At 44.4% G+C, this 72,089-nt stretch overlaps 2 protein-coding genes across 3 annotated transcripts; both read right to left on the reverse strand.

Annotated features, from left to right (window-relative positions):
* Positions 1-3,332: 3,332 nt before the first annotated feature.
* LOC142564283 (venom metalloproteinase antarease TserMP_A-like) lies at positions 3,333-43,090 on the reverse strand. Of its 2 annotated transcripts, XM_075675227.1 has the most exons (15): positions 42,833-43,088; positions 40,807-40,976; positions 39,260-39,352; positions 39,028-39,151; positions 38,905-38,943; positions 38,722-38,846; positions 32,505-32,576; positions 31,719-31,852; positions 27,203-27,252; positions 26,980-27,088; positions 21,972-22,139; positions 20,103-20,241; positions 13,528-13,620; positions 5,837-5,863; positions 3,333-3,484 (listed from the first exon to the last, which is right to left on the reverse strand). In XM_075675227.1, the coding sequence occupies exons 1-15, from the start codon at positions 42,903-42,905 to the stop codon at positions 3,443-3,445; spliced, it is 1,458 nt and encodes a 485-aa protein (XP_075531342.1). In that variant the 5' UTR covers positions 42,906-43,088; the 3' UTR covers positions 3,333-3,442. The 2 variants fall into 2 exon arrangements, with proteins under 2 accessions (XP_075531342.1, XP_075531343.1); XM_075675228.1 differs by lacking the exons at positions 5,837-5,863; positions 13,528-13,620 and adding an exon at positions 7,156-7,233 and having other exon boundaries at positions 42,833-43,090.
* Positions 43,091-54,555: 11,465 nt separating this feature from the next.
* On the reverse strand, positions 54,556-60,173 carry LOC142564178 (uncharacterized). The gene is made up of 4 exons (XM_075675075.1): positions 59,171-60,173; positions 58,750-58,818; positions 56,624-56,713; positions 54,556-54,842 (listed from the first exon to the last, which is right to left on the reverse strand). The coding sequence occupies exons 1-4, from the start codon at positions 60,095-60,097 to the stop codon at positions 54,744-54,746; spliced, it is 1,185 nt and encodes a 394-aa protein (XP_075531190.1). The 5' UTR covers positions 60,098-60,173; the 3' UTR covers positions 54,556-54,743.
* Positions 60,174-72,089: the final 11,916 nt, after the last annotated feature.

Genomic DNA, 72,089 nt, shown 5'->3' on the forward strand with positions numbered 1-72,089 from the left:
TCGCTACGCTGAGGTTTCTCAAACATTTCGCGGCTTTTCCATAGGCGCGTCCTCAATTTTATATAGTCGCGCCTTTCCCGAATAAATAAATAACTGCCATAATATCTACATTAGGTGCGCATACATATTAAAACAATTTGTTTCGACACTGACATGTCAAACTTGCTTTATTTTACTTACCTAGGCATCTGAGTATTTAGGTATTTCGGGAAAATTACATGGCTAAAAATTTAGGCGTTATTTAATAGAATTTTATATGATTAAATTAGTGTTTGAGTGTTTTGCAGCTCCAAAATGGCCTGTCGTACAATGTGTAAAATCCTATGATGCCTTTGCAGATATTCAGCAAGATTTTTTTTTTCAGAATGTACTGGAGGCTCTACTATAGCAAAGTATGGACAGGTTATAGATGAAAGCCTAAATGTATTTTTCTTAATCTTTTCAGGCTTGCATCTAAGAAATGAGTTTGAATAAGTGTTCCCATATAGTGGTGACAGAGTACGAGCCCACAACTAATCAGCCGGCTACAGTTACCGAAGTCAATGACGGCCGTGAAACAGAGACGACCGAACATACACCAACAATAAAAACAACAAGAAAATATACATGGTCGCACACAGCGAGATCATACCTTGGGCGTTCATAACGCTGCTCATGCATGCATTAAAAAAAAACAGGAGGCAACTCAATTAAAAGTACTGTGAAATAAACAGAACTAAGGTGCCTCAGTCTTTCTGAGGCACCTTATTTCTGTTTATAACCTTTATACCACAGTGTGCTACTCCATCTATCAGCCCCGTTCTTGATTGCGAAGTAAAAAGTAACTTGAAGCATTTAATTTCATTTTTGATATTGGTCGCCATCTCACCGTGCTTTTGTATGCATTCCGTGATTCGAAGTAAGCCCTGTCTTCTTTCTTTAATAATAAAATGTCTGCCGAAATTTCCGTTGTGCGCTACGTGATGCGAAGTATTGTTGTTTGCTAGTAGAAAGGCACTCATGAACTGTGGGGTTACATTCTGAAGTGAAACTTAAACCACAGGCTACGAAGATTAAATGTTTATCTGACATTGAAGGATAGAGATGATGATTCTGCCCAATTTTTCTTCGTGGTAATATATGTACTAGGGGAATCGGAAAGTCTGTGCCCCTATATTTTATTAGCCAATATAAGGTACATACAGGTAATTTCAAATGTACACACTATACTACGTACCTTACACTGTTTTTTCACATAGCCTCCACACCGGTTTAGACATTTGTCCCATCGCAGAAGTAAACTTGAGATGCTCCTGTGGTAGAACTCGTCCACATAGTCGTCAGTCAGCGACGCACGCGGCCTCCCGAACGCTCATTGTCATGTCAGTCTTCACGGCCTTTTGCAAACTCGCTACACAATCACCTCGCACTTCTCAAAGGCGATACACCTTTCCCCAAACGTGGGCTCCGTTTCCCTGAGGATTTCAAGGGCCGTTCGTCCCTTGCTCCACAGAAAACGAATCACACTTCGTTGCTCATCGCCGTGGACGTGTCAAGCACAATCGCCATCTTCAACAACTGACAACAGCGCCGTGCCGCGGAGCTACCGGCAGAAAGAAAGGCCCGGGTCCAAGAAAGGTCCACCGCTGGGAATGGATATGTTGACTTCGCATTTACAGTCGTAATTTGGCTAAAAATGTTATTCGCCCTCGTACAGTTACACATAATGTGACGGGAATAAGAGTAACCAAAGGAAAACTTATTTGCAAAATATATACAGAGAGCAGCTACAGTCAAGATGGCAGAAGAACAACGAACACTTCGTTGATCGTTTTCTTTATCTCCTAGCTTGCTAGCGCCTTCTTCAACATGGGGGAACGGCTCATGACAATATGTATCCACATTAGTGAACAAAAAGATATGATCGTTAGAGTTTGTGCTGCACGAGAGTGATAACATTAATATAGTCACTAAGCATCAATAAAGCGACGTATAGCGTGACAGCATGCTCAAATGCACGGTTTCACATATAACCTACAGAGAGTAAAGAAAGTGCCCCGAATTCAGACAATCTTTAGATATTGTATTGTTCACATGGTGGATGTTTCCGCGGCGTCAGAGTTATCATATGACTCTGGTTAAAGGAAGGGTCAATCGTGTATTTCCTTTTTCTGACAGCTGTACATGTAGATCGTCTGTAAGGACCAGCCACCTGAGACAAAGTTAAGACCCTAGATGTCGTAATAAACAACGACGGGTCCCCGAATGAAGCTTACTAATTACGAATTTAATTTGACGCTGTTTCATGGAGTAAGAGGTGGAATGTTTTTGTAATGAATATGGTTATGAGGCATGCTCTATAGTGGGGGGCTCCGGATAAGTTTTGACCACTTGAGCTTTTCGAACGTGAGCCCACAACTAAATACACTAGCTTTCTGCATTTTTCGCCGTCGCAATACACTTGATGGGGTCATGATTGGGGTCATAACGAGATAGGTTCAAATCCGCGACCTCGGGCTAAGCAGCGCTTCACCATGGCCACGAAGCAACTACAGCAGGCTAAGAATGTAGTTCAGAGCGGAAGGAAGCGCTGAATTCTGCTGATAGGTTGCCTTGACCATTCCGAAACAGCCTTTGACAGCCGGCCAACGGACATTTTTTTTTTCCTGTGAGCAAGCACCTACCCTCACTTCCAGCAGGGCGAACACCCCCTAGATGGCACAAGGCCTGTGCATTTCACTATATGGCGTCGCGCTTCCAGGCCCGAAATTTCCATTACCAAGCCCAACGTGACGAAAGCGGTGAAGCTGCCCCCCCCCCCCCAAGCTGGGCTACCACTACTGCCACTATTACTACGCGTACATTGTTACGAAATGTTGTGCTGGCATTCGACGCTGAGGTGACGTTACGTATGTTAACGCATGATTCCCTACGTAGGACAGTAACTAATGATGTGTTTAATTTTGTGGTTTTGTTAAAGTGTATGACAACGTTGTGGTTAAAATGATGGTTTTGTTAAAATGTACGACCATGTGAGAAAAATGTGTGTGCCGCTGCTGTTGCCTTTGCCAGTATGGGGGCGAAGGACTCCCTCAAGCCATCCTTGAATGGCTTTTCCCTTCGCCTCCAGTCATATCTATATGTGATAAACCAATAAAAAATCAATCAATCAGTGCGAGCGACGTGCCATCCTAGGCATAATTCCAGAAAGCTGCGCTCACAGCACTGCCTGCTGTGTTCACTACTTCTCCAAGTTTCGCGATGAATAGATCAGCAGCTTGCATAAAAGATAGAATGCGGTCATCTTGAGAAAGCCTTTCATAGCAAAATAACGTAGTGAACATAGCAGTGCGTTTATTTATTTATTTATTTATTTATTTAGAAAAACTTTGCTGTTGTTTAGAAAGCACACTGAATGCTAATGGCTTAATTTCCTGTTCGTCTTTTTTCGTTCGACGCTGCTTTACTTCTTGCGTTTGGGCTTGCAGTAACCGCTGTAGCATTCCTGTATAAATTTAAAAAAAAAGAAAGAAGGAGGTGTCTGTATATGCACGTTTCTGTCCGCTGCAAATCACAAGTACTCATATTCTTGATCTGAAGTTACGCAATACCGCAAATTTTGCATATTAATCGTAGTAGTTCCGTGAATAGGAAACTGAAATTGTTTTGGATATGGCGGTGGAGGCATACGGGAATGCTTAAGAAATATGAAAAAATCCACTAAAGAATATATTTTTACTTTTGTTTAACCAACCTCACTGTAGGTACGGAAAAGCTGTATACAAAATAATTTTGATTTTTCGACGCGATTGCAGCCTAAATCTTAGGTCGTGACGTGAATAATCTGGCCTGGTCACTGGCACGCGTAACTGATTGCTGCTAAACTGGATGCTATCGATTCTAGTGCCAGTGATGTTATGTTTTAAATTATACGCGGAAAATGTGTCTAAAAGTAAAAGAATTTTGCACTGCGCGAGTGAACAAACTTAGTCCTGAATTTACTGAAACTTGCAGGTTTATGTATTATGAATTAGAGTTTTTTTCTCTTCATTTTATAAGCAGCAAGGACAAGAAAAAAAAAACTTTCTCAGAATGATATATGGAGCCGTGTTCACCCCGAAGCAGAGGAAACTGAGAGGGCATGTCTTACTGCTGCGCTTACGCAGGACGTTCCAGTTAACAGAACACTGTTATAAAAAAGGCAAGAGCAAAAGGTAAAATATACAATTATGAGACCTACAGTGTTTTTTCTTCAATACTCTTTTACCAGAGAGAGAGAATAAATTTTGTGCACTAATTACCTGGCTAATTGCCGAAGCTTAATGACTCAACTTCTAAATCTTCTAAATAAGCGCGTCACTACCGATGGGAAGCTCTGCGTCCTAAAACATCCCATTCGGCCATTTTCAGTGCGCCATGTGCCACGCACTTAATTGTTTTCGGCGTTTTCCTTTAGCGCGTGAAATATGCCTCCGCCTTTAATTACACCGCGTAAATATGTCCGCGTGTTTACGTGCCCGAGCGCCGCGACTTGTCCGACTCGGCGACCGCCTCGAAGCGCCAACGTTTCGGTGTTTGCTTTCGCTCGCAGCCACGATCACAGCCATCGCACAGTGTAACCATGGAGCTCAGTTGTCGAATTCAATTCTCGCACCGCTGAGGTCGCTCCACGCGGGCTTGCTAGCACGTGGCTCGTGTATTTCACACGCTATGAATAAAAGGCGGCCAAGGCACGTCGAAAACGATTGAATGGGATGTTTCGGGAGCCGGTAAGCCATTTTTCATCGAAAGTCACGCTAAAATAGTTTAGGTTGAATACTTATTCTTGTATGAGCCAGGTAATCAGTGCACAAAAATACTCTGCCGCGAAAGGGGACTAACGACCGAACGCAGTAGGTCTCCTAATCGTACAATGCACCCGTTTTATTGTTTTTTAACAGCTTGGACAACGTTAGCTCAGACACCCTGGATTGAAAATTCGCAGGTTCATTTAAAAAGCGCGATGTGTCTTTAATAAACGACGGTTATTCAGCTTTCCGAACCAATCGGACAGTCAGGTATGCATATAAACAAAACGGAAACATGCATTTTACCACGTCTATATCAGGCATTCTGGGTAAGAAAACATAATTTAACGCAAGATCAGTTTTCAAGTTTTTCATACGAAGTCTCAACGCTGCATATTATCGGCCCAAGAAATTCGTAGCATGGGCATTATTGAGAGGCCGCTCATCGGATGGTAGCGTTTTGTACAGCGCATACGCTCCAAGGGCTCTGGTGAGGCAGCAACGCTCCTGCCAGAAACACATTTTTAGTCTATCACCCCTGCGTACTATACTCTCTATTTTCCTCCTACGCATTATTTTTCACCTTATGTATAACTGTCGTATTTTAGTACATTGACATTTTACGCACTTTACAGCGAATGTTTTCACACAACCATACAGACATGTCGCCTATACCCCTATCTCCATCGATATATACCACAACATTACATATCCCATACCATCGACTATGTCATACCTTTTCTTGGTGCTTTTTGTTTTTTACTAACCTCTGCGCAACAAAACCTAGATATCATATCAGGCATTTGTGATTATATATGCAATGTACCTCCAGTAAATTTATGTTTTGGAACGCCCGCATGAGACTAGGCATAGCAACAAAGAATTGGCAAATTTTTCTTCAGTGATTACTGTAATCACACTATGTTGTGTTACTGTTCTAACCAGTGCCAGCGCCTTTTTTTTACCTACTGTTCGTTTCGCACTTCCAACACCTACCGGTGTCGAGTGCTTCCTTAGTGCCGTGAACGTATTCAGTAAAGAGGTATCTTCTTATGCAAAACGCGTTTTACCTTGTTTTTGCCACAGTTTGTTCCATCTACCCTTACAAAATTTTTTATAGAAAGTCCATAGACAGTCTATAGACATTTGTCTATGAAGTCTATAGACTGTCTATAGACATTTCTTTAGACTAGTCTATAGACAGTCTATAGATTTATGGCCATACACTTTTTATAGACTAGTCTATAAAAAGTCTGAGTCTATAGACTGTCTATAGACATTTCTTTAGACTAGTCTATAGACAGTCTATAGACTTATGGCCATACACTTTTTATAGACTAGTCTATAAAAAGTCTGAGTCTATAGACTGTCTATAGACAGTCTATAGACAGTCTATAGACTTATGGCCATACTTTTTATAGACTAGTCTATAAAAAGTCTGAGTCTATAGATTGTCTATAGACTGTCTATAGACTTATGGCCATACACTTTTTATAGACTGGTCTATAAGAAGTCTGAGTCTATAGACTGTCTATAGACGGTCTATAGACTTATGGCCATACACTTTTTATAGACTAGTCTATAAAAAGTCTGAGTCTATAGACTGTCTATACACTGCCTATAGACAGTCTAGAGACTTATGGCCATACACTTTTTATAGACTAGTCTATAAGAAGTCTGAGTCTATAGACTGTCTATAGACTGTCTATGGACAAGTGTATAGGCTTACAGTTCTACTTTTGTAGACTGAAGTCTATAGAATGTCTACAGATGAGATTTGTCCGTAGACATTTTATACACTTCAGTCTACAAAAGTAGAACTATATATACAGTTCTACTTTTGTAGACTGAAGTCTATGGAATGTCTATATACAAATGTATATAGATAGTCTATAGACATTCTATAGACTTCAGTCTACGAAAACAGAACTTTATAGTCCGATGCACTTTTTTTCTATGACATTCTGCAGACATTTGTTAACAAATATGAATTTTTTTAATCTATAGGCACTCTATATACACAGACATCTTATAGACAAGTCTACAAAGAGTGTATAAGGCCATAACTCCATAGCGGCTATCTACAAGTTAGTTTACATTTTTGTTTACATGCGGTAGCAAAAAGTTTTGAATGTATTTATGCATGTGCACCTGTTCCTTTTCATCTGCACTTATGCATTACCGTTAGTAGATTAATAATGCTTCTGAACCAGGTGTACTTTCATATATGTTGCACAAACAGAAAGAATTTATATAGTGCTGAATCATGCAGTGCGAAAAATAAAACAAATGCGCCAGCAATGCATTCACCGTTTTTATTGCTCGATATAATAGATGAATTCCTTAAATTCATGTCGTATGCTATTATGGAAACAGATTAAATATTTACACTACTCCTTGGCAAGCATGGTCGCCAGGCTGGCCTTGACCTTTGTGTCATTAGTCCCAAAGGCGCTGCAGGTGTATGCTGCAAATAAGTAGATGCAGCAATATGAGGCAAAAATAACAAGTGTATATTCTTTGTGTGTTCATTAAGCAGCTTAATATATTTGCTCAAACCATCGAAGTCAATACTTAATGCGGTTTAACTATGACTAATGGCTACTTGTCAATACAAATCAGCACCTTTATAGAATGTTTTATTGCATGGTATGGTGAACAATTAAACAGTCACAACTGCTGCTCGTTCCAGCAACAGTATGTTCCCTTTTATGACACGTTCATATATGATGCATTATTGTACTTATCCCAAATGGTCTCTATATTTATTGCTGAAACGTTACCCAGTTGGGCTGTCTGTACATTTTTTTTGGCTGGTAGTTAAGTATGCCCGTGCAGAGGGATATGTTCAGAAGACGTGACTGGAATATTCACAGTATCATGCCTAAGATTGTAATTTATTTTGCTTAATACACATTTAAATGTCTTTCTCATACTTTTAAATGAATGGGTGATTGGCCATAACTTCAACGGAAGGCAGATGCGCTGATTGTATCGATATGGTCACTTAATTTGTTACAGGTAATGAGGCCTCTTGGGCGTGCTAACAGGTTTCCAAGTTAGGTATACCACATGAGCACCCGAAATACCACACGAGCACTTTGTGTCATGGCACGACAGATATGCACCTCCTAGGAAACAGAACTGATAGTATAGTTCGAATGAATTCTATTACAGTAAATTATTTAAGGTGCTTTGAAAGATGAAAATTTTTTCTAGGCTATCGAGGTTCAGGACGTTTAGTTAACGCAAAAAAAAAAACACATATTGAGTAAGAAATGCCTTGTCAGTAAGCTTGACTTTCTTTTATTTTTCAATAAATGGAACCAATTTCCTTCAATTTTTATCAGGTGAAACGTTTTAAAAATATATTTAACTCAGAGATTCTCTGGAAACTTTGTATGACATATGACAAGACAGCATACCTATGTGGCCATTTTAAAATTTCCCGATCTTTTTCCAAGCCTTCCCTGGTTGTTCTCATGAAAATTTTCTGGCAATCTATGACGCCTGCAGCTTAAGTGCAATAAAAGAAATATTGTGGTTTAATGCTTGCCAAGTACTGCCAGTCCATAATATTTAGATAAAACGAATAACACGTCAGTCACTTGACATGCAGTGTTAGATTCAACTGACTTGAATCCCTTGATTAATAAAGCTGACAAGGGCTTCGGCAAGTTCGTAATTGATGGCCACACGAGTACAGCACGGAAGACACAGAGACACACGTAAAGCAAATGCAACAATGTGAGGAAAAACTATACAATGAGTTATACAATTAGTTATTTTTACGCTTCAGTAGTAGTTTTCAATATAATTTGCTCTCATCACTTATGCCTCTAGTTAACTTTGTTTACCTCTGACTAAAGACTACATGGGAATATTAATCAGTACCATTATGATGTTTCGTTATACTACAGTATGATAAGCAGTTAGACAACCGTAATGGTCGCCGGTGCCAGCAACGGTACGTTTCGTTTTAGGACAGGTTCATGTGACACACAGTGTACTTATAAAAATAAAAGAAATGCGAGAATCCCAAACGATTCCTATAATAATACTTGTTGAAACAAAGATACTTGGCTGGACTGTGCACATTTTTCAGGTGTTAATACAATATGCCCGTGCCGAACGAACATGCTCAGCATACTGACTGCAGTTTTGAACAATCACGTTAAGATTTGCAATTTACTTCCGCTTAGAACAGTCTGCAATGTCTCTTTTCTCATACTTCAAGATGAATACATTTGCCACACTTTCAGTAGAATGCACATGAATGGGGGCGTACTGATCAGGTTACTTATCGACTAAAACATGTTACGATCTCTTAGGTGTGTTGATAAGGGTAGAACAAATGCAATGCCCACTGAATTATTTGAATAATCTGTGCGTTATCTACTTAGAAAAGACCACCAAATTGATAATCTGGCTCTTTTTTTCTTTTGTACAGCGCATATTGTATGCAGTCTGTCCAAGACGACGGCGCTACATGCAACAGTAATGAAAACCGGAACACTTATTACGCACGACAATGGCTTCATACCATGCACGATTAGCACAATGCGAATCTGCGCCAGCAGCTGCCTTGTGATTAAGAGCACGTAAACTACAGAACGCCGAAGCATCGGAAGCCGCTTAACGCTTTTCATGTAGCTCGAAAGATAACTTCTGCTGCTAAATTGTTTAAAAAAGAGACAAAAAACAAATCTTCCAACTACCGTCAAACGCAATGCCTTCAGTTTGAAACGTGTAAAGGTGTTCCCGGAGCGACTAAATTATTGTTCTCTAATTTTTTCGGCTAAGTTGCGGAGCTGCAAGTGACTAAGCTTATCGCAGGTTTCATGCTCCAAAAGCGTTTGTGGTTGCATATAAATAGATTGGGTGAATCTAGAGATTTCTACTAGATATTTCTTCAAGTCTCGTGTTTTGCTTGCTGTAACTTCCCAAAATTATTTAGATTGGTTGCCAGGAACCTTAAAAATACTGCTACTTTTAAACTATGCGAAAACGGCAGCGCACACACTGCTGATGCATGCCCCGCAAACACGGCCTTTCATCCTAGTACGCTAGCAGTTATTCAACTATGCCTGTCTGTTTGAAAATTCTTGATGCTAACACAATTTCGAGATATATGCGTAAAGCGTGTCACGAGAATTTCGCTACACATACGGTGCAGCATTCATCGCGGCCGGATCAAGCGCCACTAAATGAGATCTACCACACTGGCTGCCCAACACACACAATCCGCTTAGTGGTAGCTCAGTATCAAGTTAAAACATGGTGTACTTCCTTTTTTACGCACCTAAGCTATAATGATAAAATCAACAAGCACGAGCGATCGCTCGCCGTAAAACATTCCGTATAGTAGAAGCGAGAACAGGAGCGCGTTATCAAACCATGTCAACGACAAACCGACACTATACCCGAGTCGCCTGCGCTATGTGCAGCCGGTTCGCGCTACGCAATGCGCTCACATAATCATGAGGTATTGACGCAAAACGTCTTTGATAAAGCTTACCATTCAATGTAGTTGACTTGTGATGCCACAAAGAAGACACGCATACACAGACACCAACGTTCAGGGAGACACCGCACACCGGCACAACCGTTTACGTGCCTGGCGCGCTCGTTGAGACGGCGCACCGCCGCGCATGCGCAAGAACTCCGAGCATGCGCAGGAGCTCCGCGCGGAGGGCGTGCGCGCTCGGAGGAGTGTGAGCGCCTTTTCCTCCTTCATTTTTTCTTTGTCTCTTTCTCTCTCTCTGATGCGCCATGCGCGCCGGAACGGGTGGCTTTTCTTTTCCGTTATGCATTTTTTTCGTGGACGAAGGATATGCGCTGGCAGGTTGTAAGACAAACGCTGTGGGCTATCGCATCAGACTGGAACGCTAACATGAATGCGCTGTTTGTAAAAGCCGTTACGGTGCCCTTCAGACGTTTTAGACGCATTATTGTCAGCGTCGATGAGTAATACAGCGTATTTGTAGCATATCTTCCAGCGTACCGCTAAATGTGATGCCCGCACGTATGTTAGTGCTAATTTTCTGTTCCGATGATAGGTCAAAGCAATCAGTACAGCATTGAGGTACTCATATGCGTGGCTGCGCAGGCATACCGCCGGCGAAATACTGGGTGGGCTCAGAGAATTTGGCACCTATTTTAAGTGAATGAGAAACGTTGATGAGTTTATAGTGCAGGATATTAGGCAACAAAAGTCGCCCGATGTTAGTGACGCAGCCGAGATATGAAGACAATGTGAAAAGTATCCGAGAATCGGACGACACACAACGCGAACACCACATGCGCGACATCGGTTCATGGCACATTCACAAAGTCCGCGTTGTCAGCTACAAACATTACGAGTGTCTTTGCTGTTAGCTTGATGCCTGTTTCGAATCCACTTGTATCTGAAGCTGGCGTTCATAACATATATTTTAACAATTGGATCGGCGTTTTGCTTCCGTTATTCTACTGCCGCAAAAGTGATGCGACAACTGTGAAGACTGTCTTGGGATTGCCCAGAGTGACTACGTAGATCATATGTGGTCAACAAATGCGGAGGTATACACTATGTGTATACTAAAGTCTACAAATAGGCTCTATAGCAATCTCAGCAGTATACAACTTTAGTGGCTTATATCAAATGCAGCTATGTATTATCCACCGGTACCTGCGCTTGGTTACAGCGTACACGGGTTGGGCCCAGATTAACGATGTTTGTCTATTGTTAATCTATAGACATGCAAGACCACGACAACTCAGAGGTGGTGAATTCACCACCTGGTCTGCGGGCTTTCGCCACTTATTCACCCCCTTTGCCACACCTTCACCATCTGACCTTCACCACCTGGTCTTCGCGAAGTGTACGTCCGGGAAGCAGCCAGGTTTAGGGCCTTCGGGTGCCTGGAAGACCTTGGTGTCTCGGACGGTGCCTGCTCCGCCGCGATCCTCGTTCGGTGCAGCTGCACCGAACGCAGACTAGCAGTCTGCACGGTTTGCCCACCGCGCCGGGGTTGCGGTGCCGTCGTGCATGAACCAGTGCCATATCATCGCGTTCGCAGAGGGCGGGGGGTATGGGAACTCGGAATTACATATTATCGACTTTCTTCTATAGACATTCAATACACCAGGAGTAGAGAAAAAAATAGAAACCTTGTCGACTATTGTCCATAATATAGAGAGTCAACAGACAAAGTATGGACAAAAATAAATAGAAACTGTATCGGCTTTCGTCTACAGGTAGCCCATATAGAGGGGAAGTAGACAAAGAAGAAACAAACTCCCTATCGAATTTTTTCCATAGACCGTCTATAGACTGCGAGTAGACAAAAAGAAATAGAAATCTTATCGACTTTCGTCTACAGAAAGTCTATATACAAAGTATATGGACAAAAATAAATAGACACTGTATCGACGTTCGTCTAAAAGTAGTCCATAGAGGGGAAATAGACAAAAAGAAACAAACACCTTATCGACTTTTTCTATAGACCGTCTATAGACAGCGAGTAGACAAAAAGAAATAGAAACCTTATCGACTTTCGTCTATAGAAAGTCTATAGACAAAGTATGGACAAAAATAGATAGAGACTGTATCCACTTTCGTCTATAGGTAGTCCATAAAGGGGAAGTAGGCAAAAAAGACACAAACACCTTATCGACTTTTTTCTATAGACCGTCTATAGACTGAGAGTAGACAAAAAGAAATAGAAACCCTATCGACTTTCGTCTATAGAAAGTCTATAGACAAAGTATGGACAAAAATAGATAGAGACTGTATCCACTTTCGTCTGTAGGTATTCTATAGAGGGAAGCAGATAAAAAGGAAACAAACACCTTATCGACTTTTTTCTATAGACCGTCTATAAACTGCGAATAGACAAAAATAAATAGAAACCCTATCGACTTTCGTCTATAGAAAGTCTATAGACAAAGTATGGACAAAGATAGATAGAGACTGTGTCTACTTTCGTCTGTAGGTATTCTATAGAGGGGAAGCAGACAAAAAAGAAACAAACAGCTTATCGACTTTTTTCTATAGACCGTCTATAGACTGCGAGTAGACAAAAAGAAATAGAAACCCTATCGACTTTCGTCTATAGAAAGTCTATAGACAAAGTATGGACAAACATAGATAGAGACTGTATCCACTTTCGTCTGTAGGTATTCTATAGAGGGGAAGCAGATAAAAAGGAAACAAACACCTTATCGACTTTTTTCTATAGACCGTCTATAGACTGCGAATAGAAAAAAAGAAATAGAAACCCTATCGACTTTCGTCTATAGAAAGTCTAAAGAGAAAGTATGGACAAAAATAGATAGAGACTGTGTCGACTTTCGTCTGTAGGCATTCTATAGAGGGGAAGCAGACAAAAAGGAAACAAACACCTTATCGACTTTTTTCTATAGACCGTCTATAGACTGCGAATACACAAAAAGAAATAGAAACCCTATCGACTTTCGTCTATAGAAAGTCTAAAGACAAAGTATGGACAAAAATAGATAGAGACTGTGTCGACTTTCGTCTGTACGCATTCTATAGAGGGGAAGCAGACAAAAAGGAAACAAACACCTTATCGACTTTTTTCTATAGACCGTCTATAGACTGCGAATAGACAAAAAGAAATAGAAACTTTATCGACTTTCGTCTATAGACAGTCTATAGACTTTATATCAACAAAAGTCCAAATCTATAGAAAGGAAAGGTCGTCTATGAAAAGTCTATAGACTTTCTATAGACAGTCTAAAGTCATTTTTGTAAGGGTAGGCACCAGTATTCAGCCATGCTAACGTTTCGTTTGTACCGGTCTTTTCCAGGGCAGCACGTTATCTTGCAAAGAGCATCTCCACTTCTTTTCTGGAGCAGAACAATGCAAACGAGATATACTTTATCGCGCAAAAAAAAAGGAATACAGAAACCTGGTGTGTTCTTGTTGCGGTGGACAGCTTATCAAGGTTGGGAGATTTTACTTTTTAGGAGTCACAGCTTCATTCCCGTTCACGGTGGCCGCGTTTAGATGGGGGAGAAATGCAAAAAAACTCCCGTGTATATACCGGGCATTCGGTCCACACTAAGAACACCAAGTGGCCCAAGCTAATGCGAATTCCACCCACTACTTCTGCGTTATTATCATTTCGCGGTTTATGCGTCTCAAATTCTACAATTTATTTCAAGTTTACAATAAATAAATCACAAAGCTCCAACGCGCGTAATATTACGCAGACGGCGATTCTGACTGCTTGCATGCGTGAAAATACCTTTACAGCCCGAGCCACACTTCCTACTAACCGTTTTTTAAAAAATTCTGGGGTTTTACATGCGAAAACTACGTTCTGATTAAGAAGAACATTGTAGTGGGGAACACCAGAGTAACGTTGACCATCTGTCGTGCCTTAACGTGCACCCCATCGCACGATACAAAGCGTTTTTTGCATTTAGCCGCCATCAAAATGCGTCAGCTATGGCCCGGATTTGATGCTGCGAACTCGTGCTTAGCAGCGCAACCAACGCCCACGCCACTAAGTAACCACGACAGGTCACTTATTGTTGCGTAAATTTGTCCTTTTAAAGCCTAGGCGTAACACGCGGAACACCGATGCATGTTACGGTAATTTGAAGGGTGAGACCATTTGCAGTTGGTGCCCACTTTTAGACAAACTTTAAAGGGGCCCACCTCGAACCCTCAACTGTATGTATGTGCCGCTAAACTAATTCGTCCATTCAGAGCACGCTTAGCAACAATCTTACTTGGTTCATTTGTTACAGTAATGGAACGCTATGTGCGACAAAGGGCATCCCGTTTTGTGCATGGAGGAGGAGGAGGAAGTAAACTTTATGGCTCTAGAAAAAGTAATTCAGCGGTCAGGCCGGATGTCTTCATCTTCTATTGGTTGATGGCGATCTCCGGCCTGCATGGTTCGCGCCTCTATTCCAGGGCCCCACTGAGCGTGGCTGCTCGTCGGGCATGATCCACCAGCCTCCGTTAGAGGCTATGATCGCCGCTGGAGAGCATGCTCTCCCACTGCTCCGCACTCGGATTTTCTATTTTGTGGAATGCCTTATTCGTATTGCACTCCCATGTGATGTGATAAAGTGTGGGTATTGAGCCACACCACGGGCATGTGTCCCTGTATTGGCTTGGGAACATCTTGCACGGTATATGTAAATTTGGGGAAGTTCCTGTCTGCAGCTTTCATGGAGCAGCGTTTCTCATTCTTTTGCACGCGTAGACGCGCGTGATAGCTCTCATCTGTGAAAATATCAAACTTGGATCCTACAGGACGTCTTGTTTTCTTTTCAGCATTGTTTGTTACGTTTTGTCTCAAATGGCGTATCTCTGTATTTCGTACGACGTCGGTACCTGCTCTACCCCAGGGGGCGGAAACTCCCTGTACCTCCCTTGGGACACTCGGCCCTATGCCGGTCTCCTATACGCGGCGGCAGCGCCGCTTCCACCACTGGCGGTTGCCGGATATCCAACTAGAAATTATTGAAAAACAAAACAATGCATCTGCATCCATGCTGACACTGATGAGGTCAGAGGTTAGAGAGAGAGAGCGCACCGCCGGGAGGAAGAGTGTTGCCTCAAAGCCCTCATTTCCCACTTCGCACGCAAGCAATCCGTGTTCGTGCTCTCTTGTAGGTCCGCTGGCCATGCGGCGACATTGATCAAATCGCGGAGCAGAACCCGCTGAAGTGTGCCTTTTTTTTTTTTCTGCCGCGCTGACCTTGGAAGCTTCTATTGATTTTTTAAAGCACTGGTGTGTACGAGCGCTGGCTCGTACTCACCAGTTCAATGCAATTATAATGAAAAATATTTGTATAGCAAACAGTCGTTATCTTCCAATATTCGCAGGTAATATTTTACATTTCGTCATTTCGTGAACCTAGTCGCTTTGAAATTTCTAACTTGTGGTTAAGCTTAGGGCTGCAATTCAAGTGGTCCACAGATGTATAGTGGGGGGTAGTATAAAGAAAATAATTTCCTGGCACCATCAATCGTGAATTTTGTTCGCATGTTGTGAAGTGGATCAACTGAAGCTGGCCGATTCATTAGTCAGTCAAAGCTCAACACAAGTAAAAGTTGAATGTTTTTGTTTTTTTCACACATTCCGTACTGGAAAAAGACTGACCTCCAAGCAGTGCGAAAGCGTCGATCTGCAGAAGCAATTTTCATTCACAACTGAGAGAGAGAGAGAGAATGAAGAGGAAAGGCAGGGAGGTTAACCAGATATGAGTCTCCGGTTTGCTACCCTACACTGGGGATGGGGGATAGGGGTTAGAAAGATGACAGAGAGGAAAACGTTAAAAAAATAAAGGTAAAAAAAACACGCACACATGGAAGCACACACACAAAAGACGTTCCAGTTAAAGTCGTTCACACAGGCCGGTAGATCGCAAAAAGCGCAATAGCGCTTGCACGGCCTTCGTCTGTGACGGTAGGTCCTTTCGATGTTGCAGAATTCTTTTTTCGGATAGCGCTTGGTCGTCCAGTTCGTCAAGTTCGTGGCGAAGGCATGCCCTCTGTGTACTGTACTGAATTTCTACATAATGAGCGAGCATAGATTCAAGAAGATTGAAACCAATGCGAAAATTAGCCATCACGGGCTGGTAACAGGGAACTTGACTATCACGTATGTTATAACTGCGACACATTTTGGGGCTTACAGAAAGAAGCTAGAGTACGATACATGTATTTTCCGAACAGTATATGCAAGGACCCACAGAAATTTAAACTGGCTACATGTATCTGCATGAACAGCAAGTAGCCTACAATTGCTGTCATTATTTGAACTATATGCCGAATGAGCGAGCATATTTCTATAGCGCTTACAAAAGCATGTAATCTGGCTTTCGTCATACATTGCCTCATGTTCATATACACAGGAATGCACGGCGAGTATTAGGACAGTGTTTTGGCACAACATCAACGCAAGGAACCGACTATTCATATTCATGTAGGGCGCGGGCGGTTACCCTTCGACTTCTACAAGCCCGTGCATCGCGGTTCTTCATGCCATATACCCTGAAAGATATCCCAGTGCGGACTGCCCTGCCTGTGGACTAAGGGCAACATTGGACCATGTGTTGTGGGAGTGTGAAGCCATCTGCTCCTCCTTCAGCGAGGATAGGTGGACTGCGCTCTTGGGCAGCCCCGAACTGAACGACCAAACCCTGGCCGTCCAGAGTGCCCGCGATCGGGCCGTCAAGCTGAGCTTGGCGGTCCCTACGTGGGACTAGCCGGGTGGCGCGGGGTCTTCCCTGCGTCTTCTCTGGACCAAAATAAAGTTACTTCACTCACTCACTCACTCACTTAATAGCAATCTTCATCGAAAAGGGGATTATCAGTTCACACTTAATTATAATTAAATATTCTATACTTGTATTACCGGTATTATTAAATACATTTTTACCGGCAAAAAAAACATTGCGCCTGGTCTATAATACATATGCTCAAAAACTTGCACACACCGAAGCTGTGCCTAAAGCAAGGTAGCGGAGCATAAAGTACCATCAACGCTGCAAAATTCAGATGAAGTAGAAAGCTTCAACCTTCTTTAATACGATATCTTAATAACTGTGCATCAAAACGCAACAAGAAATTACGTGCGTGCATCCTTTTGCCATCATTGCTCTTGAAGTTTGATAAGATATCACGGCTGTTTATTTCTTTACTCTAGCTTTGGTTGTATTTGTCGACAAAGTAAAGAGTGCACAAGATGTATAGCCCAACAAACACGCACTCAAGCCCTTCAGTACAAGTATTTCACCGACAGCACGCAGGTGGGCTGCCGTGATGACGAATGGGTCGAGCGACACTGCTTCTATGTCAGTCCACTGAGGCTTGCACTGAACTGGTTTACCCATACAAAATGAATACCCGCCCAGAATATAAATGGAAGCACTTGTGCTTACCAGCTGCCATTAGAAAACCTGAAAAACTCCGCGGAACTGGAATTCTCGGTGTTAGAACACCACAGAACCGCGCAACACATGCGATGTCCCGATTTCACCATCTTCGTTTAATGCTTGTTTGACCTGGTTCCCTGCGTCTTCCTTCGTTGCACGCCTGATCGAGCTTCGCTGTCTTATCTTTCCCAGCTTCATACTTGGGACGGCAACCGAAATAGATGACCAAGCGCGATCCGAATTTTGATATCGCTGAGCGAGTGGCAACGGGGACCGGAGGTAAGCTGGACAGACGCACGAAGACACTTTCCGTGCTTCGTCCGATTTAAAATTCATAAAAAGATAAATAAAAATAGGACTTCCAGCAGCCGCTTGGAGCGCGCATGTTCCTTGTAACCGAAACTTGCATTAACCTCCCGGGGTTTGTCTACCCTTCGAAGTTCTCTTTTTGCTTGCTTTTAGTCAACCCGTGGCACCTTTTTCATGGCTTTCAATTATTTCATGGTTTTATAAGTATAGCGCCAGCTATACATGAGTCTGCCGTCTGAACCGTTGGATTTATTTCTCCTTAGATTTCACACGGAGGTAGCATTTTCCAGTGAGTGCTCTTGAAGACCACGTGTACAAACACTAATTGGGTGTTCCCTCCATAATAAATGCGAAGTTCGCGCAGTCTGTCGCGGAGCCTCTAAACAAAACGTCAATTTCGGTGCAACGGAACGGTGACGCCATCTGTCTATACTAGGGTAAAGGACGTGTTCCATCATAGTAGTTACAGATGATGCCGCCGTCTTATCGATGCAATAATTTCTGAGCGGAATCGGTGCAGATGACGCGAATTTTCAGCCTTATTGTAAACAAAATAGGCAAGTAATGCTCGCTAAGGTGCTAATAAACTGAAATCATCGAGAAAAGGGACCCCCGTGTCAAATTTGACTAGAAGTGAGCCAGTCGCGTCCAACTGGCGCTCCTATACCTACTGCACACATAAATATGTTTCTTATTCAAAAACGCGATGTGAAGCGCCAACCAAAACAGTAAGAAATTTAATTAGGTTTCGACTCACATTTTTGCAGCCCACTTCACAATAAAACCATGCAGTGGCGCGAAAATCTGTACGATTACCCTACTTTTGTACAGCCGCGTGAAAAGGCGCCGCTATCAGCGCTACAAGCAAACTTTGAACACTCAATACGTAGAGAGAGAGAGAGAGAGAGAGAGAGAGAGAGAGAGATGAATATAGGAAGGCAGGGACGTTAGCCAGTCAAGGGTCTGGTCGGCTACCCTACACTGGGGCAAGGGAGAAGGGGAAGAGAGAGAAGGGAGAGAGAATGCGTGGAGACGTGCAAGTTCGTTGGTATGTATAGAAATGGTATAACCAGGAACAAGGGCAATTATATGCCTTGCCGCAACCTTCTCACATTTGCTAACTACAGCTGGTATTAATAATGATGTGTCTGAAGGTCTTGTCACAGAAACCATCGACGATGATTGTCAATATAAGGGAATTCTCGAACGCTTCCAGAAAGCTATTTGTGTTAATAAAGTAACTTTTTATTAAAGCATATTTACTCTTCTTAAAGATACGAGTAACTTTACCTCGTATCTCTTTGCAGCTCGCCATTTCGTTGACAGCGTGTCCGGTTCCCGTACGCACTGTATACCTCCAGTGAGTATACCTCCCTCTCTTTTCTTTTCTTCCCTTAAACCCCTTCCCCTGTGCAGGGTAGCAAACCAGAGGTGCGTCTGGTTGACCTCCTTGCCTTTCCTTTCTTCCTTTTCATCCTCCTCCTCCAGTGGGTGAAGTCCGCCTATAATGCTATGATGAAATCTGTGAACCGTGGAGAGATGGAACCTCTGTCTTTCAGCACAGTATGGCCCGATGCACTAAGCATTAGGTCACGATTACGTCATTGCCTCGCTTGACATATTACAACGTGTATGCTTCCATAGTGCTAAAGTGGCGCCTTCAAACGACTGTTGCACGCGTCCCGTACCGGTTTCTCGCATTCTTCTCTTGCGTCACAGCTAGTGCTTTGAGGTGCTGTGCGAGGATGAAACGCCTTCGGGATAAACCCAGGAAAACGTTTAGGTACAAAGATAAAAGGCTAGTCCGATGAGCCGAGGAAAGCTATTCGCTTTAAAAGTAACTCTTTCGCTTAAAATCAAGAAGGGGGCCCACTGATGGAGTAGCCAAGTGTGACATGAACAGTTACAAACAGGAATAAGGTGCCTCAGGAAAGCTGGCCAACGTCTCGATAGGAGGCGAAGATAGGTCCTCCATCGAAACGATGGCCAGCCTTTCTGAGACACCTTATCTCTACTTCTAACCTTTACATCTTTGCTTTACTATATACGCCGAATGATTTGCATGGTTGTTATGGTAGCCTACGAGTCTCATTTTATGACATTTGCATTGACATACTCACGGTGCATTCCTTTGATTGTAGTGATCCAGACTCCCTGCGGCAGAATTTTTTGCGGGACAAAGTGTCACCGGGATACCTACGCGAGTTCTTAGGCAACTTGCCTGTCCAAGTATTTTCTATGCAACGTGGAGGGACAAGCCTGCATGTGTAGGACAGCCGAGAAAGAAAATAAGGAAATATTCGTAGCTTTAATAGAGAAGAATTTGAAACGCTTGGAACCAGTACAGTCGCGAGCAAAAGTCTGGAGACCATCAATGGCACGAATATGCTTTCTTTCCTTATAGGCGCTTAAGCATGATACTGAAGCAAACTGGTAGAGCCTACACGTGTGGCCGTTTCACCAATGTTTTGCAGTTGGACAATTTCACGTTTCACGGCTGAGCTAAGAGAAAGTAATTTTTTTTGCTGATGCTGGGGGGTCTTCAATATTTCGCTCCCGACTGTACATGACAAGGACTAAAGAAAGAAAGAGAAAAGATATGCATAGTATGCCCTTCTTATACAAGTGGCTCGTGCTCTCCACTATCTCTTTTTCACTGACAAATAAGACCACTTATATCGTCCTTTTTCTTATTCAGGAAAAGCAATATATATATATATATATATATATATATATATATATATATATATATATATATATATATATATATATATATATATATATATATATATATATATATGCACGTACGAGTATAACTTGTTGTTGCACTTTCTAATGTGCAATATACAGTCTTGAGGACCGGTTACATGAGTTACTATGATTTGCTTGGAATGAAACCAGGAGGTTAACAAAGAAGCTCGCGAACAGGTTAAGGACCGCGTAAAGGGCGATGTAAGGAACAATGGTATGGGTAACATTAAGACACAGGAAGGGAGCAGTGTAGATCAGAGAGCAAACGGGGATAGCCGATATTCTCGTTAACTTTGGAGGTAAAAAATTGGAGCTTGGCAGGTCATGCCATGCGTAGGATGGATAACCGGTGGACCATTACATATACAGAGTAGGTGCCAAGAGAATGGAAACGCAGTCGAGGATGGCAGAAGACTAGGTGGGGTAAGGAAATCAGGAAATTTGCTGGCGAAAGTAAGAATAAGCAGTGCAACGCAGGGATAATTGGAGATCGCAAAAAGAGGTCTTCGTCCTGCAGTGGACACAAAAATAGGATGCTTAATATGATCACGATAATGAAGTGCCTTTGCCAGGCTTGTGATCTCGAGCTAGAGCGACAGACATTGGCAGCGAAAAGACAGCAATACCGCGTTAACGCATAGTCAAGTTTGAGAGGTTGAACGCAGAGCTAAAGAGCGTTGGAAAGTTTGATGGGTTCGCTGCTTGAACTAATTTTCTTGCGTGGCTTTTCTATCGCAGGGACTAGAGGGACAATGACAACTACGTACGCGTCCGATAGTAGGTGCCGAAAAACGAGGCAAATACACAGCGAAACCAGAAGAAATCGAAATTCCAGTGAAAATCACAAAATCTATCCCCACTAGGTTTTGCAATGATACTAATAACAACAGCAAAGAAAAATGAATAATGAATCGCCGATTACACACTACGAACAGCTACCCTTGATAAATGAGAGGTCTCGGTTTATAAGCGTTGCCAGAGAGCACAATGGACGCGTAGCGAGACATTAGGACGCTCACCAATTCAAAGTTATTTCAACTTAAGCTTTTAGACTTGAACGCGCCATACGAAATTAAATCTTACGCGACTTGAGGATGAGCGAGAAATGAAGAAAAAGCAGGGAGGCTAACCAAAGACAAAAGTGGCATGGTTTGCTGCTGTGAATGGGGGAAAAACATCCAAAGAGAAAGAAAAGAAAGAAAAAACAAAGATGAGTAGGCAGGTGAACTCTCGCTTACCTTATGAAAACCACAAACTGCTCTTGAGAGCACTGTGAAAAAGTAAACTGGTTCTCGTCCTTCAAGTCGTAGCTCATGATGTGTCCATCAGTCCAGCGGCAATGGTATGCACCTTGGTTTCCTGGAATGCCTGGTACGGGCGCCGCTTGATCATGACTTGATCCCATTCTGTTTGGGTTGAGCGACATGGCAATTGTTGCACAAGTTTATCGCGCCGACATCAGGTCCTCTTCAAGTTATAGCCTTCACGGATCTTGCAATGACTAATTATGGTCGTCTAATGATCGAGTTCCTTCTTTTTCTTTTTTTCGCATGAATTGCACACAGCATACTATAATTATGTTCAATCTCACAAGAAACTTGCAGCACTGCCGAAGCAGGTAATATCCTTGTGCTGAGAAATTTAGTTTGGGTCTTAACTGTCGGATTACTGGCGGGATTAGACAGTTCTATTTTTGTTTAGAACATCATACGTAGCTGCGATACGTGAAAAGTTAGGACCTATCTCATTCAGGTTGTATACAGCAAGTTTCTCTGGCGGTTACCGATGCTAATCGTAATAGCCACCCCAACCGTGATTACTTTGCAACATGACGGCGCACATACAGCACTGACTGTCCGCTTCGATCCGAATTCGCACTTGTTACTCGCTCAACGATCCGACAGAAAGAACTAAATGAAAAAAGTCCTCCATCGCTTTGTCTCATCTCGCTCTGAGGGCAAAGCGTTAAGAAAGTTTTGTCGTTGGTATCGAAGTCAGCTGTTAGTTTTGACTCTGCTAGGACCCCACAGGCGGCACCTAGCCGCAAAAGTGGTTTGATTTTCGCTTAACAGGTGGCACTACAACGTTATCATTGATGTTCCGCTGACGATGAGAAACGCTACGAAGGCGTAATTGCTCACGGTATCATTAATTTACTACCCCGCTCTAGTCTGAAACGCGATGACAGCAGCGAGCAAATTCCAAATAGACGCGTAAAGACGATGCGGCGCGGCTGAATATTTACAAGGGCATTAGCACATACTAAGGAGGCTGCGCATGGCACTGCTGAAAAAGCGTACAGACGAAGCAAAGTCCTATCATATTCATGTAAAGCCCCAGCTTATAATTACAATGCCCAAACATTCGTTGCGTCAATGCACCAACCATGGAGCTTGTGCCGACAGGACGGCAAGCTGACGCTGAGCAGACAACGCGGCGCTGATTAACCCATCTTGAGAAGCTTTCGGCCTTCCTTTTGGCTAACGAGTTCTGCATCGTCCACAGTGCTTCAAGAAACTGCTGAGATAGAGTATAAGTTAATCTGTGCTTATCTTCTTCGTGAGAAAGAATTTCCTTGAGCGTGTTTTGCTTTTGACATATCGGCCCAGCTGAAATCAGCAAAGGGCAGGAATTTTAATGAAAACAAACTAAATTGCAGTTTCATCCGAAGGGTGAAGCACTGACAGCTTTAGCAAGGTTTAGCGTAACACTTGGACTCCTCAGACACAGTTCCAACACTACGCGAGTGCGACCTGTTGGAGCTAGGCAGCACACAAGGCAACCGCGGCTGTGTAAAAAGAACTGCGCCCTAGTAGCTACCAGGCGTCTCACAATGTTGACGTGAGGAGGAGCATTTTTAGTGGCATTCGAGGCGTGGAACCTCGACGGTGCATGAGTTAAGGCCAATGGGGGACACCTCACACGACACCTCTGTGCCGCGTGCTAAGCAGCTTCGCTGGTCATCCACCTTGAGAGAGTGGAATGGCTTATGATTTTTTTCCACCAGCTCTTGTTGTATATCAGCTGAAATTTGGGCGAGTTTGTGAGACTGCATACTTGATATGAAGCGCAAGAAACAAACGAACATGCGGACAGAGGACAGGAAGACCAAACAGGACGAGCGCTATGTTACAGGCTAGCGCTCTTCCTGTCTGGTCTTCCTTTCGTCACTCCCCGTGTTTGTTGCCCTCTAAGTCAAATACGCAACTCTAGTTGTGTCGCTGTAATAGGGCTCTACGTTAAGGCCGCAACATGATAAGGCACTTAAATTGCATAAAAGTAGGTCAGCCAACGGCGCTCATGCACGTAAAATATTGCTTGATTATCAATATCCCTAAAGTCAAGGCAATAACAATAATAATATACGCTTAGACCAGCTTCGCCCAACCGCTCGAAGTCACATTAGCTTTGCTACCACTTTATCGCAATCCTTTCTTGTCATACAAAGCCCACAAGTGAACAATCCTGGCGATTACCAATGAAGTGCAGAAAGGAAAAGAATTGGAATATAATCATCGAATTATCTTGGCCTGGTACCTCTTAGATCGGATAAGGCCATGAAGTGCGCTTCTAAGCAGCGACGTCAATGCTAGAGCCCGAGCCCGCGAACATTTCAGTGGGGGATGCTGGCGATGTCTAGCGCTGTGATTTTTCTTTTTACAAAGCGCGATATTCCGCGGTAGCATCCGACGTCATCATCAGGGCTTCACATTTAGCGGACGTATAAGTCTTTGTTATTCTCAAACTGCTCTAACTAGACACGCAGCGCTAACCGTCAGCGGCGCGTATGTCAGTGCGTTTTGCTCTTTCGAAAAGTTTGTATCGCGCTCTCACTTGCATCGGCGAAAGTGCATAGCGCATCTCACTGCTTCGAAACTCAAACCAGCTGCATGTTCCAGCAGTCGTCTCTAAAATAGCAATCCTAATATTTGGGTGCAGTGTTTCAAGATCATTTTCATCGGTGCGGTTGGGCGCCACAACTGCACGGCACAGGTGATGGTCCGAAGATTAGTTTCGCCAGAAAACGGGCACAGTTTGGTGCATTCATAACACCCTGTAACACAGAAATGCCGGAGGTCAACAAAGGATTTCGCAGAAATACGAAAACATAAAAAATGGGCAGTTTCTCTCTATGGCAGAAAGTGCTGAACACAATGCAGGGTTTAGAGCTGCGCTGGTGTTCGTTGGTTGGCGTTATATAACACTTGCGGTCTGAATGTTCAATAAGACGGAATATTCAATAATGGACATTTTGGCTCGTTGGTCCTTCAGTCTCGTTGGGCACTTCGTCTAGTCAGTCATGTGACCTGTCCGAAATCCGTCTCGTTGCACATTCGGTCTAGTCGGACATCCACGTTCTCAATCTGCTCTGACAATACGCGGTGTTAACATGGGGGTTCAGCGCAACATGCGACGCCGCAGAAACATCGGTGTGGCAGATGCTAACAAGGTAAACGTACCGAAGCTTTCATAAAAGCCCATGCGTTAAGGGAATGGATGTTAATCAGCCGTTTACGGGGCTAAGCGCCTTCTACGTAAGAAGACATTGCCGGAGGGAAAAAAATAAAGTGGAAGTGACGCCATATTCGATTAGAAAAAAAAAATAGACGTCATTTTTGGTTATTGGACCAAAATGTTTTTTCTTCTCTTTCTTGTAGGCATGCTATGAAGGACGCGTTTTTAAACATTTTACAACTCTCCACAAAAACCCGCGGTGGACAAGGCATCGGAAATTTCTAACTCCATTCGATGAGTGTTTCAAGTCGTTGCCGGCTTTTTAGAATGCGGACACCTGTTTAGTGGCAATCAGGTCAATGAAAATTAGGGCTAGCGCCGTTCCGCTTTGATTTCGCAGCAACAATTAGCACTCTTCGTGTTCGTGACCTCAGAAATAACTTGGCCCATAGCTTCGCTTACATCAATTCCCACAGTGCGTGGGATCCACATCTTTTCTTTCCTTTATTTTCCGAGCTGACCAAATCTTTTAAATTAGAGCGATATAAATAGCGGGACGTTATTGTCGCCATTCGAATTCCAAGGTCAGCAGCTTCTAGACAGGGAGTAATTTGCCCAGTTATTTGCGCAAATAACTAAGTTACTATAACTAAGGTGTTAAATAATATTCTTATGCGGTTAAAGCAAACAAGCAGCTTGGAGCCAATCTTCAATGTTGTCTGAGTAAGCAACGAAATTTTCATTAAAGAAGTTCCTCTAGGCTTTACGCGAACGAATATATCGCATTTGAGGGCTCTCTGAAAGCGAAATTAATGCGGGATTAGAGCGCCCATGAGGTCGAGCTCACAGTTTCCCCACGTTCCTGTCATCGTGCCATCATCATAAACGGCATGAGCCGGTGAACCTGTGCCTTTTAGCTGTCCCTCTATCGGTTTTCTAAGCACAATTATTTGCGTGTAGGTTGTGTAGCTTTAATGCTGGTATAGCATCGAACACCTGCCGCATAAAAATTGCTGCGTCTCTAAAGAGATGCGCAACGGAATGATGGCGCGGATTTAACGCGCCTTCACAGACGTCGCGATATTGCGCTGCCACTGAAGGCAAGAGACAATTTTGTTGGGCCCCGCAAATCGTCTAAAGTTCATACTACTGTTCAAGTAAATCTGCCATGAACTTCAAATTTCAACATAGCGAAGACAAACCGCAAGGCACCTTTTTACGGGGCGATGCCAGTGGGGACAGTGCAAGGAGGAGTCATTGACGTCATAGACGCTCTTTTACCGCACAAGTTTCACTTTTAGAGAGCAAACGAATGTCAAACATTTGTTCGCGTAGCTTTTCGCAGGAGCTTATTTATTAACATTCTCTTCGCTCAGCTGTACAATATCGACTACGAGCTCCAAGAGGCTCGTTTGCTTTAGTCACCTAATAACAATTATTAAAACGTAACCTAGCCTACCTTAAGAATACAGGTAGTTATACTTCAGTAATTGCGCACATAACTGCGCAAGTTACTCCTTACATAGAGGCTGCCCATTGAAATCTCAATATCGCCACTGTGATCTATATTGCTCTAACTTTAAAAGTATGGGGCAGTTAAAAAGAACGCAGAGTACATGCGCATAGAGTAAGGACAAAGCATGGAAAGCGCGTGGACTCAGGCACAAAATCGAACACAAGATAAGCATGAATGATACAAATAAAGCCTACATCGAATTATACAAACTAAAAGTACCACCTAGCAAAAGAAATAGACAACACGACATATGCGGTTTCAAAAGTCATACGTACAAGTGCGCCAGCTCGTGAGCTAAATGAACAATGCCGGCATATCCTCTCCCGATGTCCAAGCTTTCCGCCACCCTTCGCCTCGTGCACATACCTCCAGTCATGGCTAACCCTAAACGTGAAATGGGGTTGCCCAAGAGGGTACACATAGACCAGACTCAGTAGCAAACATTTAACATCGAGCCTACGCAATCTTACATGCCATGGCACCGCATTCGAGCCTCACCTGCTACACCTCTCCTGATCTGTCCAGTGCTAACGCTGATCATGGAGTGTCTGAAAGAGTCAAAGCATGGTCGCTATTATAACGTGTCCTAATTTGAAATTCCATGAGATGTCTCACAGAAGAAAACTAAACAACACGGTACCATTGTGGCTTAGAACAGCTGTTTGATAAAGGTGTCTGCTGTATCGGCATTTGTGATAACTTTTATGGCAAGTGCTATGACGGGCTCTTTCTATGCTTGTTCATTTACATTTCGGCTCAGTATTGCGAGCATCTTTCCTTTTAGCTGCATTTAAGGAGATGGTGCCTGTTAGTGCCACCGGGTACTTTGTGACATGATAACAATGCCCACAACGACATTAATAATGGATGCAACAGCTATAACAATTACAGTGACATCACTTCTAAAGTTCACGTAAGAAACAATTGTTCCTGAAAGTTCACAATATACAAGTGCTCCTGCAAAAAAGAAGTTCATGATTAGTGCTACATATTCTGCAGAATCCTGGCTAGCGCGGACACAACAAAAGCCATGAAAACAAGATAATGCGCGATTTCTAAAAGAACAAGTGTTGCATCGACAATGACCCCTTCAATCAGAAAGTATCACTGAGCTCTCTTAAGGCATTTATATTTATGTATTCTTTACAAAATACGGTGCAAACCTTGCTCAAATAAGTTGGGACCTATACCATGAATATATAAAGATTTATGCCTTTCTTCGTACTAAGATATTTTCCTGGGTATTGATGTCTTATACGTACGTGATGCGCTATGACATGAGATGAACAAAAACACTCTTGTTAAAAGTAGATTTCCCTGTTATTGTTAGGTAGAGGGATTTTTATGCTAGAAAGAACACGAGGTAGCCACTATGAGACATAGCAAATCGGAGAACTTCTCGTTAAACGTGATATTGTACCTCTTGAATTATAATTTCTATCGCATTGCTCTGTCCATCAAAGCCACGCCTGACGTTTATTTTTGGTTATTAGCGTATTACATCTGCATTCAGCGCCATGTTCAAGGCTCTTTCTTCTGGCCGTGGTTAGCCAGAACATTGAAACATAAGTGGCGTCTGCATATGTAAACAACGGGATTGAAAGGGATGCAATGAGGTGATGGTGCAATCATATTTACTTGTTTAACGAGCACGTCCTTCGTACGGCTACCAACGTTACGTAGTCGACTGTACACAATTAACTACGTGAATGCTGTGCACGGAGCACCGGAAACTGGGCTATGTCAGTGCACACTTATAGACACGGAGCACACAAGCAATGCCGAGATATTCGCTGTCTACTTAGACAAATAAATTCGTTTGTTCACTCACTTACACCGTATTTATTCGAGTCTAGGCCGATATTCTTAAAAGAAACGTGAGTTAGGAAACACCTAGGGTTGCTTAGATTCTAGGATCTTGGTGCTAGGAAAATGGTATGCCGATAAAGCCACAGGACAGTACTCTGTACCGATTACTCTACGCTGCCGCTGCCCTACATTACTGAAGATCACTGCAACGCCAGACCACTGTGAACGCACAGAATTCGTACACCGCGGGAACAGTCATTGTGCGTCTTTTTTAAATGTTGGCTTTCGGCGTGAATGCAGCAACGAACAGGACGTGTCATTATACAAAGGTACCTACAGCAAGCCGGTGCAAGGGGGGGGGGGTTGGCACAAAAAAAATGGTAATATAAATGTTATTTGGCTTTTGTGGCTTTTGTCGTTTTATTATTATCTAGGTCTGCTTCATTTCGAGGAAAAAAAATTATGCAGTTCCAAAGTTCCGGTGAGAATCCATGTGAAGCGAAGCTTTCGCGAAGCGGTTAATGAGCTGCCATAAGTTTCCCTATTTCGTTCCTTCGTCTTTGGCGCCAAGAAATTGGCGCCCACGTGTCCTCTCACGTACTCGCGCTACGCATTGCGACAAATCTTACACACACTTGTATTTCCTCATTCCGTCTTGGTTATCCTAAATGTTGCGGCCGCTTCCTGGCCAGTCCGTTGTGCATATGTGCCATAGTATGGAAACCATAATCACGAGCACGCAGTTATCCTCTCAAAAAGCTAGTTTACGTTGGCACGATATGTAGCCACTGATCTCTACCTTAAGGAACATAGTACTTATCAGTTTATGTACCTCCTACTAACTGGCCATGCGCCATTGTAGCACTCGCTACTTGACAACCTCCCTTCGTGGATATGTGCCGAAGTATGGAAATAGCGATCACCGTAATAAACATGACAACACGCTTCCTGGCCTATCTCCCGTTGTTGTTAAGTGCCATCGTATGGAATCATCATGAACCCGCGGTGAGCAATTCAGAGAGCTAGTTGGAGTTGACACGATGTGTACCGCAAATTTTTTGGCAATCCCTCTTTGTGTGTGTGCCATAATATGGAAAGCATCATTACAATTAACACGCTGACATACTTTTTGGCCGAACCCGCTTTGGGTATGTACCATAGTAGGGAAGTCATAATCAGCATCAACACATGGCGATCATCTCAAAGCGCCAGGTGTCATTGGCACGATATGTACCGACTCAGTTCTTAGCCTGTTTTGAGTGTGTACGACGGTACGCAAATCATCTTCATAATTAACATGCGGACATGCTTCTTCGCCTATCACACGTTGTGGGAATATGTGCCATAGTATGGAAATGATCATCATCATCAACACGCGGCGACAATCACGACTTTAAGCCTATTACAGGAGTGGTGTAATTCAAATTCAGTAGCGGTTAATACGGATAGAACTAACGCTGTACTGTTTACGCAACAGCAAAAGCACGCAAACTGCAATACTGATATTTATCTCGGAGCAGAAAGAATATAATTAGCTGATAATGTAATAATGGTAGGGGTTTTAAGCTGATTATCTTATGGCCCATATTGCAATTTATAAATTCTGGCAGTGGACTTCACAAAGGCGGATCCACTTGGAACGAATTCTCAGGACATCATTTGAAAAATAATTTCGCGAACTTTGCGGAGAAATGCATTGGCGTTTCAGTTACCTGTGTGCTTCAGTGCATGAAACGACGTTTTGTTAACAAATTAACTGGAACGCCAATGCATTTCTCCGCAAAGTTCGGGAATTTGTATCTCGAAACTGGTGTCATCTTGAAAATTCGTTCCAAGTGGATCCGCCTTGCGAACTCCACGGTTGGAATTTGTAAATTGCAATATGGGCCATAATGTAAGTAGTTATAAACTTATTTAGTGAATTTTTATTAATTAGTGAATTTTGTATCTCAATTTTTTGTGCAAGTATTGTCCGCCGCTTCGAATAGGCCAGCTCATGAACTAGAATTGTGAGTTCTGCAACAAGCAACTTTTGAATATTTTTGAAAGTGTTCGCTGAAACACCCTGTATGTATAGATGTGGATGTATTGTACTTCTGTAATCCGTTTTCCCATGGTGTATTCGCTGTAACTGAATGCCAAAGAAAAAGGCGGCATCCCGTGAAGCTTCTGTTGTTCAGCTTTTTACTCCTTGTCCTTGCATTTAAATAAAAATTTCTATAATATATGAAAATATGGAAGGAAAATGCGAAAATAAACTTGAAAGTTGAAAAATGAAAGTGCTAGTTTGTGCTGGGCACAAAGGAAGTCTAGGTGAGAGCCGTTACCCAAGATGGCGCCCTTTTCACAGCTCTTGTCAAGTGTCGTGTGCTAAACAGCTTGCGAAACAAATCATGCTTATTTCAGCTTATAATCTGCAATATTCTAGGTTGTTCATTGATTAGCGGAACCACGGAAGCCATCTGGCGACAACACAGAGTAGTGCGGCTGTAGTCTTCTAGAGCATAATCATTTATTAAAGAAAACATAGAAACATTATGAGCCTGCACAGATGATTCTTATTCCTGCAGCTGTAAAATAATACAGAATGTTCAGAAATGGCAGACAAGCAAGTCTGTATTGAAAGCGTTCGAAGACTTGGAATGAGTTCGCTTTTAGGCCCTGTAAGGTACTTTCAATAAATAAATAAATAAATAAATACATAAATAAATAAATAAATAAATAAATAAATAAATAAATAAATAAATAAATAACGCTTACTAAAAATGTCCGAAATCTTCTGTTAGGAAACTGACTCAAAGGTGTAAAACGCGTCATTTAAAAGAAGCTACCAACATAGGTGGCTTCTTGCGTCGCTTTCAACAAACATAGTGCCAGTTGGAATGGAGATGAATGAAAGGAATAGAAGAAAGAAGACCGTTGCCTTCTCGTTGCGACATATAGTTATTAACTAGTGAAGGACCTAGAAGTGGTGTCTAGAGTTACCGGCATTCTCCTACGCTACACAGTGGATAGCTGTAGTCGCCTAAACGGTTTAACAAACACACGCATAGAAAACTTTTGAGAGCAGCACAGTGCACCAGCCTGCTGTTTCACTGGTGGTCTTAAAACGAAACGAAATTCCCACAACGTTAGGCAGATAATTTGAATATCAACTTCACGTCAGGGAGTGTTGATATAGAAGGAGCCATGAAGGGGAACATACCCAGTGATCAGCATAACGGCGTCAGCGCCCTTGAAGTCACTTAGCCGCCCTTCGACGTGCGACTGTAGGTTTCTCAGAGTATCTTCTGAAATCATACTTTGTCCATACATCACTTCGTAGGAGTCATGACCCTGCTGCAGGAGGTAAATCAGAATAGAGCACAAGTTACGTCATTAGATATTCATGTTGTATGATTAACTCCTTTTCACGTACACCTCAATCGTTTTGCTTTTCTCCCTATTTGTTTCTTGCCTTCCAATTTTCTCTTCACTTGTATTTTGTACATAATTTGTAGTGTATAACAATTTACATGAACGAGTACAAAAGCTCTCAGCTGTACTTTGGAACTATACTAAACATTGATTGACTGACTGATTGATTGATTGATTGATTAATTGATTGACTGACTGACTGACTGACTGACTGACTGACTAACTGACTGACTGACTGACTGACTGACTGACTGACTGAGTGATTGAGTGATTGAGTGAGTGAGTGAGTGAGTGAGTGAGTGAGTGAGTGAGTGAATGAGTGAGTAAGTGAGTGAGTGAGTGAGTGAGTGAGTGAGTGAGTGAGTGGGTGAGTGAGTGAGTGAGTGAGTGAGTGAGTGAGTGAGTGATTACAAGAGTGCAGGGCATCATGTTATCACTAGTCCCCGATGCAAAATATTTCTCACTGATGCTTCCGAAATTCGCCTGCTGCAATGAATTCGAACCCCCTTCAGAAATTTCCCAACGTTTAAAAGCATGCCATGCTGGAAGTGCTGATTGGCAATGAAATACTTACTTGTGCACGTTCAATTCCTACAAGCCTAGGTATGATTCTTAAGTAACTCACACTTTCGTACCGCAGTTTGACCTTCAGGGTGAAAACAAAAGGAAAAAAACGATTGAAATAATTAAAATTAGGTTATTCCAAAGTTTGACGCGCGGTAAAATGACACTGCGAAAAGTTTGAAACAGCATTTTTTTTCTCATCATCTGCTTCAAGAAAAATGCACACACAAGCCGCTACACACATACGTGCACGAGATGCTCCAAACTGCATTGAAGAGAGCAATCCGAAAGGTAATCACTATAGAAACAAAACACGCCGCGCTACCATGGAACCGATGCTTGAAAAGGCAGTGCTAATGGCTAAATGTAAGGTGACAACCGGTGCTTTACATCTATAACACTACATATTCCTTTACAGAATTATTAAACAGTGATCCATTTGTATGATGACCAAGACACGAATGCACGAGCATTTTTGTGGCGGCATACTAGACATACGACCCTTGGCGTCTTGTTGAAGCCCACAGCGCTTTCAAAAACAACTCCCGGCCATACGCGATCAAGACTACATTCTATGACTGGCTTGCGCATTTAATTGAGTTACACAGTTGGTCTAACACAGATTAAGCGTTCCAATCAAATACCGCAGGTCAGCGCACCAAGTTTGATATGAATAGGAAGGGCCAGAAACGATGTAGCACTGGTTTCACAAGAAGGCAGAAACTTCACGACAGCATTCTGGCGGCCTAGTTGAAGTGTCTGGATGAACGTTACGAGACATAAGATGTTCCTATTTTATTTTGACGAACTCGCCCCAGTCTTCTTTGACTTCAATATATTGAGAATGACCCTCACAACATTTCCGAGTAATTCACAATTCCCCAGTTAAGTACAGAATTTTTTTAACGGCGGCTTCATAGGGAACGAGTGATATATATCTCATTTCGTGTATTTTTGCATCGTTAAAAAGCTCATTGAATTCTATCCACAAGAAATGGTGCAATATGTTATTCTTCCCAGGGAATCTTGCTGTCTTACGCTTTATACTTATGTTGCTCTCATTGGAATTTACATGGAAACTTACCTATCTCCTAAGTGTCTTTGACTATGCAGCTAGCATTTAGAAAAAAGAAATGCAGATGCGACACGCATCTGGGAGTCTATGTGAAGTGAAGCTTGCGTGCAACGGTTAATAAAATTCTATGCATTTGTCCATTTCTGTGCCTTCAGTGTAAAGAAAATTGGTGTGCGTGGATGTGCCTTTGCACGTCCGTGCTGCGCAGTAACACACATACGGCAATCATCTAAAAAAGCTAGCTGGCCTTGGCGCAATGCAAGAATACGTGTGCCTATTGGCCTAATGGTCAGTGCATCGGGCTGGTGATCAGGGCGACCCAGGTTCGACCTCGGGCACGTAACTCATGGGCGGCGGCGCCGACGGCGTTTTTCCTACTTCGAGCGTTCGTGCAATTGATATCGCAATAATGCACATTTTGCCACCAACAGGACCGAAATTCGTTCGGCTGCTGTGAGCTCTTCCCTGTTCACTAGGTTGACACGTAAGCCTAAGCAAACTTTTTAGCCGCGTTGCAAGTTTCAACGTGGCGAGAGACCAGGACAAGGATTCAGGTTACGTACGAGATTCACGCTGTCTATGTGTGCGTGTATCTTTCTTTGTTTCGCACCATTTATACTCACAGTACGTCGCACCGAATACCCCAAGTATAAGTACGATATATTTCTATAAGCGTCCCTAGAGGTTGCTGTCGCACTTGGTAATGACCACATCAGCCTAATCACTTTGCTTTCTCGTCGTAGGTGAAAAAAGCGGAAAATCCACGCAATACGCAAAGTTCGAGAAAGTATTGTTAGGAAGCATATACCTGCCTCGCCTGTGCACTTTCATGGCAGTAACATAAGTAACAGGAATAATTTTTATCATCAACATCAGCCAGTCCTTATATCCACTGCAGGACGAAGGCCTTTCTTGCGCTACTACACCCCCGTCATTGCGCTAGCTGATTCTAACTTGCGTCTGCAAATTTTCTAATTTCATCACCCCACTAGATTTCTGCCGCCCTGGACGCCGTGTTCCATCTCTTGGCACCCATTCTGTAACTCTATTGGTCAACCGGTTATATGGTATGGTATGAAGAACTTTATTTAGGTCCTGAGGGATCAGTCTGGGACTGATGCGGGCCGCTCCCACATCGGTACAGAGAGGCTGAGCCCCTCTGCCGTCACACGGGCCCTCTGGACAGCCTTGAGTTGGCCCGCCAGCACCTCACTGTGCAACATCCGCTGCCACCTCGAGAACCATCACCGGCCAACGCCAAGCAGGGCCAAAGCATATGTTCTAAATCGAGCAAACCCCCCACTTACTACAATAGACTGAAATCCCACAGTCCGGATTAATTTTATTCATGATGACTGCATTAGGGTACGTTCGTGTCTGCAGAAGCCTCAATGTAACCGCCTGTGGCCTATTTAATTTAGAATGTGGTAGGGGGAATACCCTGTGCTTTAATAGGGCTTGGGGATTTCTTTGTAGGTTACCAGTTGGTCCCTGTACTCAAGAGCTGGAGATCAAGCCCCTTCAGGGAGTACACGGCACACTAATCCTCGTACCTACCTGTGCGCCACCTCGTTGAGGTTACGCGGGGCTCCCTCCACATCCCCATGTGCGACGGAAACCAAGTAACTGTATGCGAAGTGATATTCCTACCCTGCAGCAGTCTGCTAGCCGGTTCCGCAACAAGTCCTCTCGAGATGGCTTTACTCGCAGATCGCGAGTCCCTAAACACCAAAACTCTTCTCGAATCAATTAGTGCTAGAGCTATAGCCACTTGTTCGGCGACCCCCGGATCTTTGATATAAATGGAAGTGGCATTTCTAATGCTCTCTCTGCCATCTTCCACCACCACTACCGGATAAGCATTTTTACCATTAATCCATGCGGCGTCAACAAACGCAGATTACTCCTCCTCCTGACCCTTTGCCTCTCGCAACAAAGCCCTAGCTCTCGCGACCCGCCTCCCTACATTGTGCACGGGGTGCACATTCCGTGGAAACGGACGAACCATGATATTTTCCCTAAGGTTGACGTTCAACTCGTGTAGGGGCGCGCCATCGTGCGACACAGCCACCGATTCTTCAATTGACTCTAAAATATACCTACCCGCTGGTGTACCTAGCAACCGCTCCCTCTGTGCAGTACGATGAGCCTCGGAATTTCAGCTAAAGCATTATGCAAACGCAGTAGTAACAACATATCGTTTGACGTAGTCTTGACGGCTTTTCTTATTAATGCTTCCAATTTACTTTTCTCGCCCCTATTCCAATTTAGCATAGCTGCCAAATACGAGAAAGTACACATAATAAATGCGTGAACTAAGCGCATCGCACTTTCTTCTCCTAAACCCCTATGCCTATTAGAGATCCTCCTTATAAGTCTTATGGCCTCCTCAGTATTCTTGGTAATACGCTGAATGGTTTTGATGGTCGATCCGTTGGCTTCAAGTACAAAACCCAAGACCCTGATTGCTTCAACTTTGGGTATCAGCGACCCTTCTCTAGTATGAATTCTAATGCAAGGCTCAACTGCCGGTACCCAACCCTTCAGCCTACCACCTAGCTTCTTAGATTTGAAGATCAACAACTCCAACATTTTAGTGGAGCACTTGAGCCCCACGAGACCCAGATACTCCTCCGTAAGCGCTACCACCTTCTGCAGCCTAGCCTCAAGCTCTCCATCACTACCACCGACACTCCATATAGTAATGTCATCCGCGAAGACAGAATAGCCAATATCCTGGACAGTGTCCAGTGTATTAGCCAACTTCGACATCGCCAGATTGTATAACATAGGCGAGAGTACGGATCCCTGCAGAGTACCACAGCTACCCAACTTAAAGACTTCCGACTTTATCTCCCCAAACCTGAGACATGTCCTTCTATCCCTAAGTAAAGCCGTGACCAAATGGAAAAGCCGCTGCTCCATATTCAAGTCTGATAGCACCCGTACAATGAAAGAATGTCGGATTTTATCGAAAGCTTTTACCACATCAAGTCCAATTAGTGCCTTAGTATCCCTTGTCCGCCGGTCAAGGAGCTGGTGCTTAATCCTGCTCATAGCATCCTGAGTCGAAAGGCCGGGCCGTAATCCTATATTGGAGTGCGGAAAGACCCCATTGCCCTCAACATAACGCGTTAGCCTATTTAAAATGACATGCTCAGCGACTTTCCCCAATCACGATGTCAGGGAAATGGGTCTGAGATTTTCAAGCCCTATGCCCTTCCCCGGTGTGGATATCCAGAACAGTAGTTGCAAGTTTCTACTCTTCCGGGAAAGAGCCTTCCTACCATCGGCAATTGATCTCCCACGTAAGGAACTCAATTGACCCATCGTCTAAATTCCGTAACATTTTATTCGTAATGCCATCCGGCCCTGATGTCGATCGACCATTAAGATTCTGCAGCGCCATCCTTATATCACTTTCAGTAAATTCCTTATCCATAGCTGCATTTTCGTCCCCACTATAGTCCAAAATCACGTCAGGTCTATCGTGCCAGGTTACCAACGGAAGGTATCTCTCAGCCAAATCCTTCAGCAACTCCTGCCCCGTGGAGTCCCAACACGCCTGATGGACCAGGTTACTTATCACAGTCCTCTGATTAGAATTAGTGTTTGTCTTATCTAGTAAATGTCTGAGCAAACTCCAGGCGCCTCCCCTCTTAATGCGACCATCAATAGAATTACATACTTCATCCCATTGCTGCTTGCACAGTACCCGACAATGGTCTTCAATTTCCTGATTAACCGCAGCTGTACGCTTTCTAAGCCTTCTATTCAATCTCTGACTCTTCCATCTCGCTAACATCAACTGCTTCGCTTGCAACAAATGCACCAGGCGACTATCCATGTGTTCCGTTTCAATATCGCTCCGAACCTCTTTAGTGGACGCCTCAACGTCTCTTTTAAGCTGACTAGTCCACTGTTCCAAGGTTAACTCATTTCCCTCCTCTTCGATTCTCTGCGCTTTTCGTTTCCTAAATGCATCCCAGTCGACTATCCTGAATGTGCGCTCCTTTTTATTAACCACTGCCCAAGTAATCATAAGTATGTAATGACGTAGAAGTTCTGCGGAAACCCGCAAGGTAGAGAGAAGTAATGAATAAAGGGAGAGGGTGGATGTAGGGTGGATGGAGGGTGGATGTCTGATTTTCCCTTTATAAGTATGTAATGATCGCTACCAAAATCTATATCAGAATTGGACCAGGACGAATCCACCCCCCCCCCCCCCCCAGAACAAAAGTGAGATCAGGTATCGAATCTCTACATGTCGACGTGCCACATCTGGTGGGATACGAAGGGTCTGTAATCAGAGTTAACTTCAAGTCTAGTGCCTGCTACCCTAGTCTCTCCCCATTTAATAGTGCTATAAACATATTTCCACACACGTTGTGACATTACCCTTGTCTTCTGCATATTTATCTTCAACCCTTCTCTCATACTTTCTTGGTTAAGGTCCTCTACTGCTTGTTGCAATTCATCCCTACTGCTGCTGAACAGGACAATGTCATCTGCGAACCAAAGGTTGCTGAGATATTTGCCGTCGATCCCCACTCCTAACCCTTCCCAATTCAATAGATTGAATAGGTCTAAGCATGCAGTTATTAGCATCTTAGAGATTGTCTCCTTGCCTGACCCTTTATTGATACGTATTTTTTTAGTTCTCCTGTGGAGAAGGAAGGTAGCTGTGGTATCTCTGTAGATATTTCCCGAGATAGTCACGTATGCCTCCTGTACTCCGTGATTACGCAATTCCTCTATGACCACTGGTATCTCTACTAAATGAAATGCCTTTTCATTTTATGCGAAAGCTATATACAGATGGTTTACATACACCTTTCTAAAAAAACGTTGATAAATGTGCTTAAGGGCCCATAAGTGAACTTCAGTTTGCGGTTTGAACTTTTAGGCCCCCAATGGAAACAAAACACATCACCTCATCTCACAATGTCACGAAGAAAAATAAAATCTCTACATATTTACTATGCTGAATCTCACATTCCGTGTGCTGTACTGTGACAGTCTAGAATATGTTATTTATCGGAAATATGTTCTACTCATGCCGGCGTACTGCTTTTCTCGTTCAGCCTCTTAAATACAAACGTTGTGAATTCGATCATAAAACGACCTGGTCACTTAGTCACGAGCCACTTACGCCATTGAAAAGTACGACGAGGTATTTCACCAGTTTCTTAAGGGTCGAGAAGTGCCTGTTGTGTTCATAATCGGATATTAGAAACACGTCAGGACGAAAAACACTTGGAAGTTCGCTTCTGGCCTCTGAAACAGACATTGTATGCCAATGTGTGATGCCACGACAAATACAGTGCTAACTCACCCGCTTTAAAATCCTCAGGCAAAGGTTCGAATTCTGGAACTGATTAAGTGGTAAAAACAAGATACATTCACTATTAGTGTGCTGATGTTCCCGTGTACTAAAAATACCTCTGAAAATTCTTACTTGATTTAATAACATTTGCTTTGTGTGACTTCACCGCATATAGTTTGTGAGCAATTTGTCCGCTCTCAGACCTTTCAGCTTCAAATAAAGGTTGAATTCGGTACGTGTGGTTTACTAGGCCCTCCTGCATTCAAACAAACAAACAAACAAACAAAAAGGTAGCGAACGTGGGCCAAATAACTGTCTGGTTTCTATTTCTTCTAAAGTCTATTTGAAGGTGAAACTGGAATACCATCACGATTCCATGTGCAGTTTCTTCCAGAAGTAGAGAAGCCAATGTTTTTTTGTTTTCGTAAAGATTTCCTTCAATATCCTTGGATTCGATCTGGTGACAAAACAACAAAACAGCCGCCTAGGGTAAACGAAGTCCTTCAGTCGTCCACAGGAATAAAATCTATATTTTTTTACATTTCGCGAAATTCTGAACAAGCCGAATTTCATGTTTATTTCTTCAATACCCAGAGGGCAACAAAAGTGCCCCAGGAGATTTCCGTCTATTCTACTTGATCATTCGCAACAAGCGAAAAAGGGCTAAGATTATTACGTGAAACACGCTATTTTATCAGTTACTAGCCTCACTTGAAATAACAAATTTTCACGTTAGTCGCTACAGAAGCTAGCAGCTAGTGCTTATTCTCTCTCCATCTGTGGCACGGAGTGCATAGGAAGTTTGATAAATGCATCCTCTGCACAACAAAAAAGCTCCCATTTGGCATCTGTTTGCATCGCTTTTAATTTTAGTTATGTAATACAGGTCTGCAGACATCGTGCTCCTTGCTTTGGCGCTTGATCAGCGGCCTGCCCGGTTGCTCCTTCGCATCCGGTTTCTTTGAGCAAGTCGCCTTTGTCGAGATCACAGTCATCTCGGCGGCTGGACTTCCGGCGCATCTCCGGCGCCACCACTAGCCTTCGGTACCTTTTTTGCTATATAGAACGATGCCTAATTGCGACAAAGCATCGCTGATTTTTAGAGCTTGGAGTGCTCGTGTTTTCAGAGCACGAGCTTGGAACGCCTTTACTTTAGCGACCGAAACAAACTCTCGGAGCAACAAACCCGCTTTCTGAAGACCTAGCAGAAACCTACCAGCGAGTTTGCAACAGTATATTTAAATAGGCCGGTTAGACCGAATGGGTCACTAAGTTGTTCAGCCGAGTCTCATCAGCGAATGGCACTTGGTCAGTTTAAAAATGCCACGACAGTCACTATACTAACTGTCGACAACTATTTGGGTGTAAACAGAACTACAATCCCTACTAAAACAAATCCTACTAACAATTCAAGGCTTTTCCGCCTTCTATGCAGTTATTTCGGTAAATAGTAACTTTACTCTTTTAACCTAGCTAAGTTATCTAAGCTTTATTATTAGTTCTTAGCACTTTGAAACCTTTCGCTGGTCTTGAAAAGTAAATAAGATTATGAACACTGTGATGCGTTTACACTCCGAAGTGCTAACTTTATTTCTTAGTCCTTCAAAAGCGAGCACTCTGATATTTTTATGCTCCTAAAGTTGTTTTTTATACTAGGGACGAGGAAACAATATAGATTGCACGTAACACACATATCTCATATGCAGCTAAAAACTGTAGTACGGTGCATTCGGGTCTTTCACTTTCATAAGTGTCGCTCGCTCTTCAGTCATAAGCTGAATGCGAGAACAGTTTATTTTCTGAAAAATAATTTTAGCACTCCTAAACATTTATTTGCGACTTTATACTGTGCTATAAGGTGTATGGTGTCATTACGTTTAATGCACAGAAGGACTATCCAAATTAACCCACCGTTCGAACGATGCGTTTGTTCTTCTGGAATGAGTGCACAGTCAATGTATCGTGCAGTACGGTAGCTTTGTGCAGTTGCACAAAGTTTCCATCACTTAAGTGAACAGCCCTCTCTCCATTTTCACTCCTCGTTTCAAATAGCAGAGGATAGACTAGTGTTCCGGGATCACCTGCAAAATTGGATGCAAAGTTAAAAGAAGAAAACTGCCGTATAGCATCTTCTATCAGTGCTGAAAAGCCAGTCTTATTAAACAGACAGTGCAAGATGACAACAATATACCAGTAAATCTAATTCTGCAGGTTAGATTTAAATGCTTCCTTGTAATTGTAATAGTCGCCTTTGAGGTAATCGGGGTTGTCTCACGTATTTCGACTACCTTCACGCAACTACGCCGCTCGCTGCGTGGTTGCAGATATTAAAAAAAAGAAACTGGCTGGTTTGCAACTGAAAGCTTTCGTCGAGATGGTTCCGGGTTCAACACACAGACGAGAAAAATTGCTCTCGAACTGTGAAGCTTTTTTTTCTGAGAAACTCGTTTTTGTAGCTTCTGCCGGGCTTTTCCGCTTCAGTCGCACATCTCGCCCAGTAATCCGGGCGGCCTTCTATAACGGGTGCGCAGTCCTGGCCATAACTTACTCCTCTCTTACACGATTGCGTCTGGTCGGTCTCTTAAATCATGGAGTCTAGCGTAAAGCGGGCCGAGACCAACATTTAAATAAACACTTTTACCAGCACATCTAATTAAACTTCTACCCCGAGGATTTCCGCGGAATCGTTTTGCGATGTTCATGTAAACGTGCGCTTACCTTACTGATTTCTTTGAGCAGTTAATCATCAACTAAAGCTTACGTTTGGAAATACCTTGACCTTTATGTTATGCCCTCAGCCCAACTTGTTCTTGAGATATTCTTAATAAATGCTTATTGTCCAGACCTGCTACGCTATTTCCGTAGGACCCTACACTACCTCCACAGTTACCCACCACATTCACTCTGTTCAGGTCCTGTCAGTTTTTCCTGTCCATAATGCTGCAGGCAACGTCGAAGGACTGATGTGTTAGAACCATCGGTGAGATCCTAGGCGAACCTCAGAATATGCTAGGAACGTTTCAAGAACTGCGCTTCAAGACAGACTCCTGAAAGTCGCGAAGGTTCCATCAACAGCGCAGTTTTGTTCAACAGAAATATATTTGAACCAACATAGGTCCAACTTTAGCGCTGTAAATGTTTTGTTGCTCTTATGCATTCTCGTAATTTTCTGGTCGCACTCAACCCTGTAAGCACAATACATAAACACATCCGGAGTAAATGTTAATTCTTCACTGAGATGCGCAAAATCAACGACAATAAAGATATTCAACGTAACGAAATCTATTCTTTAGTAATAGGTCTGTGCCTGTGGCCAACACCAGGCTGAACGCTGAAAGCGAGCCTCACCCCAAACCACCTTCGACTTCCTGTTGAACTTGTCCAGACATTTCATGCCGGATGTGAAACAATGTGAACATTGCATGCCGTACACATTCCCTAGATGATACCACTGCAGCCGGAAATTTTAGGTTGGGCGTTCTGCTCTGACCGTGACTTCAAAATATTGCGAGTCGTGCACTACAATTCTTTTTCTTCGTCTTCTGTTTCTGCTCTAGCGCAACAAATTAGCCTTGCTGCTTGTAATTCATTGTTGGCCAGAGACATTTAGCTCAACACTTTATGCTGAAAACTAAAGCTCGCCAATCAGAAAAACATTTTCTGAATGGAGCAGTACTCGTTCATGAAGTGTTAAGGACATAAAAGTTACACTTATTACCGTCTCGTTAGGGATTACAGCCGCGCTAGTTCAACGCTCCCGGTAAGAAAGAGTAAAATGAGGCTGATCTGGACAATTCAGCTGCCTTTTGGCATAAGCTCCCCTCGCTCTCGCGCTAGAAAGAAATCTCACTACTATTTCAGACAATTTTTGTTGACATGCATGTCCAACAACGTACACCGCATAATGCAAAAGTATGACACCTCATTGTGTACTTACTATTAGATTCCCTCGAACAGACGATGATTGGGAAGTGAAGCACTGAAATATACACCAGAGTAAAACGCGGCATGTCGCATCAAAAGCTGTTTTTTTCCTTACTGATCCAACATACGGGCACTGCCAATTTGTGCTATAACAACACGCAATTTCACCGAGCGCAGAACCAGTATCGCCTGCGTGACGACTTTTCTATATTAACGGTGCACTTTTGAGGCTTGAATATTCGCTGAAGTGCGTTCGAGAAATCAGAAGACATTTCTGGTATCAAAGAAAGTCAGCGTATATCGTCTGGTCGATGAAGCTCTCAAAGCAGTGGTCTGGCCTCTGAAAATATCAGAGTGCTGCGCGCTGTGTAAAAGGTTATGTAAGCGCAATTTCCAACGAAAAGTGTACAGCAGGACGCTTAAAGTCAGCCTTTTACCGCGAAAGTAAGGGCACCGCGCAAAATCTACGGAACACAAGACGAAGATAGGACGAACACGTTTAAGTTCCGTCAATTTTGCGCTGTCCCCATAATTTCACACCAGGAGCCAATTATCCCAAGCCACAACTCTAGGAACCTTTAACCTCCTTTTCCTGTTTGTTGCATGCTCATCATCATCATCATCATCAACATCGTCATCAGCCTGGTTACGCCCACTGCAGGGCAAAGGCCTCTCCCATGCTTCTCCAACTACCCCGGTCATGTACTAATTGTGGCCATGTCATCCCTGCAAACTTCTTAATCTCATCCGCCCACCTAACTTTCTGCCGCCCCCCGCTACGCTTCCCTTCTCTCGGAATCCAGTCCGTAACCCTTAATACCATCCGTTATCTCCCCTCCTCATTACATGTCCTGCCCATGCCCCCATTTCTTTTTCTTGATTTCAAATAAGATGTCATTAACTCGCGTTTGTTCCCTCACCCAATCTGCTCTTTTCTTATCCCTTAAGGTTACACCCATCATTCTTCTTTCCATAGCTCGTTGCGTCGTCCTCAATTTAAGTAGAACCCTTTTCGTAAGCCTCCAGGTTTCTGCCCCGTACGTGAGTACCGGTAAGACACGGCTGTTATATACTTTTCTCTTCAGGGATAATGGCAACCTGCTGTTCATGATCTGAGAATGCCTACCAAACGCGCCCCAGCCCATTCTAATTCATCTGATTATTTCAGTCTCATGATTCGGATCCACACTCACTACCTGTCCTAAGTAGATGTATTCCCTTACCACTTCCAGTGCCTCGCTACCTATCGTAAACTGCTGTTCTCTTCCGAGACTGTTAAAGATTACTTTAGTTTTTCTGCAAATTAACTTTTAGACACACCCTTCTGCTTTGCCTGTCCAGATCAGTGAGCATGCATTGCAGTTGGTCCCCTGAGTTACTAAGCAAGGCGATATCATCAGCGAATCGCAAGTTACTGAGGTATTCTCCATTAACTCTTATCCCCAATTCATACCAATCCAGGTCTATGAATACCTCCTGTAAACATGCTGTGAATAGCATTGGAGAGATCGTATCTCCCTGCCTGACTCCTTTCTTTATTGGGATTTTGTTGCTTTCTTTATGGAGGACTACGGTTGCTGTGGAGCCGCTATAGATATCTTTCAGTATTTTTACATACGGCTCATCTACACCCAGATTCCGTAATGCCTCCATGACTGCTGAGGTTTCGACTGACTCAAACGCTTTCTCGTAATCAATGAAAGCTATATATAACGGTTGTGTATATTCCGTATATTTCTCTATCACCTGATCAATAGTGTGAATAGGGTCTGTTGTTGAGTAGCCTTTACGAAATCCTGCATGGTCCTTTGGTTGACAGAAGTCTAAGGTGTTCCTGATTCTATTTGGGATTACCTTAGTAAATAATTTGTAAGCAACGGGCAGTAAGCTGAGCGGCCTATAATTTTTCAAGCCTTTGGCGTCCCCTTTCTCATGGATTAAGATTATGTTAGCGTTCCTCCAAGATTCCGGTACGCTCGAGGTCATGAGGCATTGCGTATACAGGGTGGCCAGTTTTTCTAGAACAATCTGCCCACCATCCTTCAACAAATCTGCGGTTACCTGATCCTCCCCAGCTGCCTTCCCCCTTTGCATAGCTCCCAAGGCGTTCTTTACTTCTTCCGGCGTTACCTGTGGGACAAGGAGGCATGCCCATTCTATAGTGTTCTAAAATTCCTCTGTATGTGGATAAAGTATCGCTTTTTGGACAAGGAGTACTCTGCCTGCGCTGGGGCCCGGTGTGTGAGTCCTCGGGTGACCTCGTTGGCGATCTTGTTCCCTTTAAGTCCACTACGGGCGGGCGCCCATATTACTCTAATTGGGTCGTTGGGTGCATTCTCCTTGCCTGCTTGCAGAATTTTGCGGGCCTCTTTGGACACCTTACCCGTGTCATAGGCTTTATTGCAGTTTTAGAAACAGTGATAATTATTCTGCTTGATGAGCTTGTCATTGCCAGGGCGATCGCCGCCATCTCTGCCTCCACTAGTGAAGAGTGTCTCACCCTACAGCTCAAGATTAGCTTGCCTTTGTCGCTCAGTACTACTGCAGCATAGTGCCCTTCTGGGTACTCTGCCGCATTGGTGTACACTATCCCTTGTTTTTGGAGTAGGGAAATTTGGAGTCTTTGGACTCTGCTCCTCCTGCATTCCTCGTTGTGCATGGGGTGCATGTTTCTTGGGATGGGGGGTTTTCTTATCCTGTTAGCAATTTCTTTGGGAATGGCGGTTATCCCCTCTCGCGATTCTGGGCTCTGGTAGCCCAGTTTTCTAAAGATGGATCTGCCCGTTTTGCTGCAAGTTAGTCTGACATATTGTGCCGCGAGTTTCGCCTTGCACATATCCTCTAGGGTGTTTGACACTCCTAGGTTGAGAATCGTCGCTGTTGATGTGCACTGTGGTAAACCTATGACGGTTCTGACACCTTTACTTATGAGGATGTCTACCTTGTATCTCTCTGCCTTAGTTGTCTTTAAGTATGGGATGGCGCAGGTGATTCGGCTAATGATGAAAGAGTGGACAAGCCTAAGTAGGTTCGCCTCCTTCCTTCCCGCGTTTTTGTTACCTATCCTCTTGAGAAGCCTGCAAGTTTGGTTGGCCGTGGCTTCTACTCTGGTTATCGTTTCGGTGTTTCTCCCATTTTCTTGTATCCACATACCCAGTATCCTGATCTTGTCCACCCCTTGGGACTGGGGTGTTGTTGACCAGGAGTTGGATATTGACCGGCTGCTTGCTCATGATTAGCATCTCCGATTTTTCAGGCGAGCATTTTAGCCCTATGGGTCTCAGGTAGCTTTCTGTTTCCCAGATTGCCCTTTCTAGGGTATCTTCTATTTGGCCATCGCTCCCGCCTCTGTCGACCCAAAGGGTGAGATTGTCAACGTAGAGAGAATGACAGAGGCCCTCTAGCTTTCTGAGTCTTTCTGGCAGCCCGATCACTGCAATGCTAAGAAGGGTAGGGGATAGCCCCGATCCCTACGGTGTTCCCTTGTTGCCTTATTGTGCCCCCGATTTCTATGTTCACCGTTCGGTCCGTGAGGAAGCTTTCGATATATTTGTATAGCTTGCTTCCTACATTTGGGTGATTGAGTTGTTGCAGGATCGCTTGTTGTTTGACGTTGTCAAACGCTTTGCTGAGGTCCAGTCTCACTATGACTCTCAAGCCGCTAGTCTTCCTTTCCAATACACGTTCTTAGAGTTGTAGCATGACGTCATTTGTGGATAGTTGTCTGCATCCAACTATGCTTTCTGGGTAGGCTTCCTTACTTTCCAAGTATCCGTTGAGCCTGTTCTGCATGACGCACTCCATGAGCTTGCCTACAGAGGATTAACAATATTGGCCTAAGGTTTTCTAGTTTGAGTTCTTTCCCTGGCTTGGGGATGAGAACTAGATTTGCTTTCTTCCACTCCCCGGGTATCTCCCCCCCCCCACTCCAAACAATTTTGCATGAATGCCGTTAATTGCTGGAGGAAGTTGTCATCGAGGTTTCTAAGCATCTTGTTGCTGACCCCTTCTGGGCCAGCCGCGGTTTTTCCTCTGATCTTGTATAAGGCAGCTTGGACCTCTCTTATGGTAAATGGTTGGTCTAGCTCCTCGTTGTTTTCGCCGCTATAGTCGGGGAATGTTTCGGTGTTTGTTTCCCCTATGTACCTCTCTTTTATCTGGTTGATCATATCCACCTCTGACTCCTGGAAATTGTGTTAGTTTTTGCATTTTTCTCCTAGTCTCAGCTTTGGTCTGGTCTGGGTTTGGTCTGGGTCCAGGAGGCGTCTCAATAGTTTCCAGGTGGTGACGGAGCTTAATTGCTCGTCTAATCTATCGCAGATGTCGTTCCAGTGCTGTCTGTTTAGTATTTGGACACGACTCTCAATTTACTTGTTGAGAGCTGCTTTTCTCCTTCCCAGGTTACGGTTGCCCCTTCTTTGGGCGAGCTCGTTTGTCTCATGTGGCTATCAACCAAGTCTTGTTCCTCATCTAATTCTATTTGCTCCTCAGCCTCTTTTCACACTTGCTTGATGCCATTGGTCCGTTCAGCTATGTCGGTGATCTCCCCGCAACCCCCTTCGTTGTCGAGGAAGGATTGCCAATTGATGGATATGAGTGTTTTCCTCTCACATTTTATTCTGAGTACGTTTTGGACAACGATCTATATGATACTGTGATCACTGCCTAGGTTCTCTCGCTTGTTATGCCATGCAGCCTCAATGTCCACTCCGATCGTGGTCAGGTCGAGGGTTGTGTCGTATGACACGCTGTTCCCCTGTCTGGTCGGTGCGAGTGGATAGTTGAGGAGTATCACTGTATCATGGCGTTCCATAATTCTCTTTCCTTTATCTGGGAGTGGTTGTATCGCCATGCTTGGTGTGGCGCATTAAAATCCCCTACTATTACGAGACGCTGAAAAAATACCACAGACAAGTGCTTGTCTGTGGTATTTGTTTCCTTGTGTACTAGTTTAACTCGAGCTGTTTAGCCTCAGTTCTAAATACAAACCAACTAGCGCTCATCAAGATCTTACCAATCTCCGTTAACACGTAGTCAACCTGCGTGCATCCTACCTCATGCTGCATGGCGGTGATATTTCTCTTCACCAGGGTAGCAGTCTGAGTGTTTGGCGATCGACCTGGGTACGTTTTGTATCAGCTCAGTTTAGCGTTTTTTGCACACTCTTGCAGCGCGATGATGTCGGGACCATCGCATCTCGCAGGGTACGCTTGGAGAACGATTCTTTTTTTTTGTGAAGCCCCTACAGTTACAATGCCATATTGTGTTTGGCCTGGTGTTGAGTCTGGCCATGATTCAACCCCAGAAGGATTTGCTTTTGCTGTTCTGCCAGTTGGTTCATTCTAGTTCTCATTGGGTTGACTAGTTGGGTGAGCTGGACTGAGAGTTGGTGTACCCTCTCCGCGTTACACTGGGTAGCTAGGGCCACCTGTTGTACTACCTCTTTGAGTTGCTGCATGTCTACCTGAAGTTTATCTACCCTCCCCTCGGCCTTCTCAAGGCCCGAATCGGTCTTTTCACTCGTTTTTTCTTTGGCGGTTCAGCCGCCTCTGGCTCGGTTTCGGACAACTTATCGTCCATGGCCTTCTGATGCGCTTCCGGTTGTCTGAGTTGAGCTTTGAGCTCATTGTTCTCTCTTTGTAGCTCCATAACATGATTACGGAGCTCCAGCATCTGAGCTTGTGTTTTCTCCTGGAAAAGCTTGCATTGTTCCTGTTGCTGTTTCATCATTTCGTGTTGTTGTTTCATTTCCTCGTTGAGCTCCCTCACTACGCCTGAGTCATGGGAAATCCCCGCTTCTCAGCCTACCTTTTCGGTGGGTGGTGCCCCTTGCTTCTTAGGCGGGGTGGTGGTGGCCTGGTGCGGTAGCCTCGGGAAGGATATATGTGGACAGGAACCGCTCCTTGCTCGTGGCCCGCGTCTTGCACGTGGCCCGCGTCTTGCACTCGTCCCGCCTGCTGCGATGTTCTGGTAGTTTCTTCTCCTCCTCCTCCTGAGCTTCTCCCATTGCCATTTCTTAACAATGCATGGGTTTCTGAAGATCTCCTTGCAGGTTCTGTCGCCGGTGGGGTGCGGCGCCGCCCAGCTTGCAGGTGGGGTTGCAGTCATGTTCCTCGGTTGGGTTGGGGATGCCCCAGCCCCTGCACTTGTCTTCCTTGCTCTCACTTATAGCATACGTCATACTTTTTCTTGTACAAGTAACAGTTCAGGAGGGCACCTAGGCATTTGCTTTTCCTCGGTACCTCCTTGTGGTGAATGTGAGCATGATGGTCTTGCTCTGTCCTAGTCGTCTGATCTCCAGTACCTTGGGATTCTCGTTCTCCGCTGCTTGATCTTTTGCAGTGAGGTGTTGAGCCCTATTCCGTGGATGACTCCTCTCGAGAAGGCGTCGGGTACTGCCAGTTGAAGGGTCATCCCGTGCACTTTCCCTTCAATGTCCAGGTGTGTGAGGTGTAGGAGCTTGTCTCTTGCCTCCGTGCTGGGGGTGAAGAAGACAAAAATTACTTGCTTCTCGTTCTTGACGAGCTCGCATGCTTTGTTCCATTCAATCTTCGCAGTTACATGGATGGCTTCGGTCAGGTTTGGTCCATCGTACTGTTTGACTACCATGCCTCCCTTGGGGCGGAAAATGATCCTCCTGCCATTCTCGGGAAGCTTGACTTAGTTCAAGGCGATCGATTTCTCCGCTTCGATGACGGTGGTAGCGTGTTTATCACTTTCACCTCTTCTGAGGCGAGCTTGGCTTTCCGTGCTCATTTCTCCTCGAGGTTGCATTTGTTGAGCACTGTGATCCAATCTGTGGCGTCGAACTCGCCCTTTTCGGCACTGTGACCTTGCACGGTGATATTCATACCGCCTGTTGGCTGCCGCACGGCTGACGCGGCGGCCCCGGGCGCCTCGGTAAGCCTTAGCCCTCGTTAGGCCTAGTGGCCGGCGTCAGGGTTAGCGGGTTGGCACCACGACTGGCAGACTTTTGGCTCTGAAATGGCGAAAAATTCACTTACGGACAAAACGCTGGTGCTCGCAAAGTCCTCTCAACTTCCGATTGACGATTTTAACCAGCTCTGGTCGATCCGACAACTCTTGCCGCTAGATATCATTGCTAGAAGATAGAGCCGACGTGACACACGTACGCTCGCCACGGCCCCCTAGCGGCGTTCCCCGACTTACATGGAAAAAGTAAATAGAAACAAATGTTGCATTGTGCAATGTTGAACTTGACCGCGAGGTTAAGAAAAAGTACACTTCATACGCATTGTAACATTCGCGGTGCTGGTCGCATTCTACATTGGAATCGACAGATAAGAAAGAATAAACGTCATCGTCTTCCTGGCGCTTCGTGAGTCGTCTGTTGCTTGCGCCGGTCGTCCTGCCGCCTTCGGCGTCTAGCCGTGAAATACGTAACAGCATACACACTGTCAGCACTCTGAGATTTTAAGTTGCACGGAAAAATATTTAGACGCAGGACACAATGTCATCCGCTTCTAAAACGCTTGCAGCACCATATCATGTGACATCTGTTCGGAACGGGAATTTAAAACGGACTCTGGAGACCGGAATTACACAGAGCTAAAATACATTGTCGTTCTGATAACGGCGCTGCAATTGTGCACAACACAGCTTACAAAATCCAGAAAATGACGGAATGTTGAGAGAGAAGCGTCATGGTCACTTTCGCCATGTAGAACCAGATCCCCTTGACAACGTGCACACTCATGAAAATATTAGCCGATAGTAGTTGGCCACTGATAACTGGATTCAATCTACAGGTACATTGCAATCGAAAATTAAATATAATGCATCTGGATTAATTGCATGTGATATTTCCTAAATTTATAATGGCGTCGGTTCAAGTTCAGAACTCTTGCGTCTTTCACCATAAGAAGAATTCCATCGGATGGTTTAGAAGCAGACAAGAAAAACTGCTTCTCGAACAAAATTCGTAAACTCGTAAATAGAGCCCCATTTCGTGCACTTTAGGAAAAAAATGTGAGAGTTCGAACATATGCATAACCAAACAGCCCATGATACGTTTAGTAGCATAAGTTATCGTTCTTCAACATGCGTTCCCATGCGTTCACACTGGCTGCGCTCAATTGCGGGATACAGCGTAAGTACAAGCAAATATATAGTGGAATTATTTATTCAGCCCTTATCAGATATGTGAGAACATTAATAAATGTTTTCGCAGTTAAATTGAACAATTCAGAAAACGCTGCCATTCTAACCCGTAATTTTGGACTTCCGTGGCTGGTATCCTCTTTAATTTTTCTAGATCTACATTTATAGCGCTGGAGTAACGGTGTACTTCGAGTATTCACTTTTATTTAATGAGTTTTTCCCTGATTGCGTGGCTGACGCACATTGCCAATGTATCGGTAAGTGGACTTGTATTTTTCAAGGCGACATGTCGCATTGAAAAGCGAAAGTCCATTTGTCGAAGCGTTGGCTCCTGCTTTTACACTGTTCTCGTTTTGCTCATTGTCTTGAATTTCCATCTCCCGCCTACCCCATGTTTTCCCTGACGCATATTGATGACTTAAAAGACCAAGAAGCGCAGGCCACAGTTTTTTTTCTTGTCGCGAATGTCAGGGCCGACGCACTTGAATACGTCAAGGAACCAGCCTGAAGATACCAAGCGCACAAGTGTCTTTTCTTTTTACGGGAGGAAAAAAAAACCTCAACCTTTCAAAAAGGTGAGTGACTCCTTTGCGGTACAGTTGCCATAGCCAAATAAAATACCGTGGGCAGGGGGCCCATCGTCGCGACAGCGACAGCTCTTACGAGCTCTTTAGCGTTTGCCCATGGTGCCATGAATTTCGATGAATGCCAAGAAAAGCAACAGGAAGCGGTGCACCATTAACAGCCATTATTATAAGGTCGTACCCACTGCTGGTCACGTAAGCTTGAAATTGAACTGCCTGTATTTTACACATACAAAATATTCCCCAAACACGGCAAAACGAAAGTTACGAAAATTATTCAACAGAGGTTCCTTTCGTCGATTGCGGAAAGATGCAGTGGATATCACAGCTTCTATCATCTGTACCATCAATAGTACCTATTTTATTCTGTTTCTAACTGCAGAAATATTATTGCAACGTGAGGATGAACGGAAATAAATTACTTGCCACTGGTAGCACATTTACGAAACTATATTTTCCGTGGTGTAAGCTGCTCCACGAACTCATTTTTGCACAATGGCACCTATAATTCACTGAACCCCTGACACCTTCACTTCCACTCTGTCTCTGCCACAGGAACTGATTTCTTACGGGTGGTTTCACCTCTGGTTGTCGTTAATATGCAAGCAGGTGCTAATCCTATCTGCTTTCTTCTTAAGATAAACACTAGGTTGTAACAGATAAAATAAATAAATCAAATTCAAGTATTTCTTTTTTCTATATTGAGCCAAAGCTCTCTGAAGTGAGGCGGAGAAAAACTCAAACATCTACCAGTAGAGCCACTAATCATCAATGATAAATAAATATTTTCGGTGGCCATTATGAAATAATTAATTTTGTATGTTGCTCTTTCTTTATAACCCAACGAATTGTCCCGTTGTGAACGAATATCTCCGATTGAGGCGCTTGATCTTTCGCTTTCGTTTCGCCTTTGTCGCTTCTGTGCTTGAGAAGTCGTGTAACAATACTATGGCTAACTGCAAGCAATGCGGAAAAATGTCTCCGCAGCAGTCCTCTCTAGCTCTTGAGGCGTACGTTGTAGCGCCCCGCTTAGCTTGAAAAAGACGTTTGGTTCTTTTATATTTCGCCGAAGCTTCGTTCCACGTATTTCACGAGCCATTTAAGTGAAGGCTCGCGCTCTTCCAAACTATTCAGTTTATTTAGCTTTGCTCCGAAGCTTTCCACTGATTCTTGTTACATCAGCTTTTATTTCGTTGTTTTCCGTGTGATGACTCATAGGCTCTGCTTCTAGACTTCGTCCTGGCAGACGTACTGTACATACGCCCACAAACAGTGGCGTGCCGTGCGCATCGACGCAAGCCTGTGCACACGCAGTGGAATGAGTGCCCTCATGTGGACTACTAAATTGCACGAGCCCGCGGAGCCTGCGTGTTGAAGAGATTAATCGGGGTTTGCATTGAGCGCCATGTTGCTTTCGCAGTAATTTGTGTTCATGTGCTGCATACAGAACGAATGTGGTTTCACCACAATTAGTCCACTACACTGCGCCGCCAACTTCTTCGGTGCGCCCAAACAGTGTAGCAGAAGACATGAAGTCACGCTTCAAGCTGCTAGTGGGGCCTGCGCAGGTTTACTATGCATCATAGTACGCGTTGGGCGCATTGGCAAACCGCGTACAACGACCCACAGCATTCTTTGGACGAATGTACCTTCGCAGGAACCCGCGCATACGTCGAACTATTGACAACTTCTTCACAACCGTCGTAATTATTATCCGGGACCTATTTCGCCAACAAAATCAAACAAAACTAGACAACGTGCTCACGAGGGAGTTCTCATAGCAGACGCCATGCCGGTGTTGTCAAATAGTGCCGTAGGAGTGCGGCAATCGGATACGTGAGTTGGGTTCATATTGATTGGCGCAGGTGAAGAACCTTGGCCATACAAAAATTATATGGCGACTCCGGGCACATTTCTGCCATCTGCGTCGCCGTGGCGTTCCGTATAAAGTTCAAGGGTGATAACATCGTCGCCGCGCGCCGTATGCTGTGCGTGCCAGGGTGAGCCGACGATGCCGTTCTTCTCTAGCAGCTGCTCCTGCGTGTGGCGCGGTCGCACGGGCCCTATCTTGAAAACGATCAGCTGTGGCTGTAGAGTCAAGGTGCGCCCCGGGCTCACGGCTCCTTGGACGCTGTGTTCTGGCCGCTTAGTACGCGTTGAAGCGAGAAGGCAGCACGAAGGCCAATTCGCTCGCTGCTGCGGCCGCACTTCCTCCCTTCAGCCTTTTTACAGCGAGTTTCCGCGGTCATCGAGTGAGGTGTGTTCACGTTTTCTTGTGCGTGCGTGCATGCTTGTTAATTCAGTTAGTAAGCTAATGTTTACAAGTTTGTGCGCTTAATAAAACTACTATCACTACTTCGTATAGCTGTCTACTAATTTGCTATCGTAACCGATGCTTCATCTTTCGGGCTACATTTTATTGAAAAGTGTTTTTAATACGTTTTTGCAGTTTAAATTGGCTCATTTTGATAATTCTAAGTGTGCAAACGAAGCGTATGAAGAGGCCTTTTCGAATACATGGAATTTTGGGTTGGTTTAAATTTTGCGATTTGGCTCACTATTAAATAAACACTCCTCGCTTCTGTGCCTTTTTCAATATCGTAGGTATCTGTAGCTTGCTGGTGCGTCGGGCACGTGTGCGTGCGCCAGACCTAGCACTACTGGCGTTTTCGCATTTTATCCCCATCAGTTGGACCGACTATTGCAATGAACAGAACATGCGTCATCTGAGCCTTCATCATCATTATCATCATCATGGCCAGCAGCAGCCATTGTCGCTTGCTTTCGGCTTTCCATCTACGGAGAACATTACCCGCAGAGATACACCACTATGAAGCTTTGGCTGCTAATCAAGCCTGTACATCCAAATAACCAGGGATTGGATCTTCACTAGTAGCTTTCAGCAATGAGTTATCGTTCCCTTGCGATTTATTAATGCATCGCTTATATTCGTATTGTATACTTTGAATCCCATGAAGGAATTAATACGATCGCGAAAAATGCGCAAGCAGAGAAAGAGGGTGAAGTATTTTATTGCCGTTTTAGGCACTTGCAAGGAAAACAAACCATGGACAACTCTGTACGTGTGATAGAATAGTATGATCGGGGCTTTCGACGGGTCAGTTGAAGCAACTTGTTCGTGCTTCGAATTCCAATGCACGCTTGAATTGTTAGAGGCGTTAAGACGCTAAGCTATGCATGATAAGTGCGAGCGTCTGCTCACGAGGTTGCATTCTTTCCGCTCCTGTTCATCCCAGAGCTTAAGCCATCAGAGGTCTGCACTAAGATCACCGTGTACGTGATCACAGAACCAGCCATCTGCGAAAGGGAGGAACAGTTTGTTACTTGAGGTAGATGAAAATAATACAAACTTAGCTCATTTATTAGCACTATAAACACCGCTCTCCATTTACGTGCAAGTGAAGTTTTGACCTCCGATATAGAGTGAAAAAATACAACACCGTGCCGCTTTCTCGCGATCATTCCCCGCTCAAACATGGAGGCTGTCGGCAAAGGGTTGTTCCGCTGTGTGTGAAGTTAGTGCGTTTCTATTTGTGCACTGCTCATGCGGGTAGCCTTACGGGTAATTACTCGTGGCGCAAACTATCTATGATGGCCGAATGTGCATAATTTATTTTAGATCATGCGCAAGCTTGAAAAAGAAATGAAACGCCGAGTGAGTCTGGAACCTTCTACCAGGCTACGTAACAACGAAACCAACTGCATACTCGCGAAATGACGAATCGGAACAGACTGCGTAATGTTTGCGGACAACGTATTAGAAAGCTTATTTTCAATAGAAATTCGTTCATAATGACTACATAGCAAGGGCCGGCTCTTTAAGCAAGAAGTTTGAATTTTAACCAAAATTTGCCTTTACAGACCACATGCGATGTGGACTATAGTTGAGAAAATCAGGTAGTCCTGATTGTTTAGATAGAAGATGCCAGCCTCGAATGAGCGCAGATTTACTATAAAACAGTTTTGAGCACGCTAGTTGAACCATAAAGCGTAGTTGTCGTTTTCGGACAGCATCGACTATGCGGCGGCGGATTATGCCACTCCAGCTGTGCTTTCAATGTCATGGCTCTAAAGCTCATGTCACGTACTTCCACGGTACTAGACCTTAGGCCCGACCACCACTTCGCGCGTAGCTCCGCGTGTGACACACTGTGGTGTGTTCGTGAAGAGTGGAGAAAAGGCGCGCAAGGTTTCAACCTATCAGCAAAGGCAGGAGAGTAGTTAGCGAAAGGCAGCGAAGCTCCCAACAACTGATTTCATCATCAGCTGATTTAAATCAGCTACAAAATTCGACCAGAGATCTCAAATTACACCTCTTATAAGGCATCATCCGAGTCGACCATATATAGCCATTTTTTAAAATTTCAATTACTTCAATCCTTAGCTTGTTATGACTGCGGTATATACTCGTTGTGAGCCACTCTGGCACTCTTAGAGACAAAATATTTTGCTTTTCTACCCGTCATTCGCAATGCATGTGTTCGAAACCTGTGCTTTATTATGTGGGCTGTTCATATAAAGATTGAGACTGATGCTCTGAAATATTTATTTCAAAAAGTTTTTCATCGGCACATTCATTTATTTTTGCACGCTACCCAGTAAGTGAAACACACGCATCCAACCGTTTCTAACAAGCCTAGATAACATGGGGCAATGCATCTTGTTCCACCATCCTAAACATAGCCTTCAATGTGTTAACTGCGCTTTGTTGTATGGCTTTTTGCACGTCAAAGCAAGGTTATTTTTTTACCGTTATCCAAAGCATCACAATTATGCGCTTACTTGTTCTGCCGTCCAGATGTCGCGATTTCTTACTTCTTTATGCACCTCACGGTAAAAAAAGGACGCTGTTTTCATACATAGCAAGGTGTAGTGAGGACATGGGAGGCTCTTTTTAAGTAGCTGTCAGCAGCTGGTTTCACTCATGCTATCTAGACTTGGCAGAAACGATGTAATTTCACTTACTGGCGACCATAAAGGAAAGTATAAATGTTCGGATGAATAACTTTCCGGAATGAAGATTTCACAGCGTCAGTGTAAGTCTTTATTTACCAACCCTCCTGCAAACGTAGACATACCGCAACGAGAAGTCTCCTGCCAACGCAGAAGAAGCTGGCCCCCGTGAGTCTCATTGATGGCGGGTCGATGCTGTCATGCAGATACTGGATCTGCGCAAGATTACTAATGTTAACATTTCCAATATTCCTATCTTTGACGCGTAAGTCGACAGCGTTTATTATGTTAGTTCTTGTGATCCGAAATTATGGCAAAGAGCTGGGCTAGTTGGAATTATAATATTTGATTCCTTTCCAGCGCTTAATTGAGAGGAAACGGGAGATCATTAGATGAGAAAAGACAACAGGACAGGACAGTCTCTGCGTCCTAGCTCCCTGTCCTGTTGTATTTGATTATTTCTGGTTCCCATCAATCGCTGGAATTACATCAACTGTATTTTAATCTGTTTTAACAGCTGGGCTACCACAGAGCATCACTGAACAGCCAAAGCCGCTAGATTACCAAGAAATTTCGAAGTTAGAAGGCCGTTGTTCGAGTGCATAATGACGATCTGATGTAGGGCAATACGATAGCCATTTTAGTAACCAAAGGAGTAAAATACAATAATAATATTGCTAAATGAATATTCGAGCTCCAGTAAGCGATTTTCTTCATTGCGCTAAATACAAAAATTGATCTTGCTTGTCAAGAGCTGTCTCGTTAAAGAGGGTTCGTGTGCTGGTGCAGGAAAAGCTTCAGAACGAGTGCACTGCACTATTGCGATCTAATGACGCATGTCGTTCCTAATGTGCTCGTCTTGTGCATGTACAGTGCAATCCCACAGCAAGCCTGCCTTGCTACCGTTCATACGTACTTCTTTCACGTTTTCAATTATCCACACATACATTACTACAGAATGTCACTGTCACATATAACAGAGGATTTCAAGCATGGGCGCAATAACGTAAACCTATTCCAAACGTTTCTATTCCAATTCTGCAATCAGCACTCCGCGATCGGTCGAAATTGTTTTTTGATCACCCTCACTTCGCCTGTCTGCCACGCAGCGTCACGAAAACCGCGACAGCTCCCCATCTACTGTTTATGCGTGTTTATGCGTACACACTGTTTATACGTGATTCTACTCAACAAAAGAAAACTAATTATTTCCGGTTAAGTCTCGGGCTGCAGCCACTTCACCTGTCTGTCACGCGACGTCACAAAACCGCGGAAGCTCCCCGCGTCAAAGTGACGTGTACACGGTAAAGGCGCATCAATGTGCCGAACAAAACTGAATTTTATCTGAATAGCCGGAGACTACCTTGTTCCAAGGTGAATAGGAGATGGTTGCCGCCAATCGCTCAGGCACTGGCTACTCTTACCTGCCGGAAAGCATGGGTTTATTTGCATATAATGACATTTTTTGCGTGACAGTATAACTTTATCGTGCCCTTTCAACACGTATATGACATGGCTCTGCCAACCCTTCCTCGATGATGATCAGTTTTAGCGGCATTTTTAACCTTCCGCTGCACCCCGCCGTGATTTTCGGCCAGTCACCGCAAGCTAACTAAGAGAAAGCGTACCAATCGCAAACGCCGGCACCAACCACTTCATGCTGTTATCTATACTCAGTGCGCTGGCTCGGCCCCATCGAAACCCTCTTCCCTTGAGCGTGCTCCACGCCTGTTGTCAGCCGATTCGATAAGAAAAGTAAAACTTTAGCTTGGGCTAGTTGGTTCTTGCTTGAAGTAGTAAAGGCAAGGCGCAGAAGACCAGGACTCAAGAAGAAGAACACAAACGACAGGACCGGCGCCGGTCCTGTCGTTTGTGTTCTTCTTCTTGAGTCCTGGTCTTCTGCGCCTTGCCTTTACTACTTCTAGGTAAGAAAAACCGCCCAGTGTATGCAATGGTATTCGTTTTGAAAGCAAACAAAAGCGACCTCCTATAAACGAGGAGAGCGTTTGATTGGGCTGTTCAGGCAACGCCGCCTGTTGCTCGCGTCGATCTCAACATCATTTACCTATTTTAGCATGTCCGTAGAGAGCTATAAAACAATATTCTGTAGTAAGAACTGTTCGAAATGGTGAATATCTGTACGTTTTATCCTAAAGCACCACAGACACAAAGTAGCAGTCAAACATAGCCCGAGCCTTGCAAGTTGACTACATCTCTTTGCAGTTTTGTAATCATTCCATAAAGTTATTACCTGAGATACATGGGCATCTGCGACATGAATTATTCTTGCAGTCTTAGTCATGCGCCTGATGTCTTGAGCCTGAAAAGTCAACCGCGGGATCATGTGGGTGTGCTACGCATATTGACCATCATGGCACACCAGAAATAGCAATGCAAATGGTCTCCCCTTGTGCCCCTATCATAAAGAAGTCTCCCCCTTTTTTATACGAATTAACGAACGATGGCTTCAGCTGTCAGACATCCTAATATATTGTTCGAATCCTAGAATTCCTTGTAGGCGAGCAAAGCCGCGTAATAAACTCGTTCGTGCATAACAGATAATTTTTTTCTCGTTCCATCTGCTTCTGATTTGCGCTACATGCAATTTATACACTTCTGCAAATCTACTCAGTTATTTCCTCAACGTTGAGTGGCAGTATTTAACGGCTTACCTCACTGCACAAGTCATCACTGATAATGGCCAAGTCGAGAAGCCTCAATGCGCAGCTGGCTCCATAAGCAAGTCCAAGCCACAGATCCAAAGGGTTCTCATGTCCGGAAAACAGACAATACAACGTCGTGCAAACCACCCAAAGAGAAGTAAGTGAAAACGACAGAATCGCCGGCGCCCAGACCGCGTTAACGTGTTTCTTCAGCTTTCTAATTTTGTATAAATTCCTGCGTACCACCTCGATCGACATGACCTGCTCGTCGGAACTGGCGAGATGTGTGTAATTTTGACACTTTAGAAAAGCCCAACCTTGAAACATTGTGTAAGAAACCAGTACTTCGGAAGCAATGCTCAAAAAAATGTACATGCTCGTCTCGTAAATGATGAACGCCAACTGGGACAATATGCGGGGAACTATCAGCACGTAGGTCCAATTATGCTGGACGCTTTCCAAAAATATCTCGATGGCTCTGGTGACAGCACCACCAAATGTAATCACGCTTGAGATAACAATCATTAGCTTTATGAATATTCGTGGCCATGATTTTCTCGGCAGATATTTTAGAGCTTGGTAGGAAACGCCAGCAGACCTCTCAAACAGTGCCGCCTGGCGAAAAAACTCGAGAAGCCTGAACGAACCGAAGACTATGCATGAGAAATTAATCGTACTTTTCAAAATAACGCACAAATGGACGGTTACCAGCACGGTGTCCGTAAACGTAGCATTGAAATCCAGCTGGCGAAATCTTCCATACAATGTTGTGACTTCAAAAAATAACATCAGAGTAATCCAGGCTGCCGAATAAAGAGTGTAGATGCCTCGCCAAGCTATTCTAGCCTCGTCGAGCAGTTTATCTTCAAAATTACAAATGAAAAAACAACCGACCGTTCTCAACAGTTTTGAGTAACGCGAAAAATGCTTCAACATAGCGCAACTTGCAGTGGTGTTTTCTGTTTGTTCCAACTTTCTCGATGATTTGACGTAAAGCCAGTTGTTAAACACAGTCTTCTCTCCACCTGAAAAAAATAATTCCCAATACGAATCTCTCGGATCATCATCAGCAGCTGGTGAGGAAGTAAGCGAGCAGAGGACTCAGCAAACCGTAAAAAATTATGGCAAGGCTGCTTTCGCATTTGGACGAGTTGCCAATGTGTCACTGCTGAAGACTATATTAAGGAAATGTGGTATGTACTAAAATCACTTCCATTTTCAGAATGGCCACAAATGTGAAATGTGAAAACAGCCTCTCCGCAAACAATGAGCAGAAGGAAATCTTGTGCACCAAAACGCACGAAAAAACAAAGCCAAATATGTCCGAACTGAGAAGATGCTGAACTTCACCACCATGAAGGAGAACATCTCATCAAAAGGGATAACCAGAGTGCAATAGATAATATACCAAAATATATCTACTGATAAAGTATGCAGGCTACAAGCCCGTTGTCCGTCTCATTTGTTAAGAATTTATACAAGCTTATTCTCAGCCGAAAGCGCTTAGACACTCGAAGCACTGAGTTTCATGAATTCACCTCAACTGCACGCGTGAAATTCTTGCGCAGTTACCCACAATATCGATAAAATTGGTCTCCAAATACACCGAAGTTGGGGGGTGCCGACTTTAGAAAGCCATTACAATTCTCTTAACAGTGAGCGCTAGTTCATCAACAGGAATAACCTCCCCGGTTACTTACGCCGTGCTAACGCCATGTCCACGTTCAAGTCAGCTGCCTTCTGATGTGCTTGTCGAACAAAGGCAGGTACATTGTGAACACTCATATCACACATCAGCAAAGAAGGACGTTTGTTTATGTTTTGACGCTTTGTTTATCACTCCGCGCCGCGCAAGTCCAGAGGCGGAAATGACCTCCGCAATCAATGGTCAGAGGACCCACGAAGCCAAAGGGACCCACATCATTCTCCAAAAAAGTAGACACATGTCATTCACGCTCGCAGGTTAAGTGCCCAAAACAATGGCAAAATGCTGACCTTGAATGATCATTACTCGAAGGCATGTTGGCTGCTTGCGTGTTCATGTCTAATCAATGAAGCTTCTGTACCTGACAGGTACTTCTGCTGTACGTGATAATGAAGCGATGAGACCCTGGCTTCGGAAAGCAAAAAAAAAAAACTTTTGCGGACGTCTCATAGAAAAATAACGCAACCGAAAATTACGGAAAGAAAACAGCAGCCGTTAAGCAAAGGGCCCTGTAGGTCGATATCTCATTTCCTGCAAGAAATATCGCGTGCTCCAACATCGTGCGGGAAGTTAGAAGTTCTCGTGGCTTTCCTTTGCCCGACATCGTGGTTCTCGTGACAGCTTACCACGTGTAACCATACCTGGTGTAACACTAACTTCAGCGTGCTCAGGTAATGGCCAAAACACTGTCGCAAATGCGTTAATGACTGCGGAAGAAACACTCAGCGTTTCTCTCCATAGCAGACGACGTGTACTTGCCAAGGCAAAATGCGCTGCTATTCGGTTGCACTGCTCGACAGGGAGCGATCATTATCAGTCGTTGCAGGTCATGGGGACCGCAAGAAAATTTAGAAGCATGCCATAAATTTAAGCAAGTTGATCTGGGTAATAGCGCCGCTTTACTGGACACGAGTGACAAGGAACTGAATATTCCAGAGAAATCTGAGCAGGACTTTCTTAAGTAATCAGTATGGACTCAAGGTGCCTGCTTTGCCTCCTTGTTGGGTTTGTACGCTCTCCACAGTGTACTCGCGTCCAATGCCGCTTGGATATGCAAGCGGCCATACGAATAACATATGTTATTCGTATGGCTGCGAAACCGAAAATAAAGCTGTTGTTGGAAGTTTGCACATTATAGTGTCCCATGTACATACTGTGCTCATGTTTTTGGGCATACAGTGAAATAATCTGAAGGTTTTCGAGCAATCTATCTTTTTTTTTAAAGTAAATAGATGTATACGCCTCGTTTGTCACGTTTGTCGCCACCTGAGAAAATGGCTTACTAAATGGCTGAGAGATGGCACTTACTTTAGGTCAGCTGAAAGATAAAAACCTCTCCTTCGCGAATGCTCGATCCTTGGTCCACGGCGTTGAAGAGGGGAATTGAAGATTAAGAAGTTTGCAGGGACAACATGGCCACAATTGGCACATGATCGGGGTAGTTGGAGAAGTATGGGAGAGGCCTTTGCCCTGCAGTGGGCGTAGCCATGATGATGATGATGATGATGATGATGATGATGATACCGCAGTTATAGTTGCACCAGCAATTCCCTCACGCTTTCTTGCCTTTACCTTCCTGTATTCGGCCCCCCTTCCCCAGCTTATAACGGTCAATCTTACAACCACCCCCTCTTTGTCAAACGCTTAGTGCGCAGTATCTCACTGCTGCAACATTTGTATGTGCAACATTTGTAGCGCTGTGTCTTCGTTGCCGAGTCTTGTACTCGTGTTTTTTTTTTTTTGCCGTTTACCTCAAGTTATTTGTATGGGCTGGAAAATTTAGCATGTCCCCGCGTTGTCACTAACCTTCTCTCTTTACAATCCACCTTTGTTTTCTCTTATGCTCACTCACCTATTTATGCGCAAAAAACATTCCCCAATTATTTTTACACTAGTAGTTCTGTAGGGAGGAATTTTCAAAGCTTATGAACCCTATCGCAACACCTATCGAGATAACAATAACCGATGAAGCGCTGGCCGTCGCCAATAAAGATTCTCGCCCCATGGCGTCCAGCTGGAAAACAGAAGCGCGAAAAAAAACAAGGATGAGACGAGTAAGCAGGACTGGGGCTTACATCCAGTGAGTTTTATTGAAGAAACAATATATTTATAAGTACAACACAAGACCACCATGGGGTGTCACATTCATCATAAATCAACCAAATATGAAAGGCACCCGGACTCCTTCCAGAACAACCAAATCATAGCCATGCACCATTACAGAACGCTGTAGCTCAGTAAACCAGAGGGGAATAGAGAGAATCGAGATTATTGCACACCACAACGTTTGCGTCTCAAAATACATGAAGGTAAGTTAAACACATGTGCGAACACACGACAGTTGAACAAAAAACAATGACACTTCTTAAAGAGCAAGTTGCTGCATCAATAAATTGGAACACTACATATATCCTTCCAGGAAGGCGGCTTTGTCGTCCTGTGCTAAGAAGACGTGCTAATGCACTTGTCACCCAACTCGAGAATATGAATGCTTCAACAATATTCATTTCTGTTCCGTCTCATGACAGCTTTAGAAATGGGGCGCGCAAATTCCGGTATAGGACCCGAACCTTTTGCAATGTCCGACTAGGCGCCCTCTCGAGTTGTTGTTAATCGATAGCGTGCGCTCTCTTGCCCAGTCCTTGAAGCATCTTCCAGTCTGCCCTATGTAGACTTTTTCACAACTGAGTGGGACGCTATGCACAACGTTCAAAACGCATTCGGAGAAACGAGTGACACGGCTCTTATCACACTATACGTATGTTTCTTTTTGGAGGTGAGGGAGAATATTTTTTAAAACTTACACGGACTTACACGTCTCCACCGATACCTTAATTGAAACAAAGGGCTGCGAGGGCTTCGGGTCCAGTGTGCATGCGCTACCTCGCCTGCGTCGCTGCCTCTGGAGAACGCGCTTCGAGCGAGCCACACGTTCCCGTATTCACGTTTACTTTCTGAACCATGAGCGACGCAAGCGGTGGAATTCAAAACGCCTAAAGTGCTGCGGTCGATTTCGCATTAGGGAGTACCGTAATCGTCGGCGAATTTTGAAGCGAAAAGCTTCACTACGCTAGTCAACACCGCACTTCGCGCGAGCCGGCGTATGTTGGAATTGGCTCCGTAGGCGTGTTGGGAGTCGGCGCGGGTGGCCGCAGCCGACTCCGTCGCCTGACCTTTCACCGCTGCCGCGTGTGACGTCACGCGCGGCGCAGGTGGCCACTGCCGCGCGCTATGCGTCATCGTTTGACGTTCGCCGCAAGCGTGTGTTTATCGCAGAGGCCGACTATATAACCGCTTGCCAGAGAATAGGCGTGCGCATTCAACATGGAAGGAGAAGAGAGTGATACTACGGACAGAGAGAGGTGTGTTTATGGCTGTACAGAAATCGCAAGGCAATGTTCCTAACAATGATGAATAAAGAAGTTTAATAATCCTGCATAACTTATGGTGTATATCATTGATAAGCAATTTGCATAACTACACAAGGCACACGTATAGCATAACCATAAGCTAACCAAAGCATATCCATAAGTCAAACCGTAAGCATAACCATAGGCTAAATCATAAAGCATACCTAAAAGCTAAAACGTAAGCATAACCATAGGCTAAATCATAAAGCAAAACCATAAGCTAAACCATAAGCATCACCGAACCTTTTCGCTTCGAGATATCCAGGCTTAACCTTAGCTAAGGCCCAGCCAATTTTTTTTTTCCTGAACGGTTCAGCTTCTGCAAGAGGGCCTAGCAGACACTCTAAGCGAGAGAAACAGGGTGCTTGACTAGATTTAGGCGCTCAATCTGGACATTTCTATTTCGCGCTTCTGTTTTTCTTCTCAGCTATGAACCAATTCAACCAAGAATTTTTTTTACTGATACATCAAGATACTTAGTGCGTTGCTGTAGGTCAGCATGGAAGGCAATGTGCTATGCCGTGCGCCTTGACGGCAGGGTACGCGTAATACATTTCGAAGGTCGACTTCGACATGAAAGAAGCGTGCGAAGAGCATCGGAATGCAGTCCTGGAAGACAGAGGTTCAATTGCAATTTCGGTCACGCATTTCTGTATGCAGTATAGGCAGACCTCACCTACCTTGTAGGCGTGCTAACGAAAACTGTAGGTGGGCTGAGCGAGCACGTCACAGTGTGCACTGAATCACAATTTCGTTAGAGATACGAGGTACATAAACGTCACCTCATTAAACGAGCGCGCCGCTTTAGAGGCGTCAAAGTCATCAAAATTTAACTGTATGTCGTCGCTTAGTTAGGGAGTTCGTGGTTGTAAATTTTGGGCTTTCTATCTTGCTGTTCATCGTAGCTAAGATTTCGGGATAGCCTGCGATTTCAGTGGTCATGCTTGTCATTTTTCACGGACAATCTAGAAAAAGCCGGCGCAGGAACTTCAATGTGATGTCGCGAACCGCACTGAATTTTGGCGCTGTTTCTGGACTGCTAAGCCTACACTCACGTTAAGAATAGTCACTTTGATAATGCGTAAGCGTAATTTACGGCTGAACTTGTTAACAGCCCGATGCACGAATGCAGGAGGCTTTCCTCATTGATGCAAGTCGCACGCCTTGGTAAGGCACAAGCGCACGGACACGTAAACACAAATCGAGCAGAAAACTAGCGTACATAACTGTTTATTCATTCACACAACTCTTGTAATGCATGCATACATTTGAGAGATAGTGGAAAAAAGCTCGCGTACACTGATGCAGTTAAAAAGTATGCAATGGCACAGTAATAAGCGCAAAACCACACATGAAATTGTGCGTATCTAACAAGACACGTGCCATAAAGACATGGCTTGTAATTTAAGAATGTAACAGTGTCGACGTAGAAACCAGGTTGGCGTCTGTTTGATGTCAGGGAACCAGCAATGGGTGGCTCGTCACGTTGTTATGTTCACTAAACTCACACTCGCTGGCGAAGAGAATCCGTGATTGGTCTGCACTAATATCACAGTGTACGTAATCACTGATCCAGCCATCTGCAGAAAAAAAGAAAGAATAACAGATGTCGCAATAGCATGCATATACTTAACTTTTCTTGTAATAAGCTCGTGAAATATATAGAACAAAGGAGTATAGTACGACAGAAGGCTTAGCAAGTTGGTAGAGATTCACAATATGAAAAGACAGGTGTGGAATGGTCAATGTCTAAAACATCGAGGCCATGACATGTTTCCGACTTTGCAATTATTTCCGGTTACTGCAGTTAGAAAAAGCAATGCCTTCGAGATACGCCGCTCTTAAAGGGAGCCGTCGCTGGGGCGTGCATCTGGACACCATGTTTTGAAGAGATACAACAAGAAGTGTTGTCCCACACTTTCTTCCTTCGTCCAGCTGTTGCACGCCTGCCTTTCCGTACCATTACCCATAGGCCATGGCCTCCGAATTCGAACCGGCGCACCTTTGCTAAGGTGCACCGATGCAATCTCGAAGGCCACACATGAACTCAGAAGTGGCGTTACTTCGTAAACTGTCTCATAGGTTTGGTGCGTGGCACTAGACTATGCGCACCGGCCAGGCACATGCCTTCATGAAGTCGCAATGGGAGGAGGAAATGAAGAGAGAAGGCAGGGATCTTAACCAGAAATGCGTCTCGTTGGCTGCCCTACTCTGGGGGATGGGAAAGAGGGAAAGAAAGATAAAATAAAGAGAGGGGGATAGGGGGAGGAAAGCCGCGGTGATCTGGCGCACGCACGCGGAGGGCCTTGCGAGTCAAAGACGTTCAGATAGGCCATTCACCCTCAAGAAAGACAAAAGTGCCTTCATAGCTTTGTGGGCCGACGAGCGATGGGGACGGTCTTCAAGTAGCACCTGCACAGACAATGGCCGATCGTCCAGTCGTCGCAATGCGACAGATACTGTTTGTCTTTCTGACTGAAATCGATGACAATGGCACAATAAATGTTCCATGTTCTCTTGCACCCTGCGGACGTCGCATGCAGCACTGTCGGTCATTCCAATCAAAGTAGTGCACGCCTTCGTGAAAGCCACTTCGAACCCCAGCCGGTCTAGAAGCTTTGCCTCACGTCGGTGAAGCACGGGTGGAGGTCGGAGGTTTAGTGAAGAGTTCAGTTCGTACAACCTGGTGCGCCGTATATTTGGGGTGTTCCACTTTGTTAATGAGAGCTTGCGTGCCAGGCGACGAAGCTGCCTTGCAGCGTCTGTGCTGGAAAAAGGAATGGGAACGCTGTGTTGTTCTGGATAAGACTCTCGGGCAGCTTTGTCTGCTTGATCATTTCCACTGATCCCGCAATGGCCGGGTAGCCACTGGAAGATAATTTCGTGGCCTTTGTATTTGCCGTCGTGATGAAGTTTGACGATTTGTATGCTAGCTGTTCGTGAGCTCCAATTCTGAGAATTGAATGCATGCTGTGTAAAGCCGGTCTCGAGTTTGAAAACACGGCCGATGTTCCAGGACTCTCTGTGTCAATAAATTGAAACGCACTGCGCAGAGCCGTGAGTTCTGCAGCCGTGGACTTGGTGACATGTGACGTCTTGAATTGCAGTGTTACTCTTCTTGTCGATAAAAATACAGCACTCCCAGAACTGGTCGATGTGGTTGATACGTCAGTATAGATGATTACGTGGCTACCGTATTTCTCGTACAACAACAGTAAACTCAATTGCTTTAGTGCAAGCGGTGGTAGGTCTGATTTTTTCTGAAGTCCTGAAATTCTTAGGTGTACTTCAGGACGGCACAAGCACAACGGAGGAGACACTGGCCTGGCTGCAGGTGTGTACCCCGATGTAATTGAGGCACGATATGCATTGGCAGTTTTCCTAAATGACTTGCAGGGTCCTTAATTCCAAAATCAGTGCGGGGGGGGGGGGATGGCAAGGGGTCCGGGCAATCTGCCTGACATGTGCACGCATTGTTTCGACGGCGATGTGCGTCGTGACTGAATAATCTTGAGCAATGGGAATAGTTTCAGCCGTTGACAAACCGCGTGGTAATACAAGGCATATCCTCAGAGCTTGGGCTTGAATGCTCTGAAATGTACGCAAATTGGTTTTGCAGCTGTTAGATATTACAGGTAGGCTGTACCATCATCATCATCATAATCATCATCATCATCATCCTGGTTACGCCCACTGCAGGGCAAAGGCCTCTCCCATACTTCTCTAACAAGCCCGGCCATGAACTAATTGTGGCCATGCCGTACCGGCAAACTTCTTAATCTCATCCGCCCTCCTAACTTTCTGCCGCCCCCTGCTACTCTTCCCTTCCCTTGGAATGCAGTCCGTAACCCTTAATGACCATCGGTTATCTTCCCTCCTCATTACATGTCCTGCCCATGCCCCCCATTTCTTTTTCTTGGTTTCAACTAAGATGTCATTAACTCGCGTTTGTTCCCTCACCCAATCTGCTCTTTTCTTATCCCTTAACGTTACACCCATAATTCTTCTTTCCATAGCTCGTTGCGTCGTCCTCAATTTAAGTAGAACCCTTTTCGTAAGCCTCCAGGTTTCTGCCCCGTAGGTGAGTACTGTTAAGACACAGCTGTTATACACTTTTCTCTTGAGGGATAATGGCAACCTGCTGTTCATGATCTGAGGATGCCTACCAAACGCACCCCAGCCCATTCTTATTCTTCTGATTATTTCCGTCTCATGATCCGGATCCGCCGTCACTAACTGCCCTAATACATGTATTCCCTTACCACTTCCAGTGCCTCGCTACCTATCGTAAACTGCTGTTCTCTTCAGAGACTGTTAAACATTAGTTTTCTGCGGATTAATTTTTAGACCCGTTCTTTTGCTTTGCCTCTCCAGGTCAGTGAGCATGCACTGCAATTGGTCCCCTGAGTTACTAAGCAAGGCAATATCATTAGCGAATCGCAAGTTACTAAGGCATTCTCCATTAACTTTTATCCCCAATTTTTCCCAATCCAGGTCTCTGGATACCTCCTGTAAACACGTTGTGAATAGCATTGGAGAGATCGTATCTCCCTGCCTGACGCCTTTCTTTATTTGGATTTTGTTGTACCGGAGGAACCCAACAAACAACACCCTCAACAGCTGTAACATGAATTGTGTGGACACTCTCCTGTTCTTTCCTGCAAGAAACCTGAACAGATGACATATAGCAATGAGTAGCTTTTTCATGTGGTTCACGTGAGGAGTCCAGGACAAGTCCCTGTAAATCACAACACCCAAGAACCTGGGACTTCTCCTGGGCGATATCACTTTTTCTTTGATTGATATGGCGTACATAGACATTGTATTCCGAGTAAACGCCACCACTGCGCACTTTTCTCACGTCACCTCCAGAACAACCTTATTTACGAAGGTAGCATGATGTCGATGAGGCCGTCTTCTGAAGCCAAGCACGAAGCTGAAGCGGTGTCACTCCCGACATCCAGATACAAATGTCATCGGCGCAGATAGAGAGTCGAACGGTGCTTGACAGTTTCTCAAGTAGTCTAATAAGGGTTAGGTTAAAAAGCGTTGGGCTTAGTAGTCCGCCCTGAGGGACTACGTGGCTACTGTAATACTAGAGTGTCGGGCCATCCCCAGTGAGCACGTAGAATGATTTCATCTGTAGGTAGCTACGAACTCAGAGATATATCTTGCCATCAAGTCTTGTTGCTTCTAACGTTTTAAGGGTCGCTTCATGGGTAACGTTATCGTAAGCCCTTTTAACGTTTAAAAAAGAAGGCTGCAGAGAAGCGTGTACAAGCCTTCAACGTACGTTACCGAGTCGACAACTTTGTCTATATATTACCGGCCACGCCTGAATCCTGTGAGCGTGTGTGCATAAATTTCAGAGCGCTCTGGGTATCACTCCAGATGCGTTAGAACCATCCACCCCCCATCCGTTCCATTACTTTTCCTACACAACTAGCAAGCGCGATCGGAAGGTATGACGCAATGTCCAAAGGCGACTTGCCAGCTTTGAGAAGCGGAATCAGGCGATTCGTTTTCCATTCCTGGGGAACCGTGCCAGTCTGCCATGACTCGTTGTACAGGAGCAGGAGTGCCTTTCGAGCTCTTTCACCAAGGTTACACAGAGCGCTGTATGTAATGACATCTGGCCTCGCGCCGAGGAACGCCAGCATAAAGCAAGCGCAGCCTCTAGTTCGTCCAGAGAAAAAGGGCACTCCATACGGGGATCACGTGGTAATGGTAAGTGGTCGGGAGGCTGCGTTCCAGTAGAGTTTGCTTCACGGGCAATCCTCCTACAGAAAGATTTTTCGACTTCGATCTCTTTACATTGTAGGTAAAGAGCCAGGGAATTAAATGCGTGACGCTGTCCAGGGGTTGCACGGAGGCCACGAACAGTTCTCCATATAAGAGATGAAGGCTTTCGATGATCCAGAGACTCGCAGAAAGACATCCATCGTTGGGAAGCCAGCTTCTTCATACGACGCTGTATTTTCTTCTCTGTGTGTCTGGCCAACTTCATACAATGAATGGACTTTGATCGCCTATACCTTCGTTCCACATGGCAGCGAATTGCCCGAAGTTTGTCTAACTCGATGTGGAATTCAGTGCGTGCGGAGCTTTTCAATATCGAATGTGTGGCAACATGTAAGGCACCGTTTATTGCGTTCCCTAGGGTGGATGATATGTTGTCTCGACAGCAGTCTTCTATGATTGATGTAAATTTCGGCCAGTCGGTGCATTGGACGGCTCTGGAGAACTTGGAGCTAGTTAGCCCTTCAATCGTGAGATATGTCGGGATGTGATCACTTCCCCGCGTTTCCAATTCCGAGAATCATTGAACTCTTCTTTTAAAGGAGCGCGAAACAAAGCTAAGGTCGAAGCAGCTACTATACGATGCTCCTCGCAGATAGGTGGGGCTTCCATAATTTAACAAACTAAATTCTCGTTCAGGGGCATGGATACCAATCTTCTGCCCCTTTAGTTAACTTGACGCTTCCCCAGAGATAGTGGTGGACATTAAAAGCTTCAGTGATCACCCACAGTGGTGGAGTCATTGTCAAAATTTCTCGTAAGCGCTCGCAGTTTAGACGACTTGATGGTGATAAGCAGGCTCCCAGAATTGTGAAAGTGACCTCGCTCTTCTTCACAGTCAAACACACGTACAGGTTTTCGTTGTCAGGTGACACGGGGTGATGAACATACGTCAGGTCACGGCGTATAAAAGCAGTAAGCTTGCTCCATTGCCTGTACCTGGACATAATGCACTCCTGCCCGGACAGTCTGATGGGATATGACAGGTTCACAAATCACAATAATGCAAAACTGATTCACGAATACAAACTGTCGAAAGCCTTACCTACGCGCCTTAAGTCCTCTGGCGTTCCATTGGAAAGCAAATGCATTCGGGACCTCCTTTCTAAACGATGATATCTGGCAGGCCATTGCTTTACCCTAGAGCCGCAAGCACTATACTCAGGGTGTCCAACACCTGCAACGGGATCTGTGCCGATGGGGTTTTCATGTTGCTGAGCAGAACATGCATAGCATTCATCAGTGACCGCAGCATTATTTTAACCTGGCGTTCATCAGATGTCGTTGCATCAGCGGTTTGTGAAGATGGATATTTAATGATGGCGCTCCGCGTTGATGTAGCAGCCGCTTTGTCGGAAGACGGCGTGTTGCTTGTTGCGGCGTTTCGTTGCACTCTTTGATTGTGATACCGTCGCTGCGTAAGTGCAGCGGCAGCCTCGCTGTGTGTTGAATGATCCCGAACCATACGCTGTAGAACAGCGAATTCTTTCCGGACCCTCGAGCAGTCCTTCGATGAGTCTTCGAGGGAACCACCTCAGTTAGGGCACTTCAGGGCAGTCGCGCGGCAGGAGCCTTCTGAATGGGATTCAGCGCAACGCGGGCACAGAGCATTGTTCTCACAGACGCTTTTTACATACATGACCACTCTTGAAGCACTTGTGGCACTGCAGGAGCTTCGGTATGCTAGGTCGAAATGCATGGCGGACATGGCCAACTTTGACGTGAGAGGGAAGGCAGTCTCCCTCAAGCACAAACCTCACGCAGCGTGTGTTTACGAGTCTGGTGAAATATCTGACGACAGTGCCTTCTGTTGTTGTCTTTATTAATATTGGCAAGACAACGAGCGGAATGGAAACTTCGACGTCATAAATGACGCCAACAGCGCCGTTACTGCCTATAGGGATCACTCAGTGCACTTTTACTTTGTCGATTTATGTTACATTCCGAAGACTTTGTAGTGCTCTACGATGTAAAACATCTACAGTCAGTAAATTTTCCGTGAGTTCAGTCTCAC

The sequence above is a fragment of the Dermacentor variabilis genome, chromosome 11, assembly GCF_050947875.1.
Source record: "Dermacentor variabilis isolate Ectoservices chromosome 11, ASM5094787v1, whole genome shotgun sequence".
In the NCBI taxonomy this organism is placed as follows: Eukaryota; Metazoa; Arthropoda; class Arachnida; order Ixodida; family Ixodidae; genus Dermacentor; species Dermacentor variabilis.

Bases quoted from the DNA above. Each gene is read 5' to 3' on its own strand.
- LOC142564283 (XM_075675227.1), bottom strand. From the start codon at position 42,905: ATGCCGCGTTTTACTCTGGTGTATATTTCAGTGCTTCACTTCCCAATC. The intron at 27,089-27,202 runs GTGAGGCTCGAA...TTTCACGTTTAG, and splicing joins GATCAGGAGAGGTGTAGCAG to GGTTAGCCATGACTGGAGGT. The intron at 20,242-21,971 runs GTAAGCGAGAGT...CTACACATGCAG, and splicing joins CAGTTTGTGGTTTTCATAAG to GCTTGTCCCTCCACGTTGCA.
- LOC142564178 (XM_075675075.1), bottom strand. From the start codon at position 60,097: ATGTTGAAGCATTTTTCGCGTTACTCAAAACTGTTGAGAACGGTCGGT. The intron at 58,819-59,170 runs GTAAGCCGTTAA...TTGACTTTTCAG, and splicing joins GTGATGACTTGTGCAGTGAG to GCTCAAGACATCAGGCGCAT. The intron at 56,714-58,749 runs GTAATAACTTTA...AATCTTGCGCAG, and splicing joins CAGATGCCCATGTATCTCAG to ATCCAGTATCTGCATGACAG.